This window comes from Musca domestica, unplaced genomic scaffold (assembly GCF_030504385.1).
Source record: "Musca domestica strain aabys unplaced genomic scaffold, Musca_domestica.polishedcontigs.V.1.1 92, whole genome shotgun sequence".
Classification (NCBI taxonomy): Eukaryota; Metazoa; Arthropoda; class Insecta; order Diptera; family Muscidae; genus Musca; species Musca domestica.
The window spans coordinates 1717460-1789548 of record NW_026712441.1 but is presented as its reverse complement, the minus strand read 5'-3'; the positions used below and the strand labels follow the sequence as shown (position 1 = coordinate 1789548).

Here is a 72089-nt window from a genome sequence, read left to right as displayed (position 1 = left end):
TATGTTCGATTCCAAAGAAATTTGGAATATGTAACGGGATTTTGATTAGAAAATAAATTAGTCAAATTATATTAAAATCGGTTCAGATTTGGATATAGCTCCCATATATATTTTCCGCCGATTTCACATATTTGATGCACAAAACACGATACGTATTTCCGATTCCAATGAAATTCGGCATGAGTGGCTGAATTTGGTACAAAAATAAATGTGACAGATTATATTCAAATACGCTCAGATTTGATTATAGCTCCCATATATATTCTCAGCCGATTTCACATATTTGATGCACCCAAAGCGAGAGAGACAAAATCTGGCACCAGAAAAAATTGCCAAATTATATTGAAATCAGTTGAGGCTTGGATATAGCTAACATATATATTTCGGCCGATTTCATATATGTTATGCACCAAACATGATATATATGACCGATACCAATGAAATTCAGAATGTGTGGCGGAATTTGGTTACAATAATAAATGTGACAAATTAATTGGAAATTAGTTAAGATTTGGATATAGCTCCCATATATATATTATCGGCCGATTTCACATATTTGACGCACCAACTTCAATGAAATATGAAAGGTGTGGCGGAGTTTGGTGTAAATGTATTTTTTTTAATTATATTTAAATCGGATCAGATTGGGATATGATTTTAATAAGAACCATTGACCCACAACGCCTTAGGCTAACACTAAAAAACAACACAACAACAGATTTGAAATCCGTTTATTACGGCGAAGTATGTTGCTATCTCGAATTCACTAATTGCAATAGAAATGCCACTCAACTTCAAAAGATTGCAGTTTACTGCATGCTTGGTATTTGCTATGAAATAAATAAATCCGAAGGACAAACCCTTCGTGTATGTATGTCATGTTACTGCTATTCTATTGGTTTTGGTTATTTACGCATTAAAGTAGTGCAATATTTTTTTTTTAATTTTTAAATTTGTTTTTTTTTTAACCAACATATATTCGTAAATAAAATTTTGAATGCATATAAAATCAAAAGGGGTAGCGAAGCGCACCGGGTTCAGCTAGTGAATGTATAAATATTGAAATCATAATTATTATGGAGAGCACAAAAATCGACTCCATTTCAAAGAGGAATTGGATTTTTTGACCCAATTTTTTTGTACCAATTAATGTCCTTTTCATGAAATTTAACAAGTGAACTAGATCCATGTTGATGGTCCGTTATTTCGTAATTTATGTTTATGTTTTTTTTACTTTCATTTTGATTGAGTTAAAAGGAAATAATTAAATTTTCAATGAGATTGAACAAATTCGGATATATTTGTATTTTGTGAGGTTATTGTTGCAAACTTGAAGACGGGCGAATACGTTATGCACACGTATACGCATCAAAAATGAATAGACAAATGTTGGAAGCATAATTATAGCGGATAGTACACAACTCGACTATGTTTCAAAGAGGAAAACAACATTGTTTTATATGTAATTTTTTAATTTGAATTCTTTGACCCAATTTTTTGGTACCAATAAATGACATTTTTAATTACATTCAACAAGTCAACTCGATCCAGGTTGGTGGTCCGTTATATAGTAATTTATGTTTTTCATACCCTCCACCATACATTCTATGGAGGGTATATTAAGTTTGTCATTCCGTTTGTAATTCTTGATTAACGTAAAATTCCAAGACAATCTAGCCCTTTCCGTCCGTTCATCTGTCCGTCTGTTGTAATCACTCTACAGTCAAAACGAATTAAGATAGGAAGCTAAAATTTTGCACAGAACTCTCTGCAGGCAGGTCAAGTTCGAAGATATCGTATAGCCCCCATATAACGGTACCCCCCGATATTCGGTATATATATGATTTTAGTCACACTTTTCAATGGAATTGTCTGAAATCCTCACAAGGAGTTCCTTGTGGGTACTTTTTTCCTTTGAAGAGAATTATCTATATAGGTCCACAATATCGTATAGCCCCCATATAACGGTACCCCGATATTCGGTATTTTAACGATATTTACACATTTTCCATTGTAATGGTCTGAAAATCCATTATACCCTACACCACATAGAGGGTATTATGTCTTTGTGCATTTGTTTGTAACAGGCAAAAGGAAACGAGATAGACCCATAGTTCCTTTTGATGATCTGCATAGAATCACATTCTGAGTCAATTTATGCATTTCCTCCGTCTGTCCGTCCGTCTGTCCATATATTTTTGTAAACAAAGTACAGTTCGCATTTATTGCCCTATCCAGATGAAATTTTGCCCAAATCATTTGTTTGGCCCAAGGACGAACTCTATTGAAATTGGAGATAATCGGTAAACATTTAGATATAGCTCCCATATATATCTTCGTCCGATTTGTCTTTTATTGTGCACCAAACCTGTAAAATCAGTCCGAATAATATGGAATTTTGCACGTACGATCAGATTGGACGTAAAAATCAGTTGAGATATAGCTATAGCTCCCATATATATTGTTCATCCGATTTGTTATTTTTGTCCTCCGCAGCCGTAATATGCACTCTGTAACAACAATATTTGGGAAAATATATCAAATACAGTCCAGAAATACATTTGCTGAATTTTATCGAGATCGGTTCAGATTTGGATATAGCTCCCATAAATAAGTTCGTCCGATTTACCTTTGATTGTGCACCAAACGTCTAATATTTGACCAAAATGGATGAAATTTGGCACTTAGGACCGAATTGAATCTAGAACCTAGTATGTCAAATTTGGTGAAGATCGGTTCAGATATAGCTATAGCTCCGATATATACTGTTCATCCGATTTGTTATATTTGTTACCCACAGCCGTAATATGCACTCCGTAACAACGATATTCAGGGAAATATATCAAATATAGCTCAGAAATATCTTTGCCAAATTTTATCGAGATCGGTTCCGATTTGGATATAGCTCCCATATATATTTTTATCCGATTTCAAATTAATTGTGCATCAAATAGCCAACACAAGTCCGAATTTAAAAGATAAAAATGCTTCGGCATATTGAGTCCTTTGAACTTTAAGTTCTAATTATAATCATAGCGTGTATGATTGAATTCTCCCATAAAAACTTTTAATTGTTATGCGAAGCTCTACTAAATTAGCAAAGTCGGGCGGGGCCGGACTTTAAGACTTTCTTTACTGTTTTTTTTTTATGATAAAATTTATTTAATTTTATTTCTCTGAAAGGCAGAATATACTTGAAGCATGCCTAAGATAAAATTGTCCTATTTAAGAGACCCTTCCGTAAAAAAATCCAATATAGATCAATGTCTGTGACGCATTTTTTTGTAGGGAAGCTGTAATTTCATATTTATTGTTCCCAATTGGTCTATTAAGCAACATACCGATCGATTTTATGTATTTTCATCTGTGTAAATTGATATTTTTAGGTCTAAATCAGTAGAAAACTCCGTACCAACAATTATTCAATATAGCTCTACAATTTACTATTGCTTTCATACAATGATAGGAGGATGCATATTTAACCCATAAGATATATATTCCTTATTACAGTAATATTGAATGACTATTAAAATTCATCCTGCAATTTTATTTTAATATCGATATGAATCTTGACTTAAGCCCAAAGAAACTAAAAATTAACATTTGGAACAAATCAAAATATTCGCCTTAATGATGTATTACTAAGAAGTCAAACGGTCAAAATTAGAGTAGAATTTCTTCACAAAAAACAGAAATGTTCACATTTTTTCATATTTTATCCTTTAAAGAAAGGTTGAAATTCGGGTGAGGCTAACTGCAAGATACTATGCATATTTAGTAGAGATTCCTATAAGAAATAAACTTTTAGGGAATTTATGTGAAGCAGATCCTACCAACTATATTTGCTTTTGAACGCGATATGGAATTCAGCACACTAACATTTTGATATCGATTGGAACTTTTATGTGGGTGATATATTCTACCTTCAATCGATTCCTATTAAATTAAGGGAGGCTCTTGAACATGACCAGATCCACAAGACAATATCAAATGCATTGGCAAATTTACAAAATCTGCATCAATATAGAAGTCAGGAGTGCCAATATTATGTGCTAGTAATTTGGTCGGAAAGTGACTTTTAGTATGAAAAATACTAGCGGTTGAAGAGAAATTTTCGAAAATTTGACAGAAAAAATATGGTCCATTTTACCATGATGACCATACAAAGAGACCGACTTCTGCCCTGTCCTAAACGCAAATCCCCCGCAAAATATCGCTTCAAACATCCCCAAAATAGGCTTCTACTTGGGTATTGGATAAATGAACAGAATACCGAATATCGTGTAAGACATTACATGGGGTGCTATACGAAAACGTGGATCTATGTATACAATGTTCGGCCATAAGAGGTAGAACCCACAAGAGATTTGTTTTCTCAGTTCAAACTTTTTTGAGTTTTTTTTATATAGTTTTGACAATGTGCAGAGGGACCCAAATACTTTTAGGGGTATTTAGATATATTTCTCTAAGGGGTGGTAGGGTGATCTGACTACATCGGTTCACCTATATACTCTCGTAATTCTTGATAGGAAAATTTGATTTTATAAGAGCTATGATTATTGAAAATATTTAACCTTTGTGGAAGAGATGCTGATTCTATGGATATTCGCATCTGACCTAAAATATCACCATAATCTAAGTTTCACGTTTGTATCTCTACATTTACAGAGTTGATGCCAGAAATAGACCTATTTTGTTCATTTTCTCCATTACCATCGGTTATAATAAACAAGTAAAAAGCTGTAAGTTCAGGCCAGGCCGAACTTTTAGAACGAATTTGGTAATTTTCAAAAAAATAAAATCCGTTAAAAATTCTATTAAAATATCGAAAATACCGTATGTGGCCGTTATAATAGGGTCTATACGATGACGGGGACCTGCATAAGCAACTTTTGTCATAAACCAATACAATACTCAAATGCTAAATCATCAAATCTAAAATCATCAAAATACCCAATATATACAAATCATTAAAAACTCATAACCATTTAAAATGAGATACATACAAGCACACAGACAGAGAGCTACCCACACACACACACGCACAAACGAAAAGATGTCATCATTTGCACAAATGTTCTATCTATGTCTTAGCCGTCATTATGATTTTCTATTGAAGTCCTGCTGTTTATAATCACTGTCATCATCATCAGCAGCAGCAGAAAACGACAGATGACAGAGGTTGTTCACTTACAGGTTTACACGCATACAAACACAAAAGACGAACAAGAAGAAGCAAAATGATAATAGGGAATCAGACTAACATGGCTGTTGTTAGTATTATCACAGGAAATATCTAAAGATAATTGCCCATAATGACCCCCATTAAACGGCCTGAAAATGTTTTGAAAAAGAACATCCATTGTCCTAGTTTGCAGAGCAAAATGTTGTTATTTTTTAACAGAAGTTGTATTTGTGAAATATTAAAAAGCTAAGCAGCAGAAAGTGAAGTTAAAATCGCGTATTCTTTTATGAAGACATGAACAATTTTCAAAGGATTTAATAATCTGTTGTGTAAATATATAATCATTAATACAATAAGAACACGTTTGATTTTCTAGAAGCAATGCAAAAGCCAGCATATGTTGCTAATACACAAAAAAAAAAAACTAATGGGTTATAGACAAATACTTTTACAAATATTTGTAAATCTACGTAAAATGCTGTGCGGATTCTGTAATACAATTCGTATACCGGTGATGACGAAAACGGGGTTTGGCCAGAAAAATCGATAACTAAATCCCTATTTAGTTTTTAAACATCTTTAATAATTGACCAAATTTTAGACTGCACATTTAGAATATATAAGTTATACGGTATCCATTTTAGTAGTTCCATCCATAACAAAAAGTCTTTCATTTTCGAGAGTACATTTTTTTTCGTTTTAATCAGAACTACAAATTGCAGTACTTTTTAAACAGTATTTTATAAACACTAACAGTTTGTGATGTAAAGTATTCAATGCTATCCAAAAAATTTAAGTATAATTATACTACATACTATTATGGAGATAATCGGTCAAAAATTAGATATAGCTTTCATACATATCTTCGCCCGATTTGCCTTATATTGAGCACCAACTGTTTAATATTAGTCCAAATAAGATAGAATATGGCACGTATAACCAAAGAAACAATTGTATCAACTTTGGTGGAAAACGGTTGAAATATAGCCTCAACCAACTTCAGATTGCTGTCATTTCTAAGCCACTCGTTCGACAGCTGTTAATAGTATGCCAGTGACAGCTCATTATATTGTTTACAACCGTACGAAAGCATTTTGGTGAGAATCTTGCAGAAAAAAGTTATTCGTAATGGAATTCAAGCGTGATAGTATGATTTCTTTATATTTGGCTGGGAAACCACAAATGAGTATCGTTAAAGCACTCCAGCATTTAAATGTGAATAAATCTTTTGTGTCTCGTACCATCGCTCGTTACCGCGATAGAAAAGAAAACAGCAACATCAGAAGAAATGGTTCGAAAAGTAAAGAAGCGATTTGATCGAAACCTGCATCGCCGTGGTAGAAAAATGGCTCGTTATCTGAACACATTGCAATATTCCATTCGGCAAATATTGAAAAATGAGCTCGGGATGAAGCCATTGAAATTCCAAAAAGTGCAAGAACTTACACCGCAACAGAAAGAAAATAGACTCAAAAGAGCTCTAGAGTTGCTTCGCTGGGCCGAAAGTGGTGAACTGCCGAATTTTTGGAGAAAACATTCGTTGTCCAGCAGTTTGTAAACAAACAAAATAATCGTGTTTACTTTACCAAAAAGGTCAGCTGATAATGTGCACCTCCGTTTGAAGGTCATAATTCGTGCCAAAGGTGACCAATTCGAACAAATCTAAGCTTATTCCGACATTTTTTGCTTTGATTCAATAAAATTTAAAAAGATGTCAAAATTATGGCGTTTGACTTTGTTGCAGTTTTTTATCTCACCCTGTATATGTTGTGGTTGTGGAAAACTTAAATATCAAATCGGATGAAACACATATGGGAGATATAGCTGAATCGTTCCCTCCTTTTTTTATTAAACGAATTATTACATTAAGATGATACTACAGATTTTCGGTGTTTTGATGATTTTTCCAACATTTTTCCGCGGTTTTTTTCAAAAAAAAAAAAAAAAAAAATCTTTCGTATTGGGTTCCACCTCCTATGGTGGAACATTGTACATATAGGTCCACCTTTTTTTAGCCCCATACAACGGCTTTCATTCAATAACATTTAAGAATATGTCAAAATTATGGCGTTTTACTTTGTTGCAGTTTTTTTATCTCACTCTGTATATGTTATGGCTGTGGAAAACTGAAATATCAAATCGGATGAAACACATTTGGGAGATATATCTGAATCGTTTCCCTCATTTAGCTTACACGAATTACTACATTAAGATGAGACTACAGATTTTTTTTCATTCGTATTGGGTTCCACCTCCGATGATGGAACATTGTACATATAGGTCCACATTTTTTAGCCTCATACAACGGCACCTCCGTATATATTCGGTATCTTAACGGGTTTAGTTGCTTTTTGTTACGGATTTGTCGAAAAATTTTCACTTATAGTTCGTAATGGGTTCTAGCGTAGGTGGAGGAACAAAAAACGTAACGGAAAAAGTTGTAATCAAAAAATTATCAACGCATCAAGGCACATTCCCCCCTACGATTTAGAGAAATTTGAAGATTTTAAGTACATTTTTAATTGAAATTAACTTAAATTTGATATCTGCTGCTCTTAATGCATACCTGGTGTCTTTCAATCTAATGTTAATGTGGGTCTACAATTTGATATAGCAGAAATGTAAGATTTTTGTTTGAAATAATGTAACAAATTGATGTGCCAATTGATGTGTCGCTCTCATAGAACCCTATTTGAGGAATTTTCAAGATTTTGGCAACATTTTTAAAAGATTTTGATTGTGGATTTTGGATTCTCGAAAAAAATTGTCAACAAAATTTCGATTTTGGTATATCTCCTATATGAAAGTACCTCCACATTTGCAGTATTTTAAAGGTTAAAGTGAAATTTTGAAACACGAGTTGTATCCACAGATGTAGATATATGCTGTATTATGGGAAAATGTTTGAAAGTGCCAAGGAATGCCTTAGTAAGTAGAACTTAACCTCTTTTAGTAGTATAATGCGAAAAAATCATAAAAATGGACAACTTTAAGAGTTATTTTCTACTGCAGCTGAGAGTAGAAACATGTATATGTCTTTTAGTAAAAAATATCGGTGGGACCATTAAACATAGTATTCAATCTAAAAATGATAGATAACATTTGGTATAATTTAATGTTTGTCCTGACTATACTGCAATGAGTACTTCTCCAAAATCATACAAAAAATAATTCCGCACTCTCTGTTTTGAGTTGCCAAATGCGGTTTTGAAGATAGAAAATATTGTTGGAATGTTAAAATTAAGAGAATGGTTTGAGAACATTCTGTGAGGTGCGGAAGAGATAATAATCCTCATTTTTATACCCTCCACCTTGGAAAGGAGGGTATATTTACTTTGTCATTCCATTAGTAACATCCTTAAATATTCGTCTTAGACCCCATAAGTCTAAGTCGATTTAACGATGTCCGTCTGTCTGTCTGTCTGTCCATTTGTCTGTCTGTTGAAATCACGATACAGCCCACATTATTTGACGTAGAGCACCAAAATTTAGCAGAGCTATTTGCATTGTGTCTAGGATGGTTGGTATTGAAAATGAGATATATCGGTCCACGTTCTGGTATAGTCCCCATATAACGGTACCTCCCGATATTCGGTATTTTGATGATTTATGCCACATTTTTTCACTTATTTGTCTGAAAATTGGTATTTGTAGGTCATAATGGGTCCCTGAGCGTGTGGCAAAACATTGCATGTATAGGTCCACGTTGTGGTATAGCCCCCATATAACGGTACCTTCCGATATTCGGTAATTGATGATTTTTGCCACATTTTTTCACTTATTTGTCTAAAAATTGGTATTTGTGGGTCATAATGGGTCCTAGTTCGTGTGGCGAAACATTGTAATTATAGGTCCACGTTTTGGTACAGCCCCCATATAACGGTACCTTCCGATATTCGGTAATTGATGATTTTTGCCACATTTTTTTCACGTATTTGTCTGAAAATTGGTATTTGTTGGTCATAATGGGTTCCAGCTTCGGTGGCGAAACATTGCATGCATGAGTCCATGATTTGATATAGCCCCCATATAACGGTACCTCCTGATATTCGGTATTTTGATGGTTTTTGCCACATTTTTTCACTGATTTGTCTAAGGTGGAGGGTATTAAAAGTTTGGCCCGGCCGAAATTATTGTTTTTGTACTTGTTATACTTTTTTAGCTGCTGGTATTGAATTTGCAATATTATATTTTGTAGTTTAACATACTGCCACGGCTATGAACATTGTTAGTATTGTTGCATTATTAAGCTGTTGTTCATTTGCTGACGTCGAATCTTTATGTATGATTTGATATATTAATCCTCTGCGGAAATTTTCAAGTTTTCAAAAAGAAAAAAATGTTTTACTTTTGAGTTAATTTATCAAATTTAAGACTATTATATTCTCCGTCTTTGCTTATTGCAGACTTAATTATCTCAGCATATTTACACATTTTTTTTTTTTTTTTGTGTGGAAAATAATTAATTTCAATTTTGACTTCTTTCTCTGTATTTGTAATTTCCATTTTCATGCCTGTTTCTGCCATTAAGCATGAGTGACATTTCATTTCGTTATTGACATTTTTCATTTCACTAAAAGACAGACAGACAGACACACAGATAAATGCGGAGACAAATGAATGAATGAATAATGCTCATTCAAAAAAAGAAAGACAGAAAAAAAAAAGCAACAAAATATCGATTAATTCAGTCAAGCATAGAACGTGTAATTTATACAGAGGGAAGAATTCGTAATTACAGAGCCTTAAAGCTAAACTAATTGTCGCTATTCTCTGGCTGTGGCACTGTAACGGAAGTTGGTAGCTCCAGTAACAGTAACAACAGCAGCAGCAACAACAACAACTGGGCCATAGATAATAAAATTGTCGAGAAAAGAGTCTATGATTTGCACGTTTCATTTGAAACAACCACCCACTCATCCATCTAACCATCCACCACATCAAACCATCTTATCCTTTCTCCAGGAACGATTCACTCTCTTATTGCCTCCTTTTCCCCATATTGGGATTCTTCTTCATATTAAATTGCAATTTTCGAAAGTCACAGGGACATTGTTGCACATAAAACACAGAGCTTTAGTTTGCTGACATGTCTATACGAGACATTTGTTGCTTCCTTTACGTGTCATAGGCAGGCAGGCAAGCAAGAAGGCTGGCTGGCAGGCAGACAAATGGAGTCTCGCTCTTTAGTTTAGTTTGCCTTTCTTTCATTCCCCCAACCCCAGTGCTGCCTCCATTTTCCCCTGCAATTATTTACTGATGAAGAACGAACGACAAACGAAATACGACCAGGAATTTCGTTCACTTTTAAGACGAGAAGTAGGCACTTGTACTTGTCGTTGATGTCACATCAACATTGTCAACATTATTGAATTCTTAGGCGTACAAAAGAACTTCCACCATTGAAATGGGGGAGGGAGGAAGTCACAACGCAACGCCTAACGTCTAATAAAACAAAACCGGAAATTCTTAGCATACGCTTTAAAATTGAAAAAATGAAAGAAATCGCATATCCGGTTACCAGACGACGAAAAATTCACAAGGAAAAGAATGTGGAAACATGAAAATGGAAAAGCAATAAAATCGAAGAAAGAAGAGGGATGTGGGAAGTTTGTGGTTGAAGAGAATGTTTTTGTTGATTTGAGGAAAATGGCAGTGGGAGACTGTGGCTTTGTTAGCATTTTAACTTTGGCGAATTTAAAGTAATTTTTGAAGATTAAACTAAAGACAAAATCACATAAAAACCAGTAAGGAACGACAAAAGTCTGGCGATGTCGACCAACACTACTATGAAAACTTAGTAAAGCCATCTGTAAGAAATGAACTTCTATATTTTTTTTTACTGATTTTCACCAAAGTTAATATAGGGTAAGTGCGCCTAAGGTCGGCATGTCCCAGTAGTCGGCAGTTTTGAAATTTAAACTTAAATAACTAAGAATAGAATTGACCAAATAATGAAATAATTGCCAAAAAAACGTCAACAGTGTTCTCTGCTCTCTTTCTGTAAAAAAACAAAAGAGCTCCGATCATATATTACGAGAGAATAACGGTTTTCGCCAGTGAGTGTCTTCCAACGCATGCGACAGTGCTTGTTTGTAAAAAAAAAAGTAGTGATGGCGTCAACTTAATAATCGATTTTAGTAAATTAAATTTAATACCTTTGGAATCAGAAATATTTTATAATAGTAAATAACAGTCTGAAGATCACTTTTATAAATGAAAAAAATACAAATCAAGAATTTTTCTGTTATATTATTTAATGCCGACATTAGGAACAGAAAAAGACAGATTTGCCAGTAGTCGGCAGGGGGTGCAGATTACTAGAAAAATATCATTTTTGACCAATTTCACCAAACCATTAAAAAATAATCCGAAAACTATTTAAATAAAAATAAATAATTTTTAGTCGGCAGTTGCTTTTATTTGTTCTTTTTGACCAACTTTTGTAAATTAAGTAGGTTTTTTAAATTAGGTATTTGACGTTTTAGATAGCGGTGGCATTTTTGAAAAAAATGTTGCCAACCGAAAGGAAAGATATCAATTCACAAATTCCAAATATAAGAAAGTGTCTTGTTTCTTTTTATTTAATCTCATTTTTATTTTAATTGAAAATCCATGCATTACTGAATGTAACCATACTATTCTTGATTTTCTACCTATTTTTGGTTTAGAATGATAATTAATTAAAACACTATTTAAAAATTAAATTAATTTCAAATTCTAGATTAAACTGTGATTTGAAATATTTGGAATAAAAACAATTGCAAAATAATATTTTTTTACTGCCAACTACTGGCAAATAGACATGCCGAGCATTGGAAAATGGTGCCGACTACTGGCAAAAAAAAAAAAAAAAAACAAATTAAATTTTTGTTTATTATTTCGAAAACTAAACAAAATTTGGAATCTGAACAACTTTATTTTTCTGCATTTGAAAAATATCACTCAGAATGTTGAAAGATTGAAAAATCGAAAATCCCAAAAGTGTCTGGTACACTTACCCTACTAGCTTCTTGACTAAATCTGTGCATTTTAGGTATGTTGTGGCTTTGGCAATATTGCAGACAAAAATACGAGGAACATTTTGTTAAAATAATTTAACTCTCAAGCGAGTCTTTTTGGTCTTTTTTTTAATGCCTGGTAAAAAACATTTAAAAGTAATCGGAGCAAGTCAAAACATCTTACAAATTCAATTGTCATTATATTCTACTATAATTCTAAGAAGTCGTCAAGAGTCCATATCGTATGTTAAGGCCAGGAATTCATATACAGGGATAAAAAAAACTGCGACAAAGTCAAACGCCTTAATTTTTACGTGTTTTTATACCCTCCACCATACTATGGAGAGAATATTAACTTTATCATTCCGTTTGTAACTCCTCGAAATACTCATGTCAGACCCAACAAAGTATATATATTCTTGATGGGCGAAAAATTCTAAGTCGATTTAGCGATGACCCTCTGTCTGTCCGTCTATTGTAACCACGCTATCTTTCGGACAAATTGAGATAGAAGGCTAAAATTTTGCACACACGTTTATTTTGCAAGTAGGCAGGTTAAGTTCGAAAATCCCCAGTTCGTAGCCCCCATATAACGGTACCTCCCGATATTTGGTATTTTGATGATTTTAGCGACATTATTGACCGGAATAGTTTCAAATTTGGTATTTGAAGTTCGAATGGATACTATAGCCCAAGACAGAAAATTGTCTGTGTAGGTCCACGTCTTCGTATAGCCCCCACATAACGGCACCTCCCAATATTCGGTATTTTGATGATTTTAGCGTCATTATTCACCGGAGTAGTTTCAAATTACGTATTTAGAGTTCGCAATGGAAACTACAGTCTGTGACAGAAAATTGTCAATGCAGTTCCAGGTCTTCGTGTAGGCCCCATATATCAGTACCTCCCTATATTCGATATTTTGACGATTTTAGGTACAATACTCACCGAAATTGTTCGTAATGGATGCTACAGGCTGTGACAGAAAATGTTCTATGCAGGTTCATGTCTTCGTATAGCTCTGATATAACTGTACCTCGGTACATCCCTAAATACGGTATTTTCATGATTTTAGCTACATTATTCACCGTTTATTTCAAGTTTCGAATTTGAATATGGCAATGGTTTATGACAAACAATGCCCATGTAGGCCCACGTCGTATAGACAGAAATATAACGGCTATATTCGGTATTTTTAAGATTTTAACAGAATTTTTAACAGATTTCATTTTCTGAGAATTTCCAAATTCGTTCCAAATGGTGGAGGGTATTCAAAGTTTGGCCCGGCCGAAATTACTGCTTCTCAGCTTGTTTTTTAATTTTATTGAATGAAAGCAAAAAATGTCGGAAATGGCATCAAATTTTAGAATAAGTTTAGATTTGTTCGAATTGGTCACCATTTGGCACGAATTATGGCCTCAAGCGGCCAATGAAACCGTCACACACTGCCCGAATGTTGCTCTGCGGTATTTTGACTCATTCCCGGTGAAGTATTTGCTTGAGGTCATCGACACTTTCGTATTTTTTAGTGCCAACTTTGCTTTCCAAAATACTCCAGGCACAATAGTCCAACGGATTGGTATCCGAAGATTTTGGTGGCCATTGAGCGCTGGAAATGATGCGAGAAACCTCAATTTGTAACCATTCTTGGGTAGCGCGTGCTGAGTGCGATGGTGTTGAGTTCTGTTGGAATGTCCAATGTCTCCAGAATATTTTCACGATAATATTCGACATTTATTCAGATGTCATGGTCGATTAATACGAGCGGAGAGCGACCATCGGCTGTTATGGCGGCCCATACACATCACCATGGCCGGCGCTTGAGTTCTGGTGGCCAACCGAAGGTGCACATTTTCAGCTGACCTCTTTGGCAAGTAAACACGATCATTTTGTTTTTTTTTTTACAACGAATGTTTTCGCATCGGAGAAAACCAAATTCGGCAGTTCACCACTTTCTGCCAAGCGAAGAAACTCTTTAGCTCTTTTGAGTCTATTTTTCAATATTTGCCGAATGCAATATTACGATATGTTCAACTCACAAGCCATTTTTCGGCCACTGCGACGCGGGTTTCTTTACTTTTCGAACCATTTCCGCTAATGTTGCTGCTTTCTTCTGTCCACTTCCTTGAAGTCGGGCTACGCTACCATTATCACGGTAACGAGCTATGCTACGAGACACAATATCAAATATAAAGAAATCACACTATCACGCTTGAATTTCATCACCAATAATTTTTTTCTAGAAAATTCTCACCAAAATGCTTTTGTACGCTTGTAAACAACGTGACGTGTGGACAGCAATCTGAAGTTGGTTGCAGTGTTTCCATCTCACCCTGTATAGATCACATTAAGAAATATGAACATTACATAATTACTGTAATTTTCAAAAGATTTAAATCTAAAATGAAACTCGTTCAACTATTGAATCCAGATACTTTTATTTATATAGGGATTTTTAAAATTTCGAACAAAATTTTTGTGTTATTGTTTTTTTATACCCTCCACCATACTATGGAGGATATATTAACTTTGTCATTCCGTTTGTAACTCCTCGAAATACTCATGTCAGACCCAACAAAGTATATATATTCTTGATCAGCGTAAAATTCTAAATCGATTTAGCGATGTCCGTCTGTCTGTCTGTCTGTCTGTTGTAATCACGCTATCTTTCGAATGAATTGAGATAGATGGCTAAAATTTTCCACACATGTTTATTTTCCAGTAGGCAGGTTAAGTTCGTAAATGGGCCATGTAGGTCCACGTTTTCATATAGCCCCCATATAACGGTACCTCCTGATATTCGGTATTTTGGCGGTTTTAACGACATTATTCACGGGAATTTTTTTCAAATTTAGTATTTGAAGTTCGTTATAGGAACTACAGTCTGTGACAGAAAATTTTCTGTGCGGGTCCAGGTCTTCGTATAGGCCCCATATATCAGTACCTCCCTATATTCGGTATTTTCATGATTTTTGCGACATTATTCACCGGAATTGTTTGAAAATTGGTATTTGAAATTCGTAATGAATACTGCAGTCTAAGATAGAAAATTGTCTGTGCAAGTCCATTTCTTCGTATAGTCCCCATATAACAGTACCTCCTCATATTCGGTATTTTGTCGGTTTTAACGACATTATTCACGGGAATTGTTTCAAATTTGGTACTTGAAGCTCAAAACGGATACTACACCCTAAGACAGAAAATTGTCTGTGCAGGTCTACGTCTTCGTATAGCCCCCTTATAACGGTACCTCCCTATATTCGGTATTTTGATGATTTTAGCGACATTATTCACCGGAATTGTTTGAAAATTGGCATTTGAAGTTCGTAATGAATACTACAGTCTGTGACAGAAAATTGTCTGTGCGGGTCCAGGTCTTCGTATAGGCCCCATATATCAGTACCTCCCCATATTCGTATTTTGACGATTTTAGGTACAATACCCACCGAAATTGTTTGAAATGTGGTATTTGAAGTTCGTAATGGATGCTACAGCCTGTGACAGAAAACTGTCTATGCTGGTCCAGGTCTTTGCACAGCTCCAATTTAACGGCACCTCCTTATATATGATATTTTAATGATTTTAGCTACATTATTTACCGTTTATTTCAAGTTTCCAATTTGAATATGGTAATGGCTTATGACAAACAATGCCTATATATGTCCACGTCGTATAGACCCCAATATGACGGCTATATTCGGTATTTTTAAAATTTTAACAGAATCTTTTAAGGATTTTATTTTTTAAAAATTTCCAAATTCGTTGCAAATGGTGGAGGGTATTAAAAGTTCGGCCCGGCCGAACATAGTGCTTTTTAACTTGTTTTAATTGATATTATTATGTGAGCATAAGTTTTAGAGTTCCAAAGTCCGAGCAGAATCGAGTAATTTAGACTCCGCTGCCTTTCTGCCTACATATAGTGAAACATTTTCTTGTATTTATGTATTCCTAAATACATACAGATATTAATACATGCTCCTTTTGAAATACCGGTGTAATGTTACCAACCTTGCCCTTTGCAAAAAAAATCTTCCAGAAGAGTATATAATTTTAAAATTTGTCATACCACTGTATGTCATAAAACGTGCCATTTCAAAATGTTGCTACCAAAAAAAACCGAAACCCATTTAAAAGGGCTACAGGAGGCTTATACGGTACACCAAAAATTGTCCCGATAACAAAGATAGCATGAACCGACGACGACAACGAATTTCAATGTAAATTGTGAGCAGAAACTTAATACATGTGACAGAAAATTCGTGCATTGTCGTGATGTGCCGTGAATTGTCTATTTGTTTAGCGTGATGATGTTGAGTTTCTTTTCACTTCCAGACAACTCGAACGACAGACGACAACATCCCGAAAGTATTTTTGCATAAGAGCGGAGCAGAAAAGATCTGACGTTGAATTAAAGTTGAAATTTCAATAGACGGCTAACAAATACTTTTGTAAAACGTATATAATTTGCAAATGAAAGACAATTCTTGTGAAATTGACAAGTGTTTTAAGGCGTTCTTTTTTGTTCTGTTGTGATTTGCATAAAGATATTTGTCATAAAATGTTAAGCATAAAAAAAATAAATAAAAAATGGAAAGAAAATGTAACGGCATTTGAGGGAAATCGCACTTGAAGAGAACCACTTATTCTGAGGGTTTGCGACACTTTATAAGAGGGACTTTTCGAAGAATGTTTAAGGAATTTTTTAGGGGAACGATTGTAAATAGGTTGATGTAACAAGGTATGATTGAGATTTATACCTTCAACATGTAACGGGCTAGGCGATTTTTCAATTCTGAATTTTCAAAGTTTTCTACGGGTTTTTTTTTAACATTCCATAATCTTTTTTTAAGAGGAATATTAAAGTTTTTCAAAGATGAGAAAACTAGATTCAAAAAAATTCATGAATTCTTATTTGAATTGATAGCATGGCCTATATAATTTAATGTTTGAAGATTATTTCATGCAAATGATGACAGCGACTGCGCCTCAAATGGTCCACCTGTTTAGTCCAATCTTGGCATACTCTTTCCAACATTTCGGCCGGTATCTTACGAATAAAAGCTTTAATGTTGTCTTTAAATGCGACAATTAAACTGGTTGGTCTATATAGGCATGATCTTTAACATAACCAGACCAAAAATAATCTACAGGCGTAAAATCGCACGACCTTTGCATTCACGTAACCGATTCCGAATTTGAAGTTAAATGTTCACGGAACTCTCCTCTCTATAAGACCATTGTTACGTGTGCTGTATGGAACCTAGCACCGTATTTTATAAAACAACATGTCACGAAAGTCCTGCTCTTGCATTCACATTATTTACCGGAATTATTTCAAATTTCGTATTTAAAGTTCGTATTGGGTACTACAGCCTATGAAAAAATTTTTGTATGTAGGTCCATGTCTTATAACGGTACCTGCCGATAGTCGGTATTTTGATGGTTTCAGTAACATTTGTAACATATATAATTTTGTATTGGAAGACTTTAATGCGTACCACAACCTATGGTAAAAAATTTCGTATGAAGGTCCACGTCTTTGTATAGCCCCCATATGACGGTACTTCCCGATCCTCGGTATTTTCATGATTTTTGCGATATTATTCACTGTAAATGTTTAATATTTTGTATTTGAGGAACTACAGTATGTGACAAAAAATTTTGTAAGCAGGTCCACGTCTTCGTATAGCCCCCATATAACGATTTTCAATTAAGTGGTAGTTTTCGGATTTTTTGTTGAAAATTTTCAAAATTTTATTAAAAATTCGGCCCGGCCGAACTCTGCTGCTACAAAAATAAATTTGCCATGTATATGATGCACCACACACGAAATTAATATCTGATTCCAATAAAATTTGGAATGAGTGACGGAATTTGGTACAAAATTGAATCTGTCAAATTATATTGAAATCGGTTGAGTTTCTAGTTTCTATACATATTTTCGACCGATTTCGTATAGTTGATGCATTAAACACCTATTTCAATGAAATTCGGAAAATGTATAATAAAATTTGGTACCAAAATAAATTTACCACATTATATTGAAATCCGTAGAGATTTAGATATAGCTCTCAGACATGTTTTCGCTCGATTTCATATATTTGATGAACCAATCAAGATATGAACCTAATTTCAATGAAACTTGGAATGAGTGGCGGAAGTTAACACAAAAATATATTTGCCACATTATATTGTAATCGGTTCAGATTCGTTTATATAGCTGCCATATATGTTTTCGTCCGATTTCATGTATTGGATACATCAAACACGATATGTATGCCCGATTCAAATAAAATTTTGAATGAAAAACGGACTTGGGTATAAAAATAAACAAACGGAATTCGGTACAAAAATTTCATGGCCAATTTCATGTATGGTATTTGATATATCGTCAATTTATATTGAAATCGGTATGCCCACCATGCATTTGCAATGGTACTAGACTAGTATCATTGTAAAAAATTTTAAGTAATTAAGGCTACAATTATTACGAACTATGTAGGTTCATATGTATTGCTAATAGCAAAAAAAGTTCCGTTCAACTTTAAAAGACCGGTCCCCGGGTCCAGCTATCTCTAAAGAAGGCTTTACCATTTAAAGAAAGGAACCCTTTAGTAACTCTCCTTATGCTTATGATACTCGAACTATAAACTCTTATTAGGTATATTGCTCAAGTAAAAGGGGAAGGGACTCACCTTCTTCTATTTTTAGAGCTTTTTCATGACCTACTAATTCTTTTTTCTTTTTTTTTTTTTCGTAATTTTGAAAAATAAAAAGAATTTGGTGCACAGTGTAATTTATACTAAAATTTAATTGTATCTATCTTCATACAAATAAAAATCCTCATTTATTGCACATATATGAACTTCACAACATGTTGCTTGTGGAATTGCCAATACATATTGAATCCTTCATAATTAATATCCTTTTAAGAGTATTGAATTCAATGCTTGAGTATTTGGGCAATCATTTTCACTTTCCTATTCCTTAGAGTTCTAATTCCAACAGTTCATTTACTTCTTTCGAAAATTTTGTATTTCTGTACTCACAACTAGGAAATGGAAAATCATAAAGATATGCATGAACACGTACAAAATGTCAGCAACGACAGCACCAACAACAACTTTGTGTCACACCACACAGAGAACACACTCACAAACAGTAAGCACACTTTGTCATACAAAACATACAAACATTTCCCTGGGAATGCAAACGAATTGAATCCTTTCGAAATTGATTTCTTATGAAATCAGCTAAAAGGAACAGCAGCAGCAGAAACATCGTCAGAGCCAATTGGGGATTATGTGAATTTGTAGAATAACAATATTCTATAAAATAAAGATATTCAGTGGCAAGGATGCCGACACAAACGTAGCGAATTTTTGAATGTGCTCTATGGGAGTGAGAAAATTTCTATGGGGTACATCACTTTCGATTAAAATCAATATGCATTATCAGGAATAAAACACATGCATACATACCATCTATATACATTGCTCAATGAGGTCAATTTGTAATAATACAAGTACTTCAGCCCGATAGAAGTGAATTTTAGTCTAGGCATTTAGTACCATAACTAATAGTTTAAATATTCAAGATGTATAAAATGGCATTAGGTAGTGAAGAAAACATAGCTAGAGATTTCACAAAAAACTTTATTATTGATTGATGGTTTTGATTAAGATTCCGCGTTGTAACCCCCATTATAAGTCAAAATAGTTTTATTTCCAAATAACAAGTTTATTCAATAAACCATACGGTATTCGAAATGGTTCGAAAAGTAAAGAAGCGACTTGATCGAACCCCGCGTCGCCGTGGCCGAAAAATGGCTCGTGAGCTTAACATATCGCAATATCCCATTCGGCAAAATGAGCTCAGGATAAATCCATTAAAATTCCAGAAAGTGCAAGAACTTAGACTCAGAAGAGCTAAAGAGTTGTTTCACTTAGTCGAAAGTGATGAAGTGGTATCAGAATAAATTCCGAATACTATCGCGAATATACTCTGGCCTTGGGCACGCAAACATTTTGGCCGCATGCGCTACCAAAATCTTCGGATACCAATCCGTTGGACTATTGTGTCTGGGGTATTTAAGAAAGTAAGGTTAGGACTAAATAAGTAAAAAAACATTAAGTTCGGCCGGGCCGAACTTTGAATACACTCCACCTTAGGGTAATGGAAACACTAGAACCAATTATGACCCACAAATACCAATTTTTAGATATATTCGTGGGAATATTTGGCAAAAATGATTAAAATAGCGAATATCGGGAGGTACCGCTATATAAAGCTATACAAAAGCGTGGACCTATACGTACAATATTTCGCCAACGGAGCTGGAACTCATTATGACCTACAAATACCAATTTTCAGACAAATCCGTAAAAAAATGTGGTAAAAATCATCAAAATACCGAATATCGGGAGGTACCGTTATATGGGGGCTATACCAAAGCGTGGACCTATACATACAATGTTTCGGCGCACGAACTAGGACCCATTATGACCTACAAATACCAATTTTCAGACAAATCCGTGAAAAAATGTGGTAAAAATCATCAAAATACCGAATATCGGGAGGTACCGTTATATGGGGGCTATACCAAAGCGTGGACCTATACATACAATGTTTCGTCGCACGAACTGGAACCCATTATGACCTACAAATACCAATTTTCAGACAAATCCGTGAAAAAGTGTGGCAAAAATCATCAAAATACCGAATATCGGGATGTACCGTTATATGGGGACTATACCAAAACGTGGACCGATATATCTCATTTTCAATACCAACCATCCTAGACACAATACAAATTATTCTGCTAAACGGCAAATAATGTGGGCTGTATCGTGATTTCAACAGACAGACGGACATTGTTAAATGCTGATCACGAACGCTGGCGTAACAGTTTGTATTGTGTCTAGGTACCGTTATATGGGGGATATACGATACCGTCTACCTATATAGACAACTCTCTTTTAGGGAGTAAAGTACTCACAAAGGACTTCTTGTGTGGATTACCAGACAATTCCGTTGGAAAATGTGGCTAAAATCATCAAAATACCGAATATCGGGGGGTACCGTTATATGGGGGGCATACGATATCGTGGATCTATATAGACATTTCCTTTTCAGGGTGTGAAATACTCACAAGGAACACCTTGTGTGGATTTTCAGACAGTTCTGTTAAAAAATGTGGGAAAAATCATCAAAATACCGAATGTCGGGGGGTACCGTTATATGGGGGCTATACGATATCATGGACCGATTAACCCATCTTCGAACTTGACCTGCCTGCAGACATAAGAGAGATCTGAGCAAAATTTTAGCTTCCTATCTTAGTTCGTTTAGACTGTAGCGTGATTACAACAGACGGACATACGGACGGACAGGGCTAAATCGTCTTAGAATTTTACGCTGATCAAGAATATATATATTTTGTTGGGTCTAAAATGATTATTTCGATGAGTTACAAACGGAATGACGAACTTAATATACCCTCCATACTATGTATGGTGTAGGGTATAAAAATGGAAGGTTAAAATCTTAAAAATACCAAATTTATAGATTTGTTGTTATTTTGGGGTCACGGGCTATAGTACTCTTTACGAGGTGTAAATATGAAATTTGAAACAATTCTGGAGAAAAATGTAACTAAAATCGTCATAATACCGAATATAGGGAGATACCGATACTTAGGGGCTAAACGAAGATCTAGACCTGTTTGGGAACTCCAAATACTAAATTTGAAATAATTGCGGTGAATCATGTTGAAGTAGCCATTATGAACTTCAAATACGAAATTTGAAAGAATTCCTGCGTAAATTGTATTTAAAATCTTCAAATTACAGAACATAGGGAGGTACCGTTATAGGGGGGGGGGGCTATACGAAGACCTGGACCAACATAGACAATTTTCCGTCACAGACTATAGTATCCATTACGAACTATAATTAAGAAATTTGAAACGATTCCGGTGAACAGTGTTGCTAAAATCATCAAAACACCGCATATAGGGAGGTACAGTTATATGAGGGCTATAACTAAACGTGCACCTATATAGCCCATTTTCAATACCAAGAGACTTTCAGACGAAATACACATTTGAGTAAAATTTTATCAACCAACTTCAATTCTTTCGGAACCTAGAGAATCAGAGTTATAACTATAGATGACATTAGTTGAAAAAATGCATTTCATCGAAATAAATGACTAAGTTCTATACTTGAGTAATCGTAGGCTGAGGATTTATACATTTTAACAATATCTAATACCTTTTTAAGGCTTGTTTTCACACCATGGCAGTTTGATATGATATATATCATTTTAAAGTATATTTGTAAGCTAGCTTTAACCATTTTTGTATGACATTCCAGATAATAACTCTAGAATTTTTAAATAATTTTCCTCACAGTTCAATTTTTCGCACATGCTTATGCCTAAGAATACTTTACAAATTAACTGAAACTTGAATATTGGAAATAGCTGAGTAAGGAATGTATAAATTTTTCAAATTCATTCTTCTGTTGTAAAGTTACATAACATGCAAGGGCATTTTTTCAAATAGTTTACGAAAACAAGAATTTAACATTGGCCATGCAATAATAACATTTGTTGGAGTTCCTCTGCGGCATTTTCACGTTGAAAAATACCATTCGGTAACTTTTATACAGCCATGTTTGAAATTGTAACATGTTCATGATGGGTAGTTTGATAGATGGTTGGATGGATGGACGCATATATGTGTTACAACTAGTGTTCGCTTATTTCTATTTTTTTTTTTTTTTTTTTTTTGTTTTTTTCAACATTTAACCTGAAGCTGACACGTTTTGTAGTAAAATATGTTGGGAATATAACAAGCTTTGGTTACTTTCAGAGAATTGTTTTTCGCTTAAATATTTTCGGGGTAATGAAAATATTTTACACGGTGTGTGTGTGTGCGTGTAATTGGCTCGTGGTGCGGACACAATGTTTGTCAACGTTTACACATTTCATACGTGTAGACATTTTAATTTACGGAAAAACTCCGGACGGGAAACTAAAATATGTAGTCTATTTTTCTCATGAAGATATACACACAAATATATGTTTTATGTAGAATGTTTCTGCGAAAGCAACCAAAAAAAAAAAAAAAAAAACCAGTAAAGAAAGTCTTAAAGTCGGGCGGGGCCAACTTTATGATACCCTACACCACTTTGCTAATTTAGTAAAGCTACCCATAACAATTAAAAGTTTTTATGGGAGAATTCAATCATGCACGCTATGATTATAATTATAAAATTTAAAAGACTAAATATGCCTAAGCATATTTAAATTCGGATTTGTATTGCTCATTTGGTTCACAATTAATTTGAAATCGGATAAAGAATATATGGGAGCTATATCCAAATCAGAACCGATTTCGATAAAATTTGGCAAAGATATTTCGGAGCTGTATTTGATATATTTCCCTGAATATCGTTGTTACGGAGTGCATATTACAAATCGGATGAACAGTATATATGGGAGCTATAGCTATATCTGAACCGATCTTCACCAAATTTGACATACTGGCTTCCAGACTCAATTCGATCGTAAGTGCCAAATTTCATCCAATTTAGGCAAATATTAGACGTTTGGTGCACAATAAAAGGTAAATCGGACGAAGTTATATGTGGGAGCTATATCCAAATCTGAACCGATCATGATAAAATTTAGCAAATGTATTTTTGAGCTGTATTTGATATATTTCCCCAAATATTGTTGTTACAGAGTGCATATTACGGCTGCGGAGGACAAAAATAACAAATCGGATGAACAATATATATATGGGAGCTATAGCTATATCTGAACCGATTTCGATCAAATTTGGCATACCTATTTTCAGGTCCAATCTGATCGTTTGTGCAAAATTCCATACTATTCGAACTGATATTACACGTTTGGTGCACAATAAAAGGCAAATCGGACGAAGATATATATGTGGGAGCCATATATAAATTTTAACCGATTATCTCCAATTTCAATAGAATTCGTCCTTGGGCCAAACAAATGATTTGTGCAAAATTTCATCTGGATAGGGCAATAAATGCGAACTGTACTTTGTTCACAAAAATACATGTACAGACGGACGGACGGACGAACATGCATAAATCGACTCAGAATGTGATTCTATGCAGATCCTCAAAAGGAACTATGGGTCTATCTCGTTTCCTTTTGCCTGTTACAAACATTTGCATAAAGACATAATACCCTAATAATACTTTGTGGTGTAGGATATAACAAGTTAAAAAGCAGTACTTTGAATACCCTCCACTATTTACAACGAATTTGAAATAAAATCCTTAAAAAATTCTGTTAGAATTTTAAAAATTCCGAATATAGCCGGTATATTGGTGTCTATACGACGTGGACCCACACAGGCACTGTTTGTCATAAGTCATTAGCAAATTTAAATTCGGAACTTGAAATAAACGGTGAATAATGTAGCTAAAATCATCAAAATATGGTATATAGGGAGGTACCGTTATATACCGTTATGGTATATGGTGCCTATACGAAGACTTGGACTTGCATAGACAATTTTCTGTCACAGACTGTAGATTCCAATACGAACTCTAAATGCATAATTTGAAAAAATTCCGGTGAATAATGACGCTAAAATCACCAAAATACCGAATATAGGGAGGTACCGTTATATGGGGGCTATACGAAGACGTGGACCTGCACAGACAATTTTCTGTCTTAGGCTGTAGTATCTATTTCGAACTTCAAATACCACATGTGAAACAATTCCGGTGAATAATGTCGTTAAAATCATCAAAATACCGAACACCGTTATATGGGGGCTATATGAAAACGTAGACGTACATGGCCCATTTTTGAACTTAACCTGCCTACTGAAAAAATAAACATGTGTGCAAAAATTTAGCCTTCTATCTAAATTCGATAGTGCGTGATTACAACAGACAGACAGACAGACAGGCAGACGGACATCGCTAAAACGACTTAGAATTTTACGCTGATCAAGAATATATATTCTTTGTTGGGTCTGACATGAGTATTTCGAGGAGTTACAAACGGAATGACAAAGTTAATATACCCTCCATAGTATGGTGGAGGGTATAAATGCATATGTTTGCTGAACTATTCCACGTAATATGTGTGTGTTACATGTACATATGGATGTTTTTCCATACATGCACATCAAACCAATTCCCGGCCGGAAATCCAGACTAGAAGCTTGTTTATTAAAACTGGTGAAAATCAGATAAGATATGGGTATATCGGTAGAGGACATCAGTTATAGCCAAGGATTTCGTTTGTCTGCTTTAAATATAAATCCCACATACAGGGTGAGATGAAAAAACTGCAACCAAGTTCACACTGCTGCCAATTCTAAGCCACTCGTCCGACAGCTGTTAAAATTATTCCAGTGACAGCCCTTTATATTGCTTATAAGCGTACAAGAGCATTTTGGTGAGAATTTTCCAGAAAAAAAAGTTATTCGTCATGGAATTTCAGCATGATAAGGTGATTTCTTTATATTTGGCTGGAAAACCACAAGTGGCTATCGTTAGAGCACTCCAGCATTTAACTTTTGTGTTTCGTACCATCTCTCGTTACCGTAATACTGGTAGCGTAGCCCGACGTCAAGGAAGTGGATGGAAGAAAACAGTGAAGAAGCGACTTAATCGAAAAGTGAAGAAGCGACTTAATCGAAACCCGCGTCGTGGTGATCGAAAAATGGCTCGTGAGCTGAACATATCATAATACTCCATTCGGCAAATATTGAAAAATCAGCCGGGGGTAAAGCCATTGAAATTCCAAAAAGTGCAAGAACTTACACCGCAACAGTAAGAAAACAGACTCAAAAGAGCTAAAGAGTTGCTTTGCTTGGCCAAAAGCGGTGAACTGCCGAATTTGGTTTTCTCCGATGAGAAAACATTCGTTGTACAGCAGTTTGTAAACAAACACAATGATCGTTTACTTGCCAAAGAGGTCAGCTGAAAATGTGCACCTTCGGTTGGTCACCAGAACTCAAGCGCCAGCCATGGTGATGCTGTGGGTCGCCATAACAGCCGATGGTCGCTCTCCGCTCGTATTAATCGACCGTGGCATCAGAATAAATGCCGATTATCATCGCGAAAATACTCTGAAGGGTGTATTAAAGCCTTGGGCATGCAAACATTTTGGCCGTAGATCTTGGACATTCCAACAGGACTCAACACCATCGTACTCAGCACGCGCCACCCAAGAATGGTTACAAAATGAGGTTCCTTGCTTCATTTCCAGCGCACAATGGCCATCAAAATCTCCGGAAACCAATCCGTTGGACCATTGTGTCAGGAGGATTTTGGAAAGCAAGGTTGGCACTAAAAAATACCAAAGTGTCGATCACCTCAAGCAAGCGCTTCGCCGGGAATGGGCCAAAATACCGCAGAGCAACATTCGGGCAGCGTGTGACGGTTTCATTGGCCGTTCGAATTCCATAATTCGTGCCAAAGGTGACCAATTCGAACAAATCTAAATTAATTCTAAAATTTGATGGTATTCCAGACATTTTTTGTTTTCATTCAATTAAATTTAAAAAAAGAAAAGAAAATTAAAAAATATGGCGTTCGACTTTGTTGCAGTTTTTTCATCTCATCCTGTAAATGAACCTTCTCATGTCACCAAGCTAATTCGATCTTGCTACGTATCTCCGTCCGTCTGTCCGCCTGTCCTTGTTAAATTGTAATCACGTCAGAAGTTTAAGATCGGAATAGAGATTATCGCAAAATATTTAGAAATTGAAATGAAAGAAAAACAGAAAAAATTCCGGATTTTTCAGCTGCTCTGAAGGCCACAATTATAGACGAATCAGCTTTGTGTTGGGGTATTATATTCAGGTCGCAATTATAGCCCGAACTGAATGCAATTTTGCATGGGGATAGAGTCAGGATCAGAATATGCGCCTATTGTTTTGGAAGATGTTCGCAAAATATTTAGGGATTAAAATCTACCAAATACCAAAAAAATTGTCTAGATTTTGCAATCGTTTGAATACCCATTAATATTGCTAATACTACTAAGATTTGCAAGACCTCGTGGTTTCGGTTAAAAGCTAAGATAATTTCTGTTTTTTTTTTTTTTTTTTTTTTTTTTGAAAGAACGAATTAGGTATTTGTTGTAGTAGGAACACCTGCTTAGTCAAATACAATGATGATTATTCAAAAAAGAGGAGCAATTAGTTTCAACATTTGCTATTATTATGTAGTATATATATCTTAGGGAAACCTTCGTTCTAAAAGGGTTCCATATCTGTAGAATCTTTATCGCACATTTTTTTGTTGCAGGAATCTAATGGTCGGCCGCTTCCGTGTATAGCCTTTGCTTACCTGTTTATTACATCGAACATATAAAAAATGTGCGAAAATTGAAAGTAATTACTAATTTATTTTTATTCCATATTTGAGTTTTAAAATTTTTATATCCAGTTTGCTATTCCGTTACTACAAAAGGATGCCAAAGCAAAAAAAAAATTACAAAAATTTTTGCTTTTTAACTTAATGAAACATTCTGTGGGGTCAGAAAATTGCCTTTTAGTCATTTGGAACCATAGTTCATTATAACCACTTTGAACTATTTTCTTTTTTTTTTTGACTTAATGAAAATTCAGCAAATATTCTTGAAATAATTCCTGGTATTTTTTTCAGCTAATATCTATTATTATAACTTCCGAGGATTTCCCTTTTTATACCCTCCACCAAAAAAGGTATGGAGGGTATATTAAGTTCGTCATTCCGTTTGTAACTCATCGAAATAATCATTCTAGACCCAACAAGTAAAAAAGCAGTAAGTTCGGCCGGGCCGAACTTTGAATACCCTCCACCATTTGGAACGAATTAGAAAATTTTCAAAAAAAAAATCCAATAAAAATTCTTTTAAAATCTTTAAAATATCTAATATAGGAAGGTGCCGATATATGGGGGGATATACGATATTGTGAACCTATAAAGACAAATCTATGTCTGCGTGTAAAGTACTCACAAGGAACTGCTTGTATGGATTTTCAGATAATTCCATTGGAAAATGTGGCTAAAATCATCAAAATACCGAATATCGCGGGGTACCGTTATATGGGAGCTATACGTTACCGTTAACCCATATAGAGAATTCTCTGTCGGTGGGTAAAGTGCTCACAAAGAACCCTTGTGTACAAAGAACCCCTTGTGACCATTTCGTTGAAAAATATGGCTAAAAACATCAAAATACCGAATATCGGGGGTACCGTTACATGAGGGCTATACAATATCGTGGATCTATATAGATAATTCTCTGCCGAGGTATAAAGTACCCACAAGGAACTCTTTGTGTGGATTTTCAGACAATTCCGATGAAAAATGTGGGTCAAATCATAAAATACCGAATATCGGGGGGTACCGTTATATGGGGGATATACAATATCGTGGACCTGTATAGACAATTCTCTCTCAGGGGGTGAAGTACTCACAAGGAACTACTTGTGTTGATTTTAAGACAATTCCATTGAAAAGCGTGGCTAACATCATCAATATACCAAATATCGGAGGTTACAGTTATATGGGGGACATACGATATCGTGGACCTATATAGACACTTCATTTTAAGGCGGTAAAATACCCACAAGGGACTCCTTTTGTGGATTTTCAGACAATTCCGTTGACAAATGTGGGTAAAATCATCAAAATACCGAATATCGTGGGGTACGTTATATGGGGGCTATACAATATTGTGGACCTATATAGATAATTCTCTGCCGAGGTATAAAGTACCCACAAGGAACTCTTTGTGTGGATTTTCAGACAATTCCGTTGAAAAATGTGGGTAATATCATCAAAATACCGAATATCGGGTGTACCGTTACATGGGGGCTATACGATATTGTGGACCTATATAGATAATTCTCTGCGGAGGTATAAAGTACCCACAAGGAACTCTTTGTGTGGATTTTCAGACAATTCCGTTGAAAAATGTGGGTAAAATCATCAAAATACCGAATATCGGGGGGTACCGTTACATGGGGGCTATACGATATCGTGGACCTATATGGACAATTCTCTGCCGAGTTATAAAATACCCATAAGGAACTCCTTGTGTGGATTTTCAGACAATTCCGTTGAAAAATGTGGGTAAAATCATCAAAATACCGAATATCGGGGGTACCGTTACATGGGGGCTATACGATATTGTGGACCTATATAGATAATTCTCTGCGGAGGTATAAAGTACCCACAAGGAACTCTTTGTGTGGATTTTCAGACAATTCCGTTGAAAAATGTGGGTACAATCATCAAAATACCGAATATCGGGGGGTACCGTTACATGGGGGCTATACGATATCGTGGACCTATATGGACAATTCTCTGCTGAGTTATAAAATACCCATAAGGAACTCCTTGTGTGGATTTTCAGACAATTCCGTTGAAAAATGTGGGTAAAATCATCAAAATACCGAATATCGGGGGTACCGTTACATGGGGGCTATACGATATTGTGGACCTATATAGATAATTCTCTGCCGAGGTATAAAGTACCCACAAGGAACTACTTGTGTGGATTTTCAGACAATTCCATTGAAAAATGTGGCTAACATCATCAAAATACCGAATATCGGGGGTACCGTTATATGGGGGCTATACGATATCGTGGACCGATATAGCCCATCTTCGAACTTGACCTGCCTGCAGACAAAAGAGAGATCTGTGCAAAATTTTAGCTTCCTATCTTAATTCGTTTAGACTGTAGCGTGATTACAACAGACGGACAGACGGACGGACAGGGCTAAATCGTCTAAGAATTTTACGCTGATCAAGAATATATATACTTTGCTGGGTCTAAAATGATTATTTCGATGAGTTACAAACGGAATGACAAAGTTAATATACCCTCCATACCTTTTTTGGTGGAGGGTATAACAAAGTATATATATTCTTGATCAGCGTAAAATTCTAAGACGATTTAGCCCTGTCCGTCCGTCTGTCCGTCTGTCCGTCTGTTGTAATCACGCTACAGTCTAAACGAATTAAGATAGGAAGCTAAAACTTTGCACAGATCTCTCTTTTGTCTGCAGGCAGGTCAAGTTCGAAGATGGGCTATATCGGTCCACGATATCGTATAGCCCCCATATAACGGTACCCCCGATATTCGGTATTTTGATGATTTTACCCACATTTTTCAATGGAATTGTCTGAAAATCCACACAAGGAGTTCCTTGTGGGTACTTTATACCTCGGCAGAGAATTATCTATATAGGTCCACAATATCGTATAGCCCCCATATAACGGTCCTCCCCTATATTCGGTATTTTGATGATTTTAGCCACTTTTTCCAATGGAATTATCTGAAAATCCATACAAGGAGTTCCTTGTGAGTACTTTACACGCAGACATAGATTTGTCTTTATAGTTCCACAATATCGTATATCCCCTCATATATCGGCACCTTCCTATATTAGATATTTTAAAGATTTTAAAAGAATTTTTATTGGATTTAATTTTTTTGGAAATTTTCTAATTCGTTCCAAATGGTGGAGGGTATTCAAAGTTCGGCCCGGCCGAACTTACTGCTTTTTTACTTGTTATGGTTTCAGCTGTTTCGAAATTTTCAACTGTAATTTGATTCCCTGTAATAAGCAACGGCATTTATGTTCTAGTGTTCATGAGCAGTTTTCCACGAAGGCGAATATTTAATTTCTAAAATACTATAAATTCCTGATAATAAAGCATAACACGATATTCTTGTAAATTGAAAATTTCTATAGAAATAATAAAAAAACATCATCTTTGATGTGTGAAAAATATTTTTCTTGAGAAAAATAATGATACTAACATCTCATTTCAAGTAGGGTAAGTGTACCAGTACTCGGCACTTTTAGGATTTTCGCGTTTTTAATCGCTCACCATTCAGAGTGGAACTTTTCAATTATTACAAAGTTAATTTATTCAGATTCGAAATTTTGTATAGTGTTTGCAATAATAAATAAAGTTTTAATAACTTTTTATTAAATTTCATAAATTTGTAGTTTTATTAAAACAATGCTTTTTTGCCAGTAGTCGGCACCACTTGCCAATTGTCGGTATGGCATGTTCCAACAGTCGGCATATTAATTTTTTTGTAACAATAATTAATAATAATAATAAATTAATTCATTAAAATATAATATTTTTGTTTAGTTAAACTGATACGACGTCTTTATTGTACTTTTCTTAAGAATATATATTGTTGAGGACCTTCACAGACAAAAATTTATTTTTTTATTAGAATAAACCATCTTTTCTTAGCGAAATTGTACACAAAGATAGCTGACAATATATTTGAAGTAAATAAAATACATTTAGTTATAAAAGTTTCATTTATTTGGGCTTAAAAATAAAAAGTGCCGACTACTGGGACATGCCGAACTTAGGCACACTTACCCTATATCGTGTATAAGTGATGAAGAGTCATATATCAAATCATTTATATTTCATAAGTATGAAACGATAAATATGCTAGATAAACAGATTAAAAAGCAGGTTGACCTTGTTTGCATGTTTAAATCTGTGTGCTTTTCTTTTATCTGTATTTATGCTATTTATTATGGTATTTCGTAAATTGTATGCTATTTGGTAATTATGTAATGATTATGAAGAGGTAAAGGACGTTCTTGGGCCAAACAAATATTGCTTGCAATATTTAATCTCAATCGGATAATAAATGCGACCAGCATTTTGATCACAAAAATACATGGACGGACAGACAAAAGTAACTATAGGTCTATTTCGCTTCCTTTTACAAACAAATGCACAAAGACATAATACCGTTAACACTATGTGGAGTAGGGTATAGAAATCCTGACCTGACCTTACCATATTTTTGTAGATTGAAAATTTTGTATGTTAATAACCTCATTTAAATTTGGCATTTAGTTTTTTATTCGAAATTCTTTGAGGTTTTCTTAATTAATAATATTTTGTCAAATCATATGCTGGTACAACAATTTCCTTAATACCATTCCAAACATAAATTAAAGAAAAATATCCTTTTAGAAAATTAAACTATTACGATTAAAAATTCAATTTTCAAATTTGAGAAAATTAAAAGAAACCCGTTAAGCCTAAAACTGTATAAATATCTATGTACATATGTATGTATGCAGAAAAAAATAAAGCAACCCTTTTGTGATTTGTTTTCAGGTCACTGGAATAATAGTTAGATACTATTTTTGCTTTGTATATTATATGTGATGAATATCTACAAACAAACATACATGCGTACATTTCTCATTGTAAAAGGGATAAAATGTGTCAGATTCATAAATTTATGCGTATCTAAAGAATGTCCTGATGTTGGTTATCAAGTATTTCTTTTAATTTAAAACTTTTGGAATTGTCTTTTTTTAATTACTTAATGTCTTGAGTTGTGAACTCCTAACAACAATAGAGACTTCCAAGGAAACTGAAAATGCAAATAAAAAAGATTTATTATTTAAGAACTGCCATGAACATTTGTTACTAAATTCAAAAGAAAAGTGATTGCTTAAAGGAATTTTTGTGTAAATTGAAACTGACATATTTTATTTGGGCATGGTACAGAAATACTCTCTGTTGGTAAAATAAAGTAAAAAAATCCAAAAATGCCCGCAAATACAATGGATATTTATACCGATTTGTTTAACCTACAACACTGTGTGTTGGAAGTATTATAAGTTTGATAGGACCAAGAATTATTAAACACCTCGAAATATTGGTCCCCGACGTAGGAAACTAGATATGGATCTTCCTATCCAGCCAAGCTGAGTCCATGGGAATTTGTAATCAAACTACAATAATGGCCCGATCCTCACGAAATTGAAAATGGAGGTGAAGTTAGGGTCAGAATAGAAGTCAAATTATTAAGGAGCTAAAATGGACCAAAAACAAAAAATCGTGATTTTGCTGTTGCTCTACAGACCTCAATTATAGACCAATCGACGTGGAATTTTGCATGGAGTAAGAGTTTGGGGCTGGGCCGAAGCCTACCAATATGGACGGTTACCGGACAACATTTAGTGGCTAAAAAAAACATACATTTTTTGTAAAAAAAAAGAAAATTTCCGGTAAACCGCAAATATTGTTAATTCCAATCACAAATACAGTAAAAGGTCATTTCTGAGTGGAGCTGTTCTACTTCATAGTTCAGTATACAAGCTCCTCAAAGTATGAGTGATTTCATATCAATCATACGCGAAGTTTTCATACAAACGATTGGAGTCCTCGGAACTAGATAAGGAATTAGTTCATTCGATATATAAATAGTTAAAAAGTAAGCAAAGGCTATAGTCGTGCGGGGCCGACCATGTGATACCCTACAACACTACAATATGTTAGAAGCACCTTTATGTCCAAATCAATTTTGGAAGACTCCGCTTTTGAAATTATGTCATAGAGCATTTCCCAGATATTACCCTTAGCTTTTTTTCCAGTGGCATTTGCAAATATTGCGCACTCCATCTGTTGTTAGTTGTTGTGGTCCATTTTACAGCTAAATATAATCCAATGGTCATCCAACATGCTAGACTTCTTCCCTGTCCTTAGCTCACTTCTCAGGCAAAATTCCGTCTCGATTGGTTTCAATTGTGTGATCAGGAAAATTTTTCTGTGTTTGGTTCATTTGAACCCCTTAATATTTTGTGAAATTTAGAAGATTTGTCTCTACGATATTTGGTTATATTCGTCAACGAAATCAGCATAAAAAGACAGATGTTCGCCTTTTGTGTATTTTGGATTTCGACTGTAAGTTATTTTCAGCGTTTCGGTAGAATGGAAATATATGTGACCTTTATAACGGCTGCAAAATCAAGAACAGTTTTAGTTGTTGGTCCGTTTCAACCCCTAAATATGTTGCGGACATCTTTAAAAACAATAGGCCTAGTCCTTCTCAGGCTAACCCTACCCTTGTGAAAATTTTCGTGCAGATCGGACGATAATTGCAATCTGTATATAATAACTCCAACCTGTGGTGTAAGGTGTATAAATATTACAAAGTGTACACTTCAATATTATGAGTCAAATTGAAAAAATCGCATGCAATAAAAAATATGAAAAAATTAAAAAATGTCACATAATGCTACAAAATCTATATAAACATCATTATTGGCAACTTTTTCTGCGATTTTTTTAGATTTTATTCTTTTATGCCAAGAGGGCATTCTGAATTGACAAAATTTGTCAAATCGGTCCAGCCATTTTTGAGACATATGCAATCTAACTAATAATCTAATCCTTTTTCTTTGTATGTACACATTGTATATATTTCGCTATATATAGCCGATATATTAACTATCGGTATCTAAGTAACGGTCAGGATTGACCTGTTCGTCTGTTTGTGATTTCGCCGGGATTAAAAATATTCGCGGTTTAATGGAAAATTTGACTTTTATTTATCACAAATGTTAAGGTCTATTTTACCCACTAAATATTACCCGATGACCATCCAATTTGGAAGGCAACTGCCCAGCCCTAAGAGATAGCCCCATTCTAACTTTCGCGTCGTTTTGTCCATAATTGCGACCTGTAGAGCAACTGCAAAATCATGATATTTTTCAGTTTTTGGTCCATTTCAACCCCTAACTATTATGCGATCATCTCCAAAAGAAATAGGGTTCTATTCTGACCTCAACCCCACCTACATTCTCAATTTCGTGAGAATCGGGCCATAATTGCGACCTGTAGAGTGATTACAAATTAACATGGACAGACGGACAGATGGACGGACGGACATACATAGCTAGATCGACTCAGCTCGGCGAGATAGGAAGATCCATATATACTGTGGGAAACCAATATTTCGAGGTGTTACATAATTTTTGGCCCAATCAAACTTATAATACCCCCAACACATAAGTTGTGTTCCAGTACTTTTTTAGTAGTAAAACTAGCAGAAGAGAGAACAGTTCGAAATGTCATTCTCATTTAGGTTTGCTCAAAAAATAAGGGAACGGAAAATTAGCAGAAATGCGATAAAATGTCAAAATTCCAAAAGTAAACAGCCTAAATCGAACTGGTGAAACCTTACTGAAAAGGGCGCCAACATTTAAAAAATGAGTATTAAAGACGATAAGTTAAAATTAATAATTTATAATCTGATTCCTCATTGAGCCAGTCCTCTTCACTGATGGAATCATCCAAAAGTGAATACATCAGTTGCTCCATATTTTCTCTTTTGTTTTTTTGCACGACAAATATTAGTTTTTCCTTTAGTTTTCAAGTTGATCATTTTCTTTATTGAAATGTATCAATACATTTTTCAACCTTGTTAGCCCTGCCAATTAAATGTCAAATTTACAATATGCTCATTTCTGCTCGGCCAAATTCATGTTGCTAAAACAAGCAGAAATGTGCACCACTCAGCGCCATTTTTTTCTCGAGAGAGCTGCAAGTTTTGCTAGTTTTTGGAGTACGGGAACGCGTTGTAGCAGAATTAGTGCTAATTAGTACTAATTTGCAGGTTCTGGAACACAACTATAGTGTTGTAGGGTATAAAAATAGTTACAATCTATATTTAAAAGAAATTGATGTTAGTTATTCCGATTAAAAGTCAAAAACTGCTGGACTGATTTTCACAATTCTCATCAATTCGGAATGGCCTCTTGCCACAAAGGGAAAAAATCTAAGAAAATCGTGTAAAAATGTTTATACCCTCCACCGTTCTATGGAGGGTTTATTGGCATTGTCATTCCGTTTGTAAGTCCTCGAAATATTCATAATAGACCCTACAAAGTACATATGTTCCGGATCAGCGTAAAATTCTAAGACGGTCTAGCGATGTCCGTCTATCTGTTATAATCACGCTATCTTTCGAACGAATTGAGATAGAATTCTAAAATTTTGTATACACGCATAGTTTACCAGTAGGCAGGTTAAGTTCGTAAATAGGCAATGTCGGTCCACGTTTTCGTATAGCCCCCATATAACGTTACTTCCCGATATTCGGTATTTTCTTATTTTAGCGACATTTTTTATTGGAATCATTTCAAATTTCCTATTTGTAATACGTAATGGGTACTACAGCCTATGACAAATATTTGTGTATGCAGGTCCACGTCTTCGTATAGACTCCATATAACGGTACCTCCCAATTTGCCGTATTTTGCTGATTTTAGTGACACGTCTTCATATAGCCCCCTTATAACGGTACCTCCCGATATTTGTTATTTTGATGATTTCAACATCACTCTTCACCGGAATAGTTTCAAATTTCGCATTGGAAGATCCTAACGGATCTACTACAACCTATGGCAAAATTTTTCGTATGCAGGTCCACGTTTTCGTGTAGCCCCCATATGACGGTACCACCCATATTCGGTATTTTCATGATTTTAGCGACATTATTTACCTAAATTATTTCAAATTTCGTAATGGGTACTACAGGTTAAGACAAACATTTTTGTGTGCATGCCCACGTCTACGTATATCCCCTATATAACTTTTTTCATTTAAGTGGTAGTTTCCAGATTATTTTTTTGAATTTTTTTCAATTTCCTTCCAAATATTTTATGCGTGCGATTTTTCAATTTGTTTTACAATTTTAAATTAAACATTGTCTAAATTTGTTTCCACACCCCGCTTAGAGGGTATTAAGTACAAATCGGAATCATCGCCCGATTTTCATGAAATTTTGCATGGGATTAGGGTTAGGGTCACAATTAAAGCCTATTGGCTTTTAAGACATTTAGCCGTAAAATGGACCACAATTTTAGTTGAATTTATTTCGAAGACATAATAACACGGCGGAGTGCGTAAATAAGTGTAACATCTGGGTAGGACTCTATGACATTATTTCAAAAACGAAAATTTCCAAAATGGATTTCAAAATATTGTAGTGTTATAGGGTATCACTTGGTCGGCCTGCAGCACTACAGCCTTTGTTTACTTGTTTTTTTCTTATATTAGTTTAATTAGAGTACATCGTTTAATCGATGCCCAGTGATATCTAAAATACATGAGTATTATGAAATATATAACGATGTTTAAATTTAACAGAATTTGATCTGATATTTTGTGCGACATAGTATTTTACAGTTATTTAGAATTTGGGAGTTATATGTGATAAGTATAATAAAACTAATAAGCTTACCCGAAATATTTCATTTTTTTATTTTACGTATGTAAAACGTTTCAAAAAAGTTTCAGTATCAAATGATTTGCACAAGACCCCAGGGCTACTAAACCATTAGCAAAACAATATATTTATGTTTTATCAACAAAACTCTTTGTTTTTTTTTCTAAAAGTAAGTGCTGCACATCCTGCAAAAATATTCCACAGTAGTGATGTATGTAAGTATGTTATTTTTCAAAGATTTTTCAAACCACAATGGGAAATAAATATATAAATATGTTTGCCTGGAAATTGTTACAATTTACAAAGTCGACATTTCTATGCTTGTTGGCTTTAATTGCATACCACAGGGAGTTAAAAGCATAACCTTTATGAGACACGCACACACACAGACACACATACGCATTTGTACTCAACCCTATTGCGTCCCAGTTGGCATTGTTACAATTGTATCCTTTGGTACACTAACCCATACAATGACTTGTTCCACTTCATCTCCCAGGATTTGTTTGAATTGAAAATCTTTGTAGCTATGCCAGCGTTCTTAAACATTCAACGTAATGAACATGCCCCTGTACTGTAGTGGGTCCCAGTGTAAATATTGATATAATTAAGGTTAAGTGCTGAGTTTGTAAAAATATTGCTATGGTTTTCATCATTAGTCCATCTGTCTGTCAGTAGTGGTGCTTTAAATAGAAACTTAAAAGTGCATGTTTATTTAGTGTGAAACAAATTAAAAATGTTAAGTTTTTTAATCAAATATTAAATGAAAATCACCTTTCATAGACGCTATTATTGTAAATAGTTATTTAGACTCCGCTTAGGTAATCTAAAAATTAAAGTTTGTCATTTTTTACATTTTTTTTTTACGTACAGATTTAAACAAACGGGGAAAGGGATATGCAAAATGAAGTGAAAAATCATTTATTTTAATTGTGATGTGGTATACCTAGTCTATAATTAGGCATTTCAAAATTGTACAGAGAATGTAATCACTTTCTTTCCGACATTCGACACAGGTATTTGTATTCTCTGTTAGATAATCGTTGTTGTGGAGTGTATTTTACGGGTGTGAGGGACTTAAATTCAAAATCGGATGAAACATATATATGGGAGCTATAGCTATATCTGAACCGATTTTCGCCGAATTTAATGTACTTGCTTCTAAACTGAATTCGGACGGATGTGCCAAAATTCAGGTCATTTGAGATTGGCTATTTAGTGCACAGTTGGCTATTTAGTGCACAGTTGGCTATTTAGTGCACTGGTGGCCAAAACTAAAGCAACTGAAATTACAAGGAGAATGAATGCCCTGTAAATTTTTTAAAGATTAAGAAAATGAGAAAGTTTTTCTTGTTTCAAATTAGGCACTTTATTCACTTTTTAAAAACTTCAAACAAAAAACCAAAATTCATTTTTATATAAAAATAATGTATGGTAAAGTCAATTTACCCGATTTTGGCGTGGACAAAACAAAATCAACTCTGTTGTACATTCATATGATTGCTGCAATTTCAGTTGTTGTTATTGTAATATTTATCGCGTTTTCCTTCCCTCAACAATTTCACTTGTCATAAATCATTTTCGAGAAGTTTTTTTTTTTATAACAACACGTGTTTGTTTTAATTTTTTAAGTACTACCCAAAAAAGTTTAAAAATGGCTAGGAGTAAATACAGTACATGAATAAAACAGTAAATTATCAGTGTCTATGAAAACGAACTATCGCAGAAAATGATTTCCGAGAAATATTTCATAAATATTTCTGTGATTTCTCGTATACTAAGCCGGTTTTATGAAACTGGATCAGTAGTAACAATCTATAACGGATGAAGGCCGTGATAACTTCAGCCCGTTCTGAACAACAAATTGTGAGAGAAATAAAAAACAACCATTTTAGAGTTCAACTGAATTGGTGAGAGAGCTATGATTGGATATAAGCTCGAGATCAGTGCGTAGACGAGTAGTGGCAGCTGGTCTGCATACTCGTAAGCCATCCAAGACCCCATTTATATCTGAAAACATCGGAAAGCTGGGATGGCTTTCGGAAACGATAATATTATTTGGAATCCAGCTCAATGGGAAAACGTTTTATTCTGGGATGAATCTACGTTTAATATTAAAGGCTCAGACATGAAAAATTTTACGATGAGAAGACCAAAAAAATGAAAGACTAAAGCTGCAGTGTTGCAAGGGTACAGTGAAGCATGAGGGAGGGTTAAAAATGGTGTGGCGCTGTTTTTCTTTCTATGGACTTGGGCCTATCCATGAAATAAAGGAAGTTATGGTTCGGTTTGTTTACAAAGATGTGTTGAACATCACGTTGTTCCCTTCCGTTGAGGAAAATATTCGGCTTATTTGGGTCTTTCAGCATGACAATGATCCCAAACATGCATCAAAACTTGTCAAAGATTGGTTGCGGGAGTCAAAAATCGATGTTTTGTCATGGCCGGCACAATCATCTGACCTAAACCCCATATAAAACCTTTGGAGTATCGTAGACAGGAAGATCAAGCGAGATTCGGAAAGAAATAAACACAACATATTCCAAAGAATTCAGGGTACCTGGAAGAGCATACCCAAGGATCAAATTGATCATGTTATAGATTCAATGCTTTGTAGGGGTGTAGCTGGTATCAAAAATAATGGATGCTATCGACTATTAGCCAAAATTTAATTATTTTAAAATAAAAAATAAAAAAGTTGCTTTAGTTTTGACCGAGCAAAAATTGGGTCATTTTAGATTTCCATATATTTTTTCATTCAATATAATTTTTGTATTCTTATTTTTAGTTTTTTTAAAAGTGCATTAAGCGCCTAATTTAAAACTGGAAAAAATAATTTCGATTTGTTTATTTTTGTAAAAGTTACAGGGCATTTATTGTCTTTGAGATTTGAGTTGCTCTAGTTTTGGCCACCAGTGTATATGTGAGAGCTATAATCAAATCTGAACCGATCTTGATGAAATTTATTTAGCAGAGGTATTTCTACGCTGTATCTGATATCTGGTACCAAAGATCATTGTTGTGAAATGCATATTACGCTAGTGAGGGACTTTAAACCCCAAATCGGAAAAAACATATATATGGGAGCTATATCCAAATTTTTAGCAATCTTGACAAAATTTAATACACTTATTTCAGAGCTGTATTTGATATCTGGTGCCAAATATCATTGTTGTGAAATGCATATTATTCTTATGAGGAACTTTATACCAAATAATGTTTAATATATTCCTCACAAATTCTAGGTCTTCACTTTTGAATTATAAAGCGAATGTTGTTAACTATTTACTCGTAGAATCCTCAGTGAGTACATTTCTTGGTTAAATTTCAATATACATATGAATCAAACTTACTGCGAATTTGCATATTGTTTTTTCAATTCAGCGACATCACCAAAAAACGGATGTAGCTGAGAATTGGAGTCATATTATGTTACTATACGATTTCTAGCGTATTTGACAAGTTATTCCATTGCAGAAAATTAAAGAACAGATACCATAATAGATTCAGATATAAATTGGCTTTTGGATTTGTTAAAGCACACCAAAATTTTATTTAGCTCTTATATATGTTTTGCTTTTATAGGTTTTCATTAGATTTTGTCCCAATTTTCATTTCGGATTCTTACGTTTGTTGATCGTTCAGATGAAGGAGAAAATAAATGTTGACCCCAGAATAGTTGATCGCCATTGTTTGCTTTTACAGATGATTTTTTTTGTACTTTAAATTTTATATGTTTGACAGAAAAACCCTGCACACTCGATATTTTGTATTAACTTATATGAAATTTTACTGGATGTTGTTTGTTTTCCTAACAATTGTGAAAATGGGAATGAGAAAATAACAGCGTTACCTAAAATTCGACGTAGCGTGCACAAAAATATTAAACTTCCCCACTATGATAAAATGTTTTGTACATCTGTATTACCCAAATGCGCCAGGTCCATATCTTATAATCTACAAACGAAAAATGTAAAAATTTATCAATTCATTCAGTTGTTATATTTTTCCATTACAACACTCACATTTTTGTACCATTCATTTCTATTTTTCAACATACAAAAAAAAAATTGTTCAATTGTAAATGTTCAACGTCGAAACTTCGTACGCTTGACGTTTCCTGTAACATTCATATATAAATAAATGCGTTTAACTTTTGTGGTGAAAATGTTCGACTGAATATATCGAATTTTAAGTAACGCGGTAAAGTTTTGTAAGTTCAAACAGGTGGTTTTAAAAAAAGGAAGTGATCTTGATCTTGAAATATATTTCAATTGATATCTATTAAATGAAAAGTTGAATTTCAGTTACTAAGAAGGGTATATTAACTTTCCGTTTGTAACAGCTTGAAATACTCATGTTAGACCCTACTTATCATTAGCATAAAATTCTAAGTCGATTACGCGATATCCGTCTATATAAGTGATTGTCTGTCTGTCTCGCGCCATCTTTCCAACGATCACATAGATTGCTGAAATTTTCCACACGTGTACATTTTGTCATAAGATCGAAAATTAACCATGTAGGTCCACGTTTTCCCATAGTCGCCATGTAAGTGTAACCATGGTACAACTATTTCCAAGGTAATGCTCTTGGTAGAATAATACAGGTAACAGAAGTGTTGTTGTGCAACAAACGTAACAACTACCATACACAAATTAGTTTTTTTGTGTAATACAAGTTTGGTGGCTCTTTCCGAAACCTAGGTATTCCATGCCTTACCCCCTGGTGAACATTACCATCGTTCTCCACTAATAAACAAACGTTGTTTTTATAAAAACAACAATAAAGGGATTAAGCCTGACCCTTTTGCAGCAACAATTGAAGTTAATATTGTAGGTTTTGGGCAGAACAAAGGTTTCCGATTTAGGATGAATGAAAATTGCAATCGTAAATGTTGTGCAAAAAGTGTCAAATAAAAAATAAACTTGTTGAATTTGTTGTTGGCACATTTGAAGTTACAAGACTCCAGTTTCGGGGTTGTATTTTTCTAATTTAATCTATCTGCCCTACCTTGTAATTATCGTACCATGAGGTTAACTTCCTTTATTCAGCATTTTGATTATTTTACCCACAATATGAATTGTTTACAATTCGATACTTAGAGTTTGTTATGGCTTACACCTCGTGTGGCAGGTCATTGTATATGGTTATAATATATGTTCCGTATAACGGTGCCTCGCGATATACCGGATATTGGGATTTAAGAATTGTTTCAAGCTCGCTACATACGGTTTTTGTTGGTTTCTACTTCCCGTCGCATAACATGTTTTACTAAAGCCTCCATATTTCTGTGCCTGGCGATATTGGATATTTGGATGATTTACGACACAACATTTTTTGCGAAATCGTTTAAAATTCGGTATTTTGGATTTATATGGGATCTAACTTATGAGCAGAAGACGGCTGAAATAGTCCCATAATTTCTGATATATCTCATATAGAGGTACATCCGAATATTTAGTATTTTGGCAATTTTAGTCAAATTTTTTAACAGATTTTTTGAAATTTTAAACTAAAAACTCTTATAAATAACAACCACTTTAACATGAAATCGGTACCATCGAATTTTTGGAATATTGAACAGACTTTACTAACCCATTTTACCGTCCAAAATAGAAGTGGGTCCTAGTTGGAGGGTATTAAAATTTCGACCCGGCCGGACCAAACGTGTTTTAACTTGTTAACTTTTCACAATATTTTGATAACAGTTGGTAAAGACTGCCTTTCTCTCAAAAACGAGTTTAATTAGTAAATATTATTGGAAAAGAATCCAGATAAATTTAATATGCTTCTGAATATGAGGTGGATCGATGAAACCAAATTCAACCATTCCATAATTAAGTCATACTCATCATACTATTATCTTAGTTTCCTATTTTAGATTATATTCTTCCTTGACTTTTATACCCTCTAAATTATGTGATACTAACAAAATCTGATCTGAAATAAATTCAAAATTCTTGCCAGCTACAAAAAATAAATTTTACAATGATAATAAAAATAAATAAGAACAAGTAAAAAAGCAGTAAGTTCGGCCGGTCCATTAATCTTTTTTTTTTTAATCTTTACAATATGTAATATAAGAAGGTGCCGATATATGGGGGTATATATGATATTGTGGACCTATTAAGACAAATCTATGTCTGGGTGTAAAGTACTCACAAGGAACTCCTTCTGTGGATTTTCAGATAATTCCATTGGAAAAAGTGGCTAAAATCATCAAACTACAGAATATCGGGGGGTACCGTTATATGGGGGATATACGATATTGCGCACATATATAGACAATTCGCTTTCAGGGGGAAAATGCTCACAAAGAACTACTTGTGTGGATTTTCAGAAAATATGAATTGAAAATGTGGCTAAAATCATCAAAATACCGAATATCGGGGGTACCGTTATATGGGTGCTATACGATATCATTAACTTATATAAAGAATTCTCTGTCGGGGGATAAAGTGCTCACAAAAAAACCCTTGTGTACAATTTCCCTTGAAAAATGTGGCTAAAATCATCAAAATACCGAATATCGAGGGTACCGTTATATGGGGGCCATACGATATCGTAGACCTATATAGATAATTCTGTGCTGAGGTATAAAGTACCCACATGGAATTCATTGTGTGGATTTTCAGACAATTTCGTTGAAAAATGTGGGTAAAGTTATCAAAATACCGAATATCGGGGGTACCGTTATATGGGGGATATACGATATCGTGGCCCGATATAGATAATTCTCTTCCGAGGTATAAAGTACCCACAAGGAACTCCTTCTGTGGATTTTCAGACAATTCCGTTGAAATATGTGGGTAACATCATCAAAACACCGAATATCGGGGGGTACATCTATATGGGGGCTATACGATTTTGTGGACCTATATAAATAATTCTCTGCCGAGGTATAAAGTACCTACAAGGAACACCTTGTGTGGGTTTTCAGACAATTCCGTTGAAAAATGTGGGTAAAATCATCAAAATACCGAATATCGGGGGGTACCGTTACATGGGGGCTATACGATATTGTGGACCTATATAGATAATTCTCTGCCGAGGTATAAAGTACCCACAAGGAACTCCTTGTGTGGATTTTCAGGCAATTCCGTTGAAAAATGTGGGGAAAATCATCAAAATACGGAATATCGGGGGGTACCGTTATATGGGGGCTATACGATATCGTGGACCGATATAGCCCATCTTCGAACTTGACCTGCCTGCAGACAAAAGGGAGATCTGTGCAAAATTTTAGCTTCCTATCTTAATTCGTTTAGACTGTAGCGTGATTACAACAGACGCACGGACGGACGGACAGGGCTAAATCGTCTTAGAATTTTACGCTGATCAAGAATATATACTTTGTTGGGTCTAAAATGATTATTTCGGTGAGTTACAAACGGAATGACGAACTTAATATACCCTCCATACCTTTTTTGGTGGAGGGTATAAAAATTGGGTCCCATATATGTTTTTCTTACACTGTAATTAAACGAGACTATCTGTCAATTCCGTATATAATACAATATTTTTTCAAAAGCTAACATAGACCCTTCCGGAAAGTGCACAACTTACAGTATCAACAACAACATGTGTCACTCTTAGTTAATAATTAACTATAAAAACACTTATTCTTTAAAAGCGCCGACCAAACACTTCAAATGAATTTGGCACAACACTTGCCTTTACGCTGCTCATGCATTTTTATGACTCTTATTCTTGACAGTCCTTTGGCATGAAACAACAAACCACTTGATGGTGTTGGCAAAAGCATAACACTCTAATGGTATTGAAGCGCTCATTGGCAATGTATGCCTACAATAAACAAAGCCACGCTATGGATGATTATGAGGCATATGAAACATACTAGAATTTTTGTTTTTCTCTATGCTTGAACAAGGGTGTTAATTATAAATTAGCTATAGTCAATGTTTCAAGATTAATTAAAAAACCATAACTAATATCAGCTGGATTTGAACAAGCTTTCTAGAGATAGATTATCATTAATAGGCCTTTGATACATGTTAACCAATGCACAGATTGAACATTTTGCACAGACTTTCTAAACAAGGTTAAATTCTCATATGTCGTATTGAGGATGAAGGCCTTGGACACCTTTTGGGTTTAACTCTATTATATATATTATTATGAATTCGAAATCTATTTGTAACTTTTTGAGAAGGTAGCCTATTCTTATCACAATTTTATAATGAATGAAACACAAACTTTACACCTCATTTTATGTACATAAATTAAATTTTGCAAGTCCTGTTCAAAGTTCTGCTTTTAATTACATATATGACTTAAATAAACAATGTACGGACATACAATTTTGGCATCGCCCCAAAAATCTTAAATTACACAACAAATATTATGTAAGTCGTTTTCCAAAACACACATTGTTGCCTCCTCGACAAACAAGGACTTGAATTTAAACAATTTGTTTAAAAAAGTAATCGCCATCCTTTTTTGAATGTTTGGTGTGTGTGTTTGTTTTTTTTTCGGAAGAAAGGTGCGAAATCACCACTGCCTTCGTTTAACATTACTTCGAAATTTTAAATGAAATCACGCTCTGTGTACTCATGAAGGGTTCAGCATACCACATTCTCATCGCCAAACACGTACACTTCCATTTCATTAGTTTGAATGTGTGAACACTTTAAGCTACATATTAAATTTTTGTAACGTGTATGGACATATTTGAGATACAGGCATGGCATATGTGTATGAATATGTGTGTATATTCGTGTGTATATAATAGCCATGTTTTATTGTGAAGACAAAAGGGGACACATTTTAAATTGTGTGAAGAAGGGAATTTTATTTAAAGTCAATAAAACAAGTTAAAACCAGTAAGGAAAGTCTTAAAGTCGGGCGGGGCCGACTTTATGATACCCTACACCACTTTGCTAATTTAGTAGAGCTCCGCATAAGAATTAAAAGTTTTTGTGGGAGAATTCAATTATATATGCTATGATTATAATTAGAATTTAAAGTTCAAAGGACTAAAAATACCGAAGCATTTGCATCTTTTAAAAATCGGATAAAAATATATATGGGAGCTATATCCAAATCTGAACCGATCTCGATAAAATTTGGCAAACCTATTTCTGAGCTGTATTTGATATATTTCTCTGAATATCTTTGTTACGGAGTGCATATTATGGCTGTGGGTAACAAATATGACAAAACGGATGAACAGTATATATGGAGTTATAGCTATATCTGAACCGATCTTCACTAAATTTGACATACTAGCTTTTAGACTCAATTCGGTCGTAAGTGCCAAATTTCATCCAATTTGGGCAAATATTGGACGTTTGGTGCACAATCAAAGGTAAATCGGACGAAGTTATATATGGGAGCTATATCCAAATCTGAACCGATCTCGATAAAATTTAGCAAAGCTATTTCTGAGCTGTATTTGATATATTTCCCCAAATATTGTTGTTACAGAGTGCATATTACGGCTGCGGAGGACAAAAATAACAAATCGGATGAACAATATATATGGGAGCTATAGCTATATCTGAACCGATTTCGATAAAATTTGGCGTACTTATTTTCAGGTCCAATCTGATCGTACGTGCAAAATTCCATACTATTCGGACTGATATTGAACGTTTGGTGCACAATAAAAGGCAAATCGGACGAAGATATATATAGGAGCTATATCTAAATTTTGACCTATTATCTCCGATTTCAATAGGGTTCGTCCTTGGACCAAACAAAGGATTTGTGCAAAATTTCATCTGGATAGGGCAATAAATGCGAACTGCACTTTGTTTACAAAAATACATGGACAGACGGACGGACGGACATGCATAAATCGACTCAGAATGTGATTCTATGCAGATAATCAAAGGGAACTATGGGTCTATCTCGTTTCCTTTTGCCTGTTACAAACAAATGCACAAAGACATAATACCCTGACCACCTTGGCGTAGGGTATAAAAATCAGTCGGTTTTTCCGATAGAAGTATACTCTCAGCCAATGTTCGATTATTTAAATATAATTTTACTTTGGTTATGATTATTCGAACTTTTGACCCTATATGGAGAAGGTTCCGAAGGAATGGACGGATGTTGTGCATTTCATATCGGATCTAAATAAATATGACATAAATATTGCGATGTTCCAAGTTTGGACTTTTTCGACTATTTCTCTATTTTATATCAGACTAGCGGGCCCGGTCCGCGTTGCCGGCCCGTAGTTTTAGTCTGTAATGCAAATTTTATATAGCATAATCTTTCACAAATCTAGTTCATAAAGGTGAACAAATTTGAATATAAATATTGATCCGACTAAACAGAAATAAATACCTATGGAAGGGGGGCAAAATAATTTCTGAATAGTCAAAGTTAATTACGCTTTTACACCCATTACCATAGCACCTCAACTTGGGCATTAGCGTCCCCAAAAAGTCTATATTCTTGTTCATAGTAAAATTGAATGACGATTAAACAATGCCCGTGTTGTCGTCCGCCAATCGGTAAAAATCACTATAGACCGGCCGCCCTGGGGACTATATGGGGACTTTACCAAAATATTTACGTATGTTGACATTTTTCTGTAAGATGGTCCTCTACTCACAAAGTAGCTTAAATACAGCAAAAACGATTGGAAAATGTGGTCAAGACCCTCGAAATAGAAAAGCAAAGATGACAAATAATGGCCAAATCAGTTGAAAAACGTGGCCAAGACCACAGTCAAACCTGGAATCAGGGATACATTCATATGAGGGTTATACCAAAACGTGGCCAAACCAATATTCTCTTGGGGTTACAAATTCAATAGAATACAAAATTTTCTTTTCTGACCACACATAGACTCCAATGTGGGGACTTTACTTAAATAAATTCCTATGTGGCAGTTATCTGTATGATGGTTCCTTACCCCAGGGTAGCATAAATACAATTTTTTAGCCAAATAAATTGATGAATGTGGTCAAGACCAATATGGGCCCTACTCCGAAAATTTTATGCGAAGAGGATCTCTACCCCCTTAGAAATAAAAATGCCAAATAAGGGCCAAAAAATGAAAAAGTGGCCAAGACCCCAAAAATAGCTTAAATCATAGACGGTTATATAAATATGAAATCGGGTTGTACCCTTATCCGTGAGTTATGATCGATATCAAGACCTGCAAAAGCGATTTAAGGTATCTTGAATGTTTGGGAAGAATTTCTGGAAGGATATAAATCCTTTTCTTACTAAAAGTCCCATTCGCTCTACTATTTTGCACCCTTTAAATTTGGTATTTTACTGATTGTACTCCCAAAGAATTTTGCATTTTGAGCTCTCATTGGACGGATTATTGTCACATGAAAGAAGTAGATCCATACTTTGAAATGAGCCCCATTAGACTTTTTCGGTCATTTTTGTTTGTTTAAATGTGTTCGCATCTTCCAGCTGAACCACGATGTAGGCCCTGGAGTTGAAGGCTAGATGTCAGTTAACATCTTATTTCGCACTTATTTCATTTTTTTGGTGAAAAATTGTATATAGAGAAAAATTATTCTTTATTTTGTTTACAAAAAATCCACTGAATTCAATATAATAATACAAATTGAAAAAAAATTGACAAAAAACAATAACAAATTGAAAAAATCTTAAACTTGTTCGCTGATTTTTTACAGCAAATGTTTAAAGATCCTTACAAAGTTTGTCAATAGAATGTACTATTATTTTAAAATTCGATTCCATTGAACATTTTTTTCGATTTTTTCCCGATTTGAGAATTTTTGCAATAAGATCTCTTTTTCGTGATTTTTTAGCGATTTTAACTTTGGTGTGATCGCGTTAAATTATATCGATATCATCTATTCCGTTTCGCCACCACATAATTCGGTACTACACTTCCATGTAACCCGCCATCAATTTCAGTTCTCAAGAAATCAAGTCATTTAAATAAATTGGTATTAATATTCGAATTCAAAAATAAAATATACAAAACACTACAAATGTACATTAGAAAAAAGTAAGCCAAAATGGAAAAAAAATCATGCAAAATAAAACACTACTATTGTACATTTCAAAAGTCAAAATCAAAATGTTAATATATCACATTTTCACGCGATTTTTTTAGATATTATCCTTTTCGGAGAGTAGACAACTCCGAATTTGTGTGAATCGTTAAAATCAGTCCAGTGGTTCTTAAGTTATAAGCGTAGTAACTAACACAACTTTCTTTTATATATATAGATATGTGATAATTATTAAAAACGCACATTGAGTCGATAAAGTCGACTGAAGTACTCCATTTTCATACTTCAGCTACTACAGATAAAAATATTGGTATGGGCAAAATTAAAAGAAAATCTAATATTTATATTCAATTTTATGCCAAATCATAAATTTCATACTCATATAAGGTTTCTGATTGAGAGAAATATTTAGATACGGCAAGTTGTAAAGAGTCGCTAACTTGTTTCGCACGTTATGATAGACAAAAGTATTGAAAATTGTGACCCTATAATAGGTGAGGTACCAGAAGAGGTTCACGAATATCTATCACCTTCACAACAGATCTTGTATTAGGAAATATGTTTGTATGTGTGAAATTTGAGGAAAGTTGGATGTTTATATCGTTTTCCTTGAGCGTTTTTTTTTTTTCAAAATCTTGAATCGTATATTGAGGAGGTACTAGAAGGAATGGTCCGATCTCTACCGTTTTTATAACAAATCCTGTGTTGATGGAAATATTCAGATGTGTTAAGTCCAAATGAAATCGGATGTTAATTTCACGTTATATGAGCATAATGGACATTCAAAATTTCGACCTTTTGTGGGGGAGGTACCAAAAAGAGTGGGCCGATATATTCTATCTTAACACAAGATCTAGAGTTTATAAAAATATTGTGAATTGTGAAATTTTAAGACAATCGGATTCTCACTACACATTTTATAAGGGTTATAATTATTAAAAATATTGACGCTTTGTGAGGGAAGCACTTGATGGAGTGGACCGATATTCTCCATTTTCGCACCTGACCTACCACTGAAGCAAATATTAGGATTTTAGAGCAAAATCGGATTATCGTTTCTCTTTCTGTGTAGAAAATATTTTTTGAAAATTTCGATCTTTTGTGAGAGAGGTGCCAGAAAGAGTGGACCGATATATATTTATTTTAACACCAGACCTTGGGTTAGTAAAAATATTGTGATGTATGAAATTTTAAGACAATCAGGCTCTTACATCACATTTTATAAGAGTTATAATTATTAAAAATTTTGACCCTTTGTGGGGAAGGTACCAGAAGGAGTGGACCGATATTGTCCATTTTCGCACCTGACCTAGCACTGACGCAAATATTAGGGTTTACAAATTTGAAGCAAAATCGGATCATCCTTTCGCTTTCTTTGCAAGATAATATTTTCTTTGAAATTTTCGACATTTTGTGGGGGAGGAACCAGAAGGAGTGGGCCAAGTTTGGACCAAATCGGATACTCCCTTCGAGAGTTATCGTGCGCACCAGCCAGACAGACAGACGGACGGACATCGCTAGATCGACTTCAAATGTCCTGAAACGGGTTTGGTCCAAAGAGACCTAGAGTCTAAAACCGTTATTTTACGTTTACGTTTTGACAAAGGCATGTATTTTCAGACAAAGGCATTTTTTTTAAGTTACAATTTCATCGGGGTGGATCTAGACCAAGATTTGGGATAAATCCAAATTTTAACAACCTCGCAAGCATATATAAAGACATAAATTGCAAACGATTTAATGAGAAACAAAATATAAGCTCATATTTTGTTATAGTATAATACTCTCTGAATAAATAAAGAACAACATTTACATATTTAAATTCCCCTCAGAATATATGTATTGCGGTTATATTACAAACGATTAAATTCATGCAAAGCCATACATTTGCATAAATGTTTAAATGTCCAACTAACCTTCCCATGGAGATTGCATTTTAATAAAAAAAAATAGAACAACAAAACTAAGAAAAGGACAAACAAAAATAGAATATCTCGGAATTACCTGAATCGAGTTTCCATGCCCATGTCACATCGCATCGCATCGTAACGACAACAATAACAAGAAACCATATCTAGAATATTCAACAACATTTCCACAATGTGGCAATAAAAGGCGGAGATTTGTTGTTGTCGAAGCTACTAGGGGCTGGCAGAGGCACTACACTACTACCGTGTCTGGTACCTTGTGGCCAGCAAGTATATTAAAAACACATTTACATTGTGGACCCAGCCGGAGCCAGCAAAACTAAACTGTTTAGACAAAAGACAAATGCTTGTAGTGAGAATGCAACGGATACATTTAGAATAAATAAATAAACACTTAAGCAGATGAATGTTGCAGGACCAACTGTAGCTTGCATGCAGCAATAATATCCCAGTGAAACGAAATGATGTCACAAGAGTAGCTAAGAATACGAATTTTCTGATATTTTCAGTAAACAGGTTTTTTTGTAAAGTTTTTTAATTTTTTTTTTTTTTTTTTTTTTTGCAGCAAACCAAACATAGCTTAATTTAAAGTGTGTGAATTTCCGAATTAATACGTGATTGCTTGATATTTTAAAACATTTACGTTTAGTTAATGCAGTTTGAAAACGTTAATTAAAGAAACTGTTCCTACTTTTCTGGAAAGCCTCTATACCATAAAATCCTACCAGTTACACAAACTGTTACTGACAGCAAAAATTATGAACATATCAGACTTGTCAAGCACATATGCATGTTGTACCTCTCCGGCGACAGTACCAACTCATCAAATTGGTCAGTAAATAAAGAGGCAAAACAAAATCAACAAACAACAATGCAACGAACCTAGAACTTAATGTGATTACTTTAGTAAACCATAGCATACTTTCAGGCAGTAATGCTTCTGAGTTCTTTCTGGTAATGTCTGTGATGTGATGGACATTGGAGGGAAATATGTAACCAGTTATTTTAAAGGAGCCCAAAATATTAAACATGTACATGTGGCATACAGTAAATGCCGATATTTTTGAACAAAAAGGGTTCGAATAGAAAATTGCGTAGGAACACAGTTATAATAACAAACAAGTTGGCATTAGCAATCTTCTATTCACATGTATTCACCCATACTTCTTTCTGTCAAACCAATATATGCAGTTGTATATGGGAATGATGAACAAATTGCAAGAAACTGCAAGAATCTACCAGTTTTGCATTTTTTTCGATATCTTAAATGGAAATTCGGTTATCGTAGTAAAAACTAATTGTATGTTAGAAAACCGCTGTAAAAAAGTAACTACAGCATAGTCTAAAAGTAACATAGGCCACATAAATCTTTGAAATTCCACTTGGAACTAGAGATGTGGCATCAGAATCGGAGGTACCTCCCAAAAATTCAGATTTTTTATGCACATATCTGTTGATAGGTTACAAATTTGGAATGCGTAATGGAATTTGGATTAAAAATAATTTTGCCAAATTATATTGAAATCGGTTCAGATTTGGATATAGTTTGCATATACATATTCGGCCGATTTAATGTATTTGATAAACCAAACACGCTATGTATCTCTAATTTCAATGAAATTTAGAATGAATCAGAAAATATATTTGTCAAATTATATTGAAAGCGGTTCAGATTTGGATATATCTACCATATTCATTTTCGGCCGATTTTACATATTTGATGCACTCAACGCGATATGTACAGGGTGAGATAAAAAACTGCAACAAAATCAAATGCCATAATTTTTACCTCTTTTTAAAATTGTATTGACTGAAAGTAAAAAATGACGGAAATAGCACCAAATTTTAGAATATGTTTATATTTGTTCGAATTGGTCACCTTTGACACAAATTATGGCCTTCAAACGACCAATGAAACCGTCACACGCTGCCCGAATGTTGCTCAGCGATAAATTTGGTTCATTCCCGGCGAAGCGCTTACTTGAGGTGATAGACCCTTTGGTTTTTTTTAGTGCCAACCTTGCTCTTCCGAAATACTCCAGAGAGAATAGTCCAACGGATTGTTATCCGGAGATTTTATTGGCCATTTTGCGCTGGAAATGAAGCGAGGAACTTCATGTTGAAGGCGATGGTGCTGAGTCGTGTTGGAATGTCCAAGGTCTGCGACCAAAATGTTTGAGTGACCAAGGATTTAATACACCCTCCAAAATATTTTCGCGATAATATTAGGCATAAGTTCTTGCACTTTTTAGAATTTCAATGGCTTTACCCGAGCTGATTTTTCAATATTTGGAATATTGCCATATGTTCAGCTCACTAGCCATTTTTCGGCCACTGCGACGAGGGTTTCGATCAAGTCGCGCCTTTACTTTTCAAGCCATTTCTGATAATGTTGCTGTTTTCTTCCGCCCACTTCCTTAACGTCGGTGTGCGCTATCACGGTAACCAGCGATGGCACGAGACACAAAAGATTTATTCACATTTAAATGCTGGAGAGCTCTAAGTATAGACACTTTTGGTTTTCCAGCCAAATATAAAGAAATCAAATGAATTCCATCACGAATAACTTTTTTTCTGCAGAATTCTTTCACTGGAATAATTTAAGGAAAAACGGAATTCGGTACCAAAAAATATTTGCGAAATTATATTGAAATCGTTTGAGGTTTATAGCTCCTCTATATATATATATATATATATATATATATATATATATATATATATATATATATATATATATATATATATGTATATATATATATATATATATACATTTTTTTTTTTTTTTTTTTTTTTTTTTTTTTTTTTTGGCCGGTTTCACATATTTGATGCACCAAGCACGGTATGTGCCTCCAATTTGGTAGACCGAGCTATTTCTTTGTTTGCGCAAAAATGTATTACAATAATTACGTTTTTTAAATTTTTGAATTTGTCTTTTTTTCTAAACCAACAAATATTTGTATATTAAATTTTGAATGTATTTCAAATCAAAAGGGGTAGCGATATTATATGTAATATTTTCGTAGGTTTTGTGTATTTTTTTTTTTTCAAGAATCTAGAACAATAAATAAACTTCATGGCAATATATAAGTTCTAGTGTCTTTTATGAAATAGTTTTGTTCAATATCTTCCTGGACAAAACTCTTGACTCATAATTTGCAATAAATGTAATGTTTACGCCTGAATGTTCAACTTCTTGTATGAATATGTGTATGTCTGCACTTGTAAAATACTCAAGACTTGTCTGTACTTTAATTTTCCTAATTAGCTTAATAAATAATGTGTGGAAATACCAAACGTCACTTGTCAATCCTAATATCCAATATATTAAAGGATAAACAATGGAAATGATTTCAATAAAAATTGATCGACATTAAAATTTATTACCTAATTCCAAAGTGACACAATGAAAAGAGCAACTAATTCCCAAGACATTGTTAAATTGAATGTAAATTTAATGCCATTGTAAATGGAGATTTTACAACATTTAAATAATGAGCATATTTCCGATAACGACATTGAACATTAATAAATGTCAAAATGTTTTATACTGTGAATATACATATGAATATACATACATGCATGTCTATACAGGGAATGGTTATATTTATATGAAAGAATACACACACATAAAATAATTATGAATTATTACTTTCCAGCCAACCAACCGACCATTGCTTGTCAATAATTTCCATATGAAAATGTCCGTCATGCATAATGGAAGTAGCAAATTAATTAATTCTTCAAAGGCAATGTCGAATGCAAGATAGTATAATGTGCCGAAACTCTTTGAAATATGTGCATGTGAAGATAATTATAAGATATCTTACTTGTGGTGAATTCTAAGACATCATGGCTTATATAAACATATGGACACACTAGCGTATCATGCATGAGATTTGAGAAAATTAAAATACCTCTCATTTTAGTAAAGTTCCCGTTCATGGAAATATAATTAAATATGCATGTATGCTGTTCTAATAATACATATCGAGCTATGCGAGTAAAATACGGATTATTGGCCATTAGAGAAATTACTTTACATGCATTAAAATTGATACAAAAATTCTGTTTAAGGAATCCTTATTAATTTGAATAAGAAAGAGTTCATTAAAGATTTTTGTTAGTTGGAGGATAAGAGTCGATTCCACCTCTGAATGGGATGTGAGCTCACCCTAAATCCTTTGTTAAACATTATGTCATATTAGTTCAACAAATGTTCGATCGTTTATGTTTCTTCCCCATACGTAAAGGGCATGTATTAATTAATCTTTGCATGTGAACTGCATAATTTATGTATACCCTAGTCATGTACTTGTATTAATGCCCACTGCACTAGACACGCAGGTGGTGCTAAATTTGGTACATTTTGGATTTAAGTGAACGGATGGAGCTTGAAATTTGACATGTTGATATTGGTGTGACTGTTAATGCGTATGGTTGAAATGTGAATGTGGTTTTGAAAATATGTTCTAAACAGTTTAAAAAGTACTAAATTTTATTAAATTTGGTATATGATTAATGGATAGAGCTGGAAATCTTAAATTGGATATTAGGGTCACGTTATGTGAGTTGGGGTTGATATATTGAAGAAAATTAAAAAAAGTACCAAAAAGTACTAAATGGTATTAAATTTGGTATTTAAGGAAGGGATAGAGCTGGAAATCTGAAATTTGTAATGAGCTTTTTTGATATTGTATAGAATTGATGACACAAACGTTTTATGGATAAAGTTAAGGAAAAAAATTTACTATGAAAACTTAGTTTATGAAGTATGGTTGATATAAGGAGGTGGTTTTGGAAATGTGAATTATGTGTAATAACTGTACTATATGGTACAAAACTGGGGTGAATTAAAATAGGTGAAATGTTAAAATTTAGTTTGATAAAGTTCTTTCTGGAAATGTATATAAAAAGTACTAAATGGTACTAAATTTAGCAATAGCATGGGTATAGATGTTGTAATATGATTTAGGACAGATATTGGCCATTTGGTGCACAATTAACCCGAAATTTGAACCGATCTCGATACAACTTAGCAGAGGTATTTCCGGGCTCTATCTGATATCAAACCTCATTCTTGTGGGGTGCATACTACGAATGTGGGGGACTTAAAAACCAAATCGGATGAAAACTATATATGGGCGCTATAACTATATCTGTACCGAGTTTCTCCAAAATTGATGTACTGGCTTCTAAACTGAATTCGACAGGATGTACCAAAATTATGGACTTTTGGACAGATATTGGCCATTTGGTGCAAAATTAACCCGATATTTGACATACTTGCTTCTAGATTAAATTCGGTTGGATGTGCCTAAATTCAGGCCATTTGGACTGATATTAACCACTTGGTGCATAACTAACCCTAAAATATATGGGAGCTGTATCCAAATCTGATCGGATTATCACCAATTTCAATAGGGTTCGTCCTTGGACCAAACAAATGTTGTCTGGAAAATTTCGTCTCAATCGGATAATAAATGCGACCTGCATTTTATTCACAAGAATACAGGGAGGGACGAACGGACGGACGGACTGACATGCATAAATCGACTCAAAAAGTGATTTTATGATTTTATGATAGACCCATAAATCTCGCTTCCTTTTCCATGTTACAAACAAATGCACAAAGTTATAATACCCTTACCACCATGTGGTGCAGGGTATAAACATTAAGTTCGGCCAAGTCTTAAATGCTAAATTTGAAAAAAAATCGTGGGTAAATTTGACTAGGATTATCAAAATACCGAATATAAATGGGTATCGTAAATCTGCGCTATAAGAAAACGTGATATTCAACGTTCAGCCACGGGAGCAAATCCCATTATCCAATTTTTAGACAAATCGGTGGAAAAAAGTGGCAAAAATCGTCAAAATGCCGAATTTTGGGAGAAACCGTTATTTGGGGGCTATACGAAAACGTTGACTTATACATACAATGTTCCGCCACCAGAGCAACAACCCATTTTGACCTACATATTCCAAATTTTAGACAAATACGTGGAAAGATGTGGCAAAAATCATGAAAATGCCGAATATCAGGAGGAACCGTTATATGGGGGCTATACGAAAACGTAAACCTATACATACAATGTTTCGCCACCGGAGAATCCATTATGACCTGCAAATACCAATTTTTAGACAAATCCGTAAAAAAAAATTTAATCAAAATAACGAATAAATTTTCATTACCAACCATCCTAGACACAATACAAATTGTTGTGCTCTACGTCAAATAATGTGGGCTCTATCGTGATTTCAACAGACAGACAGACGGGCATCATTAAATCGACTTAGAATTTTATGCTGAATATTTAGGGATCTATGACGTATATTTAGGGATCTTTGACGAATATTTAGGGATGTTACAAACGGAATGACAAAGTAAATATACCCTTCCTTTCAAGGTGGAGGGTATAAAAACTTATGGTAGAATTTTAAGAATAATTAAAAAAATAAATAAATTGAAATTGTGTATGACACAAAGAGCCAATAATAACACATTTTTGCCCTTGCTTCTCGGAAATCAATTGAACTTTATTAACTTCTATTGAAAACTATTGCCTTTGATTTTCCATGAAAATATTTAATTACTGAATGCACATGAAATATTTAATATTGGTGATTTTATTGCTTTATCATATGGTTTAGAAAGGTTTTAAGCGAAACCAAATCTAGCCTTGAATAATTAAGCATTTCACGGTGTAATATTTTTATCAATTATTTCAAAATCTAAATTCATGTAATCTCTCAATATTACATTCAATTGCAATGAATGCCTAATACGTTTATAATAGTTTGTATTTTTGAAATATAAATAACTTGCCAAATTGCCTCGTTTTTGTGTAAAACTAAATATACGTTTACCCACACAAACACACAGAACTCGCTTCCAATAGCATGTGACCATCTAAACCAACAACAACTATAATGAGAAATATTCTTTCATTAGTTTTATTTGGGTTTGCCATCAGTGATGTTATTATAGAGGAAACCAATTAATTTTGATTTGTTTATTTTGTTGTCGTTGCAGGTATTTGGTATAACAGCGAAAATCGTGATTGGGTTCGTATTGCCGGCCGATAGTATCCATTACACCCTGTCAAAGGGTTGAGACACACATCACTACGCAAGCCGTCATCCTTGAACACAGCTAACAGCACTTACATTAACGCTTATCCAGCAGCACCGCCACCTACACCACATTGTATTTGTAGCATCGCAACAGCCCCATCAACACCCCAAGCAACCGCCCCCGAAACAGCAGCAACCAATACCACCTCAATCACCACCACCACCACCGCTAACGCCAACTCCACCCCCAATACAAAAGCTAAAGAGAACGAGGCTAAAGGTCTTCTACCCCACAATTCCCATATCAATCAATTGCAAATAAATTACTTTCAATTCCCACCGAAAGCTTTGCTGTTGGACGATTCTGTAACGGTAACATCACTATCAGCCCCCTCGCTGGCCACAACAACAGCAGTAGCATTAGCAGCGGCAAGTAGCGCCTGGCCATCGTCTAGTAACGAGTCCCCAACATCTGCCATTGGCGCAACAGGCTGTACATCTGCTAATAACTCACCGAAAAGTATTTATCATTATCAACATCATCATCAACAGCATCAACAACACCACCACCACCACCAACACCACCGACAACACCATCAACAGCAGCAGCATCACCAACAACATCACCATCAACATTTATCGTTAAATCAACAGCACTCTCAATTGCATAACGTTGTATCTTCGCCACCACCAGCAACAACAACAGCAACACCAGTTATTGCAACCAGCAACATGGGTCGTCGAGAGATTAAACGCTCCAATACAAGCAGCTCCACCACCAAATCATATGATAGTGGTAGTGGTAAGTACAGATTCACCCAGACACATTTTCAACTTTACCGAGATATGTGTGTACATATGTGTTTATGCCACGTCATGTTGGCAACTAACTATATTTTGTTGTAAATTTATTACCTGTCATTATTGTGAAAACCCATTGGAGGTGCTATGCTGAAGTGTTCAGATTGTATGCTATTAAAATAAATCATATAAGAAATGGCTATAGTAGGGTGTGACCGATCGAGTAAAAAATTTCTACAAAGAATTTTCGGTCACAGGAGGTAGTCTTCCAAATATCAAACTTGAAACAATTCTGATGGGGAAATGGGGAATATACCAAAATGTGGACCTAGGACAGTTTTATGTTTTCTATATATTGGCAACAGAAACAGCCATTTTACGGCAACCAAAACACTTCGCATCTGTTGGTGCAGTTATTTGGAGGCTATATGCAAAAGGGACCTATATAGCCCATTTTCAATATCAAAAGTCCTGTTGACCTAAAACACATCTGAGCACAGATGAACGGACATAGCTGAATCTAAACAGAATTTCAGGATTATATGCTTTGTGGAATGGAAAATGAATCATGCAGGAATTAATATACCGTCCATAATACGGAGGAGGGTAAAAGATTTAGTCATTTGGGTTGATCCCTTCAAAAGTTATATTCATTATCACAGACGTATGGGGGAATCGTCAAAAATTAATCCTGAAAACATCATAATACTCTAAAGTAAAACCACGTGAAACTCAGACGCGTCATGACGGATTCCCACAATGTTTTACAATTCACAAGGGTCTGTTAGCAAAATAAAAAAGAAATTTAGAACAAGTAAAAAAGTTGTATGTTCGGCCGGGCCGAACTTTGAATAACCTCCACCATTTGGAAAGAATTTGGTAATTTTCGAAAAAATAAAATCCATTAAAAATTCAGGTTAAATCTTAAATATACCGGATGTAGCCGTTATACTCGTATTAGAGTCTCTAGGACGACATGGACCTGCATAGACGATTTTCTATCATAGACTGTAATATCAATTACGAACTTCAAATATCAAATATGAAAGTACCAAAGAAGTACCAAATATCGGGAGGTACCGTTATATGGGGGCTTTACGAAGACGTGGACCTGCACGGACAATTTTCTGCCTTAGGCTGTAGTTTCATTACGAACTTCAAATACCAAATTTGAAACAGTTCCTGTGAATAATGTCCCTAAAATCATCAAAGTTTTGAATATTGGGAGGTACCAGTATATAGGGGCTATACGAAGACGTGGACCTGCACAGACAATTTTCTGTTTTAGACTGTTGTATCCATTAAGAACTTCAAATAGAAAATTTGAGACAATTCCGGTGAATAATGCCGCTAAAATAATCAGAATACCGAATATCGGGGGTTGCCGTTATATGGGGGCTATACGAAGGCGTGGACCTACACGGATAATTTTCTGTCATTGTTAGGGTTAGGATCAGAATTGTTTTGGGTGATATTCGCAAAATATTTAGTGTTTGATATGAATGAAAAATAAAAACAGAAAAATTGTGTAGACTTTGAAGTCGCCTTACAGTTCTGGTCTGAGGACCAATAGATATGGAATAATTAGTTAGATTGGAATTTACGACAAGTTTGACGCCTAACATTTTGGATGGGCAACGGATAATAATTAGCTGGTGAAATGGACCACAATTTTTTGTGACGAAATACCAAAATTAGCAAAATTACAAATACATGAAAGTCGCACTTCAGATGCGTAGTTCGTTGACGAATAGGGCGAAATAACGCAAATACAGGAAATCATGTAAAGGAATATAAATTTTCAATTATTGTTTTGAAAACAAATTAACATGCTAAATATACTAAGAAGATTTGCATGACTTCGTGTTTCGGTCAAAAGCAAAGACAAAACCTTATCAAGACTATGTGACATTATTTCAAGAATTAAATGAAAACAAAATCAATTGCATAGAATAAATGAATCCGAAAGAGCGAATTCCGTAGGAAGAATATCTGCTTCGTCAAATACCGATGCCTTTTTGAAGATCGTATATTAATACTAGTATTTTCTAATACTAGTATTTATACTAGTATTTAATAATAGTATTTTCTACAAGATATCTAATACAGCACAGAAATACTTCTGTCAAATCTTATCGAGATCGAATCAGATTTGGATATAGCTCCCATATATATCTTTATTCATCTTAGAAACAAGTAATTCAAATTTGGTGAAAATCGGTTCAGATATATGTTCCCATATATATGTTTCATTCGATTTGGTGTTAAAGTCCCTTACATGCATAATATGCACTGCACAACAAAGATATTTGATACCATACAGATCGGAAATACTTCTGCCAAATTTTTGTCGAGATCGGTTCAGATTTTTACAAATCTTCGAAATACATTCTCATCCGATTTTACAGTTCTTGTACATCATGTATGTAATATCATATATGTAATATACATTCCTTACTGTTTTTTTTTTTAATATAGATCCAGATATATAATTATTCCAAAATTGGAAAAATTAGGTTCAACATTTGGTTTTATTATATAGTAGTTTTTTGGGATGTTTTTTTTAGAGAAATTTTCTAGTTAAAAGAGGTTTAGGTCTTTAGAAACTTTGCCGCAAATTGTAGTGTTGTAGGGTATCAAATGGTCCATCCCACCAGACTATAGACTTTGCCTACTATGTTGTGATATATTTTGTTGATTTCTTGCCATTTTTTCATATTGCATGACATTTCCTAATTTGACAGAATATATTAAATTACAACTGAAAAAGTTTAGTTGTAGTGGCCGGGACATTTCGCATAAGGCCATATGGGCAGAGTATGGTTATATGACGATATTTCCATCCAAATGCACCCATAAGAATCTCTATGTACCAACTTCACTTTTATGTGCATTTCTTCTATGGAAAAACATTTTGATTGATAGCTAGCCATTATTTTATTATATTTTCACATTCACAGACACATAAAACAATAACACATTTATTTATGTGTGTATAACAGATTTAGTTGAAAAGTGTATTTAGCCGTCAAGTACAGTGGGGAGAAGTTTGTTGTTGGATGGCAACTTCAGAAAAAATAATAATTTTAAATTGGACTATAAGTACAGAAATTTGAAGTTAAAATGCTGTCACAAAAATAAGCTTGTAATGTTCATATTGTATTTCGTATAACGAAATTTCTGTGAATATAAAAATATCATGTATCAGACTATTACGTAAAAATTCATACTGTTTTAACTACACTCAAATTGGTTATTTTTGTGAGACATAGTGGGTCAATAACGTCTATTTTCTATCCTAAATCAAATTAATATCTATAAAAAAGGAATATACGTTTGTTTGTTATTTATGAACTTAAAAACAGCTAAACATATTTTCCTGAAAATCAAATATACTACAACTTCGCTTGAAAGTAACATAGTCTACATAATTTCTTGAAATTCCATTTGGAACCGGAGATATAGCATCTAAATCAAAGGTAAAAAAATAGATTTTGTATGCACACATCTATTGATCGGTTATAGATACAGTCTTCAAATTTGGAACGAGTAATGGAATTTGGTACAAAAACTAATTTGCCAAATTGTATTGAAATCGGTTTAGATTTGGATATAGCTCCCATATACATTTTCGTTCGATTTCATGTATTTGATCTCCAATTTCAATGAATTTTAAAAATAAATGTTGTCAATATGTACTGAAACCGGTTCAGATTTGGTTCAACGCATTGCAATGGTCCTAGGCTAAGAGTAAACAAGTAAAAAACATTAATTTCGGCCAGGACGAATAATTAATACCCTTAATCATTGGTTAAAGAAAATAAACTGGATTATGCTGTTAAACTTAAAAAGAAACCATAAAGTGGGTGAGGCCGTTATATAACGGGCCAAAACAAAACGGGAGAGTCTTCAGACTATCTTATACTTCAAGAATCTTCTTATATACTAAATTTTAAACAATTTCTTGGGTAAATGTGCCTAGGTTTATTAAAATATCGAATATCGGAGGCTAAGCGTGGACCTAAATATTCAACTACCAAATTTTAAACAAACAAAATCCGTTGAAAAATGTCCCAAAAATTATCGATATACCGAATATCGGGAGGTACCGTTATATGGAGGCTATATGAATATGTGGACCTATACGCACAACGTTTCGCCACCGGAGCTAAAACCCATTATGATCTACAAATAGCAATTTTTGGACAAATCCGTGGAAATGTGGCATAAATTATCAAAATACCGGATATCTGGAGGTACCGTTATGTGGGAGCTTTATTAAAAATTCCCAAGGATAACATTAATAAAGCCCAACGACAACATTTTCGTGTATGCGGTTTGAATATCGCTTATTCCTTCTTTTCTCGTGGTCAGCTGCACGTTGTTTGTTTACGCTCCTGAAGGATCAAAAACTAAATACAGGGTGAGATAAAAAAAACTGCTAAAAAGTCATACGTCATAAGTTTTACATTTTTTTATTTTATTGATTGAAAGCAAAAAATTTCGGAAATAAAATCAAATTTTGGAAAAAGTTTAGATTTGTTCGAATTTGTCACTTTTGGCACGAGTTATGACCTTCAAACGACCAATGAAACCGTCACACGCTACCCGAATGTTGCTGTGCAGTATTTTGGCCCATTCCCGGCGAAGTGCTTGTTTAAATTGATCGACACTTTGATACTTTTTAGTGCCAACCTTGCCTTCCAAAATACTCCAGACACAATAGTCCAACGGATTTGTATCCGGAGATTTTGGTGGCCATTGTGCGCTAGAAATGTAGTGAGGAACCTCATTTTGTAACCATTCTTGGATGGCGCATGCTGAGTGCGATGGTGCTGAGTCCTTTTGGAATGTCCGAGGTCTGCGGCCAAAATGTTTGCGTGCCAAGGCTTTAATACACCCTCCAGAATATTTTCGCGATAATATTCGGCATTTATTTCGATGCCACGGACGATTAATAAGAGCGGACAGCGAGCATCGACTGTTATGGCGGCCCACACCATCACCATGGCCGGCGCTTGAGTTCTTGTGGCCAACAGAAGGCGCATATTTTCAGCTGACCTCTTTGGCAAGTAAACACGATAATTTTGTTTGTTTACAAACTGCTGGACAACGAATGCAATTTCATCGGAGAAAACCAAATTCGGCAGTTCACCACTTTCGGCCAAGCAAAGCAACTCTTTAGCTCTTTTAAGTTTATTTTCTTTCTATTGCGGTGTAAGTTCTTGCACATTTTGGAATTTCCCCCGAGTTTATTTTTCAATAATTACCAAATGGAATATTGCGATATGTTCAGCTCACGAGCCATTTTTCGGCCACTGTGACGAGGGTTTCGATCAAGTCGCTTCTTTACTTTTCGAACCATTTCTGCTGATGTTGCTGTTTTTTTCTCTCCACTTTCTTGACGTGGGGCTACGTTACCAGTATCACAGTACCGAGCGATGGTACGAGACACAAAAGATTTATTCACATTTAAATGCTGGACTGCTCTAACGATAGCCACTTGTGGTTTTCCAGCCAAATATAAAGAAATCACACTATCACGCTTGAATTCCATCACGAATATTTTTTTTTTGGAGAATCCTCACCAAAATGGTTTTTTACGCTTGTAAAGAATATAATGAGCTGTCACTGGAATATTTTTAACAGCTGTCGGACGAGTGGCTTCGAAATGACAGCAGTCTGAAGGTGGTCGTAGTTTTTTCGTCTCACACATTACAATAAATACGTTTTTTTTAAATTCTTGACTTTATTTCACTTTATATAAAAACCACAAAATATTCGTATATAACATTTTGAACGCATATAAAAAGCCAGTCTTTTAAAAATTTTAAGATATGCCTTGTTTGGACTGAATAGGGTACTGTATTCCCTCAATTTGTTGTAAAAATTGTCCGGTACGATGTATTCGTACTTAGAAAGCGTAATCCACATTTTGACTACATTATATTAAACATATTACATCTGCAGTAGGGAGGCAAATACTATGCCACGGAATTAAAGATGGCCTAAAGGCCACCACTTTCCAATACCGTTGATGTAAATTCCTTCCACGAATCCTTTATTAACTTAAGTAATTATAAATAGGTAAACTCAAAGCACTGCGCTAATAGGCACACATCTATTGACATGGTTAATTACATATCCCCATACAAAAGATTTAGCGAGAATTTGTGGTTACGTCAATGGTGTTGTAGATTATTGTAGCTATGTACATAGCTACAATCTTTTGTAGAATGCAGAAGCACATGTATTCACACAAAATCCGTTATCCTTTTGTGAACACCAACCCCACACGCACTCATAGGTTTATTGAATTTTCTCTAATGAGTTTTCCATAGTAACGATTTGAATGACAGCATTATCACTGACATTAACCTACCACCTCACACTTTGTGAAGCAATGAATGGCCACTCTTGGTCTTATATGATTTCCTTTGGCGTTGCGTTATCTCGTGTTAAGTCAGTTTCGTAATTTTCTTTGGAATTTATTAATCATCTTATGGAGTGTTAAATGAAAGGTCATAATGCCAGTGGATATCACAGAGAACACGCACTCACACAAACACGCACACACATACACACAGAATGAAAAAGGAAGATGAATGAATGACATTAAATTGTAAATTGGATGATATTGTAATTGGAAACGTCCATTCTATTGATAGAGAGATATGATATATTTGATTAATGTACTCACAGTCGTGTAAATATGTGTGATGTGTACAATAATGAGATCGATATTTATGTAGTTTGATTTAAAACTACTGTAACATTTTCCACAAAAATTGTTTTAAATTTCGTAACTAGAGCTTGTAAACAATTTGGTAAAAAAAGCGGAGAGATCTCAATATCAAATTTGGGGTCCCAACTTTATCTCATCAGCTAATACTTGGCTGAGCTATTTATGGCCAAATCGAAATCTCTAAAATGTGGGAGATCTGTTATATGGGGCTATACCTATATTGAATACAAGGTGAGATGAAAAAACTGCAACCAGCTTCAGACTGCTGACATATCTAAGCCACTCGTCCCACATATGTTAACATTTTTCCAGTGACTGCTCATTATATTGTTTACAAGCGTACAGAAGCATTTTGGTGAGAGCTTTCCAGAAAAAAGTTATCCGTGATGGAATTCAAGCGTGATAGTGTGATTTCTTTATATTTGGCTGGAAAACCACATGTGGCTATCATTAGAGCACTCCAGCATTTAAATAAATAAATAAATAAATCTTTTGTGTCTCGTACCATCGCTTCTACCGTAACACTGGTCGCGTAGCCCCACGTCAAGGAAGTGGACGGAAGAAAACAGCAACATCAGCAGAAATGGTTCGAAAAGTAAAGAAGCGACTTGATCGAAACCCACGTCGCAGTGGCCGAAAATAATGTGGTTTTCTCCGATGGGAAAACAATCGTTGTCCAGCAGTTTGTAAACAAACAAAATGATGGTGTTTACTTTCCAAAGAGGTCAGCTGAAAATGTACACCTTCGGTCGGTCACCAGAACTCAAGCGCCAGCCATGGTGATGGTGTTGGCCGCCATAAGCCGTCGCTATCCGTTCGTATTAATCGGCCGTGGCATCAGAATAAATGCCATATATTATCGCCAATATAATTTAGAGGGTGTATTAAAGCCTTGGGCACACAAACATTTTGCCGCAGACCTTGGACATTTCCAGCGCACAATGGCCAACAAAATCTCCGGATATACTCTGGATAAGTGGCGAGCACCTCAAGCAAGCGCTTTGCCGGGAATGGGCCAAAATACCGCAGAGCAACATTCGGGCAGCGTGTGACGGGTTCGTTGGCTGTTTGGCCAACGATATTATGGCCTGTTGGCCATAATTCGTGCCAAAGGTGACCAATTCGAACAAATCTAAACTTATTCTAAATTTTCATGCTACTTCCGACATTTTTTACTTTCATTCAATAAAATTAGAAAAAAATGTAAAAATGATGGTGTTTGACATTTATAACTTTTGATTTTTTAATGCTTCAGCCACAATTTCCAACCGATAAATTGTAGGTATTTTGTATTTTTATTGATAGGGTTTTTTCTCTGGTAACTGCCGCAGTTTCGTGCATTTTCGAGCATTCCTCAACCAAAGTAACTGTAATTTAGAAATTCATTTTTCTCAAGAAAAAACGTTTTAATAATAACTCACGTTTTGGCATGACCCCCCAATTTAACCATGTAATCAGTTTTAGACATTTTCGTGTAGGTCTTGACCGCATTTTGCAGCCTAAGTAGTTGTAAAATGATAATTTGAATTCTTACTGTGTAATGAACTTTCTTGCCAAAGGGTATTTTTATTAGAGCTTCCTGATTTAAAATCTGAATAAAAAACACATGTTAAATTGTGAAATATTTGATAGATAATCTCTAGTCGTTAAACAATAAAATATAATTTCGGATATATGGCCGCCACCACTAGTTTGCACAAAGGCCATTCTGGAGGTCCAACTTTTTACCATCTTTTCAAGCATTTGAGGGAGTATTTCAGCAATGACATATTGAATATTGGTTTCCAAAGCGTTGCTGGTTTATCAGGTTTCTCCAAATTATCAAGTGGCGTCAAATCACACGAACACAGAGGCCAATTGACCGGTCCATTTTTTGAAACAATGTTGTCGTTGGTAGGTTCTTTCAATAAGTCTATTGTTTCGTCCGCAGTATAACAAGTGGTACCATCCTGTTGAATCCACATTTCTTTTAAGCTTTATGTTGAAGTTTTGCAACAAAAATTCATTGATCATGATTCTGCATCTATTTCCATTCATGGAAAGGCGTAGTCCTTCCACATTTTTAAAGCAATAAGGACCGATGATTCCAAAAGCCAATAGACTGCGCTAAACATCAGGACGCATTGGTATCCTGGCTTGGCATCCAAAATAGTGTATGTAAACCAAAATTTGGTAATTCTTTTATTATGGTGGTGTCAGACTCAATAAACACAAATAAACAAAAATTCTATAAACATTGTTAATTTAAAAACGATTTGGAAGCGTTGTTCTGGAGTTAACTGGTTCACGTTGATTTTCCAGATACTGAATAGAGACGTCATTTAAAACTTTTAAACAGCTATCAGACCACAGAGTGATTCATATTAAAATAATAATAATAATAATAATAATAATAATAATAATAATAATAATAATAATAATAATAATAATAATAAAATAATAATAATAATAATAATAATAATAATAATAATAATAATAATAATAATAACAATAATAATAATAATAATAATAATAATAATAATAATAATAATAATAATAATAATAATAATAATAATAATAATAATAATAATAATAATAATAATAATAATAATAATAATAATAATAATAATAATAATAATAATAATAATAATAACAATAATAATAATAATAATAATAATAATAATAATAATAATAATAATAATAATAATAATAATAATAATAATAATAATAATAATAATAATAATAATAATAATAATAATAATAATAATAATAATAATAATAATAATAGTAATAATAATAATAATAATAATAATAAAATAATAATAATAATAATAATAATAATAATAATAATAATAATAATAATAATAATAATAATAATAATAATAATAATAATAATAATAATAATAATAAAACACCCTACATAACCTCTAATTACCGCTATCAAGACTACATCGAATTTGGAAATGGAAAATATCGGTTGTCTTTTTCTTGTACATATCCAACATTCAAATTTTTCAAAAAATACTTCATTTTTATACCCTCTACCTTAAAAAGGAGGGTACATTAACATTTCCGTTTGTAACATCCATAAATATTCGTCGTAGACCCCATGAAGTATATATATTCATTATCAGCATAAAATTCAAAGTCGATGTAACGAAGTCCGTCTGTTTGTCCGTCCATCTGTCTTTCTGTTGAAATCACGATACAGCCCACATTTTTTGACGTAGAGCTTCAAAATTTGTATTTATATGATTTTAGCGTCATTATTCACCGGAATTGTTTCAAATTTGCTATTTGAAATCCGTCATGGATACTACAGTTTATGACAGAAAATTGTCAGTGCAGTTCCACGTTTTGTTATTGCCGCCATATATTGGCACCTCCCTATATCCTTTTTTTATGACTTTAGCTACATTATTTACCGATTTTTTTCAAGTTTCGCATTTGAATATTATGATTAAATTTACTTATAACGGTTCTTATTTTTTGAAAATTGCAAAATTCGTTCCAAATGGTGGAGGGTATTCAAGGTTCGGCCTGGCCGAACTTACAGCTTTTTTACTGGTTGAACTTGACTTATGCCGCCAAATTGGACAATACCGATCTAGACTCCCTGAAACATTTAACTTTTATAAAAATCAAAAATGATTTCCAGTTTTTTTTTTTCTTAAATTTCGCACCCTCTAAAATCCTTCTCATCATTATAATTAGTATGATGTTATTTTTATACCCTTCACCATTCTATGGAGGGTATAATAACTTTGTCATTCCGTTTGTAACTCCTTGAAATATTCATAAAAGACCGTACAAAGTACATATATTCTGGATCAGTGTAAAATTCTAAGACGAACTAGGGATGTCCGTCTGTCTGTTGTAATCAGGTTATCTTTCGAACGAATTGAGATAGAAGGCTAAAATTTAGCATACATGCATAGTTTACCAGTAGCCGTTTTCGTATAGCCCCAATATAACGGTACCTCCCAATATTCGGTATTTAGATGATTTCAGCAACATTATTAACCGGAATCGTTACAAATGTCGTATTGAAAGACCTTTATGCGTACTACAACTTATGGCAAAAAATCGTTTGCAGGTCCACGTCTTCGTATAGCCTCCATATGACGGTACCTCCCGATACAACGTATTTTCATGATATTTTCGACATTATTCACCGAATTTGTAACAAATTTCGTATTTGAGGTTCGTAATGGGAACACTAGCCTATGACAAAAAATTTCGTATGTTGGTCCAAGTCTTCGTATAGTCCCCATATAACGGTTTTCATTTAAGTGGTAGTTTTCGGATTTTTTTAAATTTTCCAATTTCCTTCGAAATGGTGGAGGGTATTAAAAGAACTTTGCTGATTTTTTACATGTTTGAGTTGCAAAAAATATGAAAGGAAATAATTTTAACTCACCTTAAATGTGGAGTTAGCGACATACATTCGTATCAAAATGTTGTGTCATGCCATAAAGTTCGACCGCCTACTTGGTCCCGATTTTATTGTGATATAGAACAGAACATATTCGATAGTATAAGTCAAATTGTTCACTTCCTTTTTTTAAAATATACACAAAACTTATATAAATTCTGAAATGGTGTTCTCAATTGAATTGTATATCACCTTTTCCCATTCAGCATCCTCCGCACGGAACAGGAGCATACATTATGCGCTCTTTCGTTCACTAATTTAAAGACTTCTATGGAATACATGGTCAGCTCCCAAATGTGTTTTTTTCTATAGATATCTACATATATTTGTTCAACATTTAAATAATACTTAATATTTTCTGGTTCTGCTGACCATTACTAGTTTATTATTTCCACAGTCCTGCATTTCCCAAGAAATGAATCATGTGCCAGTGCTTCTTTACACCACATACATTAACCTGACACATAAATAAATGTTAGTATGTGTTTATATTATGTACGTACATATATAAATAACCATATTTACATAAATAAACTTTAATTGCAGCTAAGAATCCTGTCAGGTATATTTCTCTACCCATACATATATATTTAGTTTGGTATGTTTTCTTCATTACCATACATGTGTGGTTTTTCCAGCAATGCACTAAAGTTTGCCAACATTGTACCTCAGCAGGTATGGTGTATTGTTTCCAACTGTTTTTCGGTCTGCTTCTCCTTGGGGAATAATGTATAAATTTCCATATATTTTGTTGTTTTTGGTTTAGTCTGTCTTCTGTTTTTATATGGACTTCTATTGTCTTTATTGTATTATTGGTATTTTCCATCCGGCATCCTGTTATTGTGTATTTTGTTGTACGTTTACATTGTACAGGTGATAAAAGCATTGGTTGTTTGGTAGGTGATGGACCACAAATAGGAAATCATTTCCCTTTGTTCCAAATAAGCATGTATGAATTTCTATGTCGGTATGGCAACATTATTCGCCACAGAAATATCATTGGATATTTTCCCATGAGATTGTTAGTTTAGATAATTTACTTGGCTTCGAATGATACATTTGGAATAAGGGATTGTTTATAACTTGAATATAATTGACTGTCGTTTTAGGTAGAATTATTATTTCATGAAATTTATTTTCGCTTTTGGTTAAACAATCAAGTCAGGGAATATGACTTACTCTCAAATTAGAAAAAAAAAAAAAAAAAAAAACAAGTAAAAAAGCAGCTAAGTTCTAAGAAGGAGCATGAACATTTTTAAAAAAAATTTGTCGAAAAATCCCGCTCAATAAAAACCTTTATATGGTTGGTTATATGGTTGCTATACTAAGACATAGACCTATATGGACAATTCTCATCCAGGGGGTAAAGTACTCATAGATAACTCCTTGTGTAGAATTTCAGACAACTCGAATAAAAAATGTGGCTAAAATCAGAAAAATACCGAATATCGGGAGGTTCAGTTATATGGGGGATATAGGAGTTCGTAGACCTATATAGACAATTCTTTTTCAGGGGTTAAAATAGGTGGAGGTTATAAAAACAAATAGAAAACAAGTAAGCAGAGGATATAGTGGTGCGGGAGCGACCATGTGATAGTCTACAACACTACAAAGTGTTAGAAGCCCCCTTATATTCAAATAAATTTTGGAAGATTTCGATTTTGAAATTATTTCATGGAGCACTGCCCAGATATTACCCTTAGCATTTTGACCAGGGACATTTGCCCAATATGTACGCACTCCGTCGTGCTGTTAGTTGTTGTGGTCCATTGTGGTCCATTGTACAGCTAAATGTAATCCAATGGTCATCCAAAATGCTAGAATTCTTCCCTGTCTTTATCACTCTTCTCAGACGTGTCGATTGGCTTCAATTGTGT

General features: G+C 34.2%; 1 protein-coding gene across 1 annotated transcript; it reads left to right on the top strand.

Annotated features, from left to right (window-relative positions):
* Positions 1-19244: 19244 nt before the first annotated feature.
* Positions 19245-62801, top strand: LOC131807000 (mucin-5AC-like). The gene is made up of 4 exons (XM_059132007.1): positions 19245-19347; positions 58332-58772; positions 58947-59054; positions 62767-62801. The coding sequence occupies exons 1-4, from the start codon at positions 19245-19247 to the stop codon at positions 62799-62801; spliced, it is 687 nt and encodes a 228-aa protein (XP_058987990.1).
* The last annotated feature ends 9288 nt before the right edge of the window (positions 62802-72089 follow it).

What these genes read in the sequence shown, in the direction of transcription:
- LOC131807000 (XM_059132007.1), top strand. Translation starts at nt 19,245, where the DNA reads ATGGAAAATCATAAAGATATGCATGAACACGTACAAAATGTCAGCAAC. An exon ending in AGAGAACACACTCACAAACA is followed by an intron (nt 19,348 to 58,331) that starts GTAAGCACACTT and finishes CCTTGAACACAG; the next exon opens with CTAACAGCACTTACATTAAC. An exon ending in ATCATATGATAGTGGTAGTG is followed by an intron (nt 59,055 to 62,766) that starts GTAAGTACAGAT and finishes AAACCGGTTCAG; the next exon opens with ATTTGGTTCAACGCATTGCA.